This window comes from Pempheris klunzingeri, chromosome 3, assembly GCF_042242105.1.
Source record: "Pempheris klunzingeri isolate RE-2024b chromosome 3, fPemKlu1.hap1, whole genome shotgun sequence".
NCBI lineage: Eukaryota > Metazoa > Chordata > Actinopteri > Acropomatiformes > Pempheridae > Pempheris > Pempheris klunzingeri.
Window position 1 is genome coordinate 24,653,078 of NC_092014.1, and position 51,851 is coordinate 24,704,928.

A 51,851-nucleotide genomic window follows, 5' to 3' on the forward strand; every position below is an offset into this window, starting at 1 on the left:
TCTTTTGTATGGTGTACCAGTACAGTACACACCAATGCATATATGTAGATACTGGAAAACAAGATGTGAGGTTATGGAATAAGGGGATAACAATTCAGAAACTTACAGAGAACTTATACTGTAGTTACTACTGGGTACCTATTCTACTATTAAAGGGTATGTTTGACCTAATGAGCAATAATCTTGGCATTTGGGATGGATTTAGGGAGAATATGCCCTCTAGTTATTCGTCTAAAGGGTGCCTCTTCTATTACTAATACAGTGTAAAGTATGACCATAAATCTGAGCAAAAGTTTCAGGGAAGTTTTTGTGCATGGTCGACTTTCATCTCAGGAAATGAATACACTGTTGCCCATAAAGTTGGAATAAGTGTTCACAGTTTCACTGTGATATGTTTGGAAGAGTTTGATCAATAAAGTTGAGAAGATATACACTTTATTTATCAAGAATAAATCACATTGTCACAATCATTTCATGAGAAGAGGTAAAAAACATTTTATTCCAACTTTATGGGCAACAGTGTATAACAATAGCAACATAAAACATAAGGTATGAATCACAGCACTTATAAATGGTTAATGTACTCTTCTGACAGCAAACAGTGCAGGTACTTAAGTTTGTTCTTGTATGTTTTAAGCCAGTTAAGTCAAAACAAACCATATTAATATCATTCTCTTCAGTTACACACAAGGTTATGTATGAGGTGATAGTTTTCCCCTTGTTACATTTAGTTACAGGGTGACAGAGTATGTATGCTGTAATCTAAAGCATGGGGATTTCTCCCCTCTGAGCCCAGGTCCCCAGATTGACAGGCAAAAGACCAACCACCATGCTATGCCACAAACTACATAATAAATAAACTATGGCAGACCATGTGCAACATGAGTTTCATGGTTCATCCTTGTTTCTGATTGGTGCAATTTCATATGTTACAATTGCTACTCGTTACAATTGGCCCCAGTCTTCCATAGTTTGCATGTTTGTTGGTAATAAAGTAATTCTGCAATAAAATCACATTAGTATTAATAAGTGATGTCGAAACCATAACTCCAGCTTCCCTAAAATGTCAAGATTTTTGCTCAGATTTATGGTTATAATGTACCCTGCATTAGTAATAGAATAGTTGCCGAGTAGTCAAATAACTACGGTGTAAATTCTCTCTAGGTTCGTACCAAACATCCAGATTATTGCTCTGTGGGTCATATAAATACCCTGTAACAACCCAGTAGTAATAAAAAATGATACAAATCCTGAATTGTTAACCCTTTATTCCTCCTTGTTCGTACCGTATTAGTACACCGTAACTGCAGAGTAATGCTGTACGTTGTAATGTACGACTGTAATCTAAAGCGTTACATGCATTTTCACATTTCATGGCCAGAAAAGTGAGTTGTTGTGGTTTCAATCCCTTTGTCTAATGGTGTATGTTTTCTCCGTCTCCGTTTCATTCGTTGAAGTGTCATATTTGAGCCATTATGCCGATGTTTAAGACTTACTGGTTTTATTTCTTTGTTTACAGTTATGTTGTTCATTGAAGTTTTGAATCATTTGGCTGAAGTGTTCCAATATTCTAATATCAAGGTCCTGATTCATAATAACCAATTTGAAAACAGATGCTTCTCAGTTTGTGACATGTTAGGTAGCACAGTGGATACGTCATAGATACAAATAGATATACAAATCTAGTCTGAACACCAGGTGATGAAAAGTGATTCATCACCTCAAAGACTACTGGTCCAGTGATTGATCAGTTCAGGTCAGAGGATATGAGTGCTGCGGGGCTTGATGAATCAGTGAGAGACTGTAAAAAAACAAAACAGAAAAAGAACATCAACATGCACGTCATCATCCACATTTTGGACAACTTTACTCTTCTTCCTATATCAGAAAGATGCATTCAGGTGCGCTGAAAAATTACATGCGACTGCAATGTCTGCTCATAGTGAAGTATTGTGTTCAGTCTTGAGATGTATCCCATTGGAAGAGGTGGTCTCTAAACTTGCACACAGCTCCAGTGGATGACTGATTTGTATTATTAGTTGGTTTGGAAAGAACCTGTATTTATTGATCTCCTGAGACTCTTGAGGGTACACTGCTGTCAATTAAATGGAACCAATAGAACTGTCATGGTTATGTGTGTTTTGTGTTGCAGTGCTGGAGTGTGGCAGGGGCGGAGCCGACCACCACAGAGGCAGCAGGACACACCTGACAGTAATCAGCCCATTAGGACTCCCCTTTTTAAGCTGGCCTCACTCTCACTCCTTGTCGAACTGTTTTCCCACATGATCCCAGAGAGTGTTACCGATCGGTCTCCAGCTTCCTGCCACACTGCCTCAGAGAGTAACTTTTCCCCTTGTGGTGATTTTGGGTTTTTTGGATTGCCTTTGTTCCATGTTTTTCCCCTTGTGGTGATTTTTGGTTTTTTGCTTTGTTTACTATTAATAAACTCTCCTTGAAATTCTACATTTGGGTCCATGCCTGCCTCGTGTCCCGCAACAAGAACACTATTACCATATTCTTATTTTATTTGTGTGTGTGTGTGTGTGTGTGTGTGTGTGTGTGTGTGTGTGTGTGTGTGTGTGTGTGTGTGTGTGTGTGTGTGTGTGTGTGTGTTTTGTTTTTGTTTTATAAAGTTCCAGGAAACATATTTAACCAGGCACTGCACATCTGGTGAAGCAAAAATTAGATTCCTCCTGTATGAATGAAGTGTGAATGGGTGAATGAGGACGTCATGTAAAAGCGCTTTGAGTAGTTGAAATAACTTGAAAGGTGCTATACAAATACAGCCCATTTACCATTTACCATACAAGGGTTTGTGTCTTTTCTGTTATAGCCTTTCCAAAAGAGCAAAAGTGCAAGCAATGGATTGAACAGTGTGTTTGCCTGCTCTAATGTTAAGCTTGGTGCAAAGCTGAGGGTGGCCTGAAAGATAAAAAGGCAAACTAAAGGTTTTAGTGTTTGACAGTAAGGAGGGAGCAGAAACCACTGACTAAATCCACGGAACCACTGCTCAGTACACACTGGAGCTCTGGATGTAGACAACCCTGCAAATCCGGCCAGAAGGCCAGCGGACACAAGTTTTTGTACTTGGATCATCACACATGTATGCAGCTATCAAGATCATATTTGAGAACCTTTTGCAGGTTTCTCATATTAAAACCAGTCAGCAGGAGACTGACCATAGAGAAGGATGTTTTGCTTTCTCGAACAGAGTTCATTTCAGCTCAGTAGGAAAAGGAAGTGATCCAACTGCCTACTAAAACAATGAGCACATTGTTGAGTTTGAAGATACTGAGGCGAGTCCCAACAGAGAAGCTGGTCAGTGACCACTCTTTTACAAGACTTTTATTGTGACTGCTCTGACTCACAACAGACTTTGCAAAGCTTGAGATGCTCAACACTCCTTTTTTGGACATTTTGTTCAAGTTATTTATGGGAAATGAGGTGGTATCTTGTCTTGAGAATTTGGTATCTTGTCTTCAAAATCTTTATATATAACTTATATACTATAAGTGTGTTAGTGGCTAAACCAAATGTCATATGGATGTTTTATTTCTAGTCTACAGCTGTGGTGAGATACTGAGGAGATTCAGGGATTTTAGATATTGGCTTTCTCTTCTAAACTTCTAAACTAAGGTTTTAACTAAATGGGTCTTCAAATGCCGACGCAGTAAGTCAGAATGAAAGCCATTAAAGACACTTTGACAGTGCTAAAGAAGAAATAAACATAGCAGGCCACTACTTTATTTGGTTAATCTTTATCATCCCATGTATGGACGCAGCCGGATTATTCATGTTGATTAGGTAGGTGCATTCATCTTTTCACATTACCCAGGTATAGTCCTCATGGTTTAGTTAACAGTAAATTCCTGAGGAGGAAGAGTCCAGATCACCGTGGTGATGACTGCAACTCACACACTTCACTTTAGTTGAGCCACATGTCTTCAAGCCATGTTGTGCCGTCAGCTAGAAGTTCGAAGAAGTCAAAGTGCACTAAAACTAAAACGGTGTCAGCTAGTTTTTCCTTCAACGGCATAGCAACTGCCACAAGACAGTGACATAAATCCTTTGGCATGTTTCATGCATGAATAGAGCCTTGTCAAACCGTTATTTGCTGAAAGCCAGATATTAGTGTGCTACAGTTCCGTAAGCATGTTCATAATGTAGTCTGGCACTCTGGTGGGACTACAGACATTCTTTCAGGTGGGTCAGAAGCTCTTTAAGGCAGCCTGAACCACGTTTGATTGCAGGGTTCAGATATCCTTCTCACCTCAGCGGGAGTATTAGCCATGGCACGCTATGCGGAAATATGAGTAAAAACAACATGTGGACCAAGTGAATAGAGCAAGAAGCCTCCACCAAACTGAAAAGGGGACCGCACTGATTAAATACAGTAATAAAAGTCAATAATGTCAACACTCAAGTCTTTGCTCATGAAGAGAAGGTGTTCGAATCTTACGGCATAGTGTCCGAAGCTGCGTCTCTGTCTGAAGAGGAGGAAGCACAGGATGGCAGAGATGGCTGTCTGGGCCAGAGTGAAGAGAAGGAGGGATGACTTCAGTCCTCTGCTCAGCCTCTGTTGGAAAAGACACACAGCAGCACTAGTGAATTTGTCTGATCCCCAGTTACATGTAAGCGTCACAGAAGAAGTTCAGTGAAGTTCATTGATTTAAATGTATAGATAAAGCTGTGTTGGCGTGACTTCACACAATCAGACCATCCTGCAGAGGCAACTGACATCCTGCAACTGACATCAAGACCAGACCTGGGACAGTACTTAAAGTAAAAAAAGAAAAGAAAAAACATTGTTCTCATACATGCATACATAAAGGAACTGTTTTTGTTCTAGGCTCTAGAGACTTTCCTTTCCGTTTTGGATGTATGATGAAATGAATGGACTAAAGTAGAGTGTTAAACTTCCAGTAAGTTGCATGCATTTACTTTGTAGTCAGGAGTCTTTCTTTCTTTTTTAGTATTTCTTCCAGGGCAATGAGCCTCTTTCAAATACACGCTTGACTCCATGATGTGCTGACAGTCTTACCTGCCTGTCACGGTTGCTGACAGGGTTTGCATTAGCTGTCCTTTACTTGGTGTAATAGTAAATACATTTTGTCGCCTCACTATACTGGACTATGTAAAATAGGCATGAAAAATGATTACATTAGACCTAATAAATGAAAAATAACAATAAGAATTTCTGGTACCAAATCACACCATGAATTTTTCTATGCAGTTTCTCACAGTTTTGGTGTCTCAATGTGATATTTTGGATGGATTTTTGACAATCAACTCTTAAGCGGTCAAATGGGGTTCAATTTTGCACCAATTATGCGCGTCAGTCTTTAGGTTCTCACTTTTCAGATGATGTATGCCACCACAGGTTTGTCAAAATATCAGCGGCGAGGATGCGTGACTGCTCACAGTTTACAGGCTCTGTGAGGTTTTGGAGCCACAGAAATTAGCAAACTGTTGAGCGCTAAATATTAACTCCAGAATGATTTCCTGCAGAAAACACATGACTGCTTCTGTGCATTACTGCTGGTTGGAGTCATTTTTAGCTTACTTTATAATCACGTCCACTAATTGTCTGAGTCACTGTGTAGATCCAATGGAAGAGCATGGAGAGCTTTAAAATACTTAAATATTTGAAAAAGCAAAAGTGTTTTGCTATATACTTGTACTGTACTGAACACTGTATGTCATAAACCTATTAACACTTGAGGACTATGTAAAGTTAAGTAGTTATTTGTGTAGTTTAAACATAGCAGAGGCCAAATATTACAAATGTGGAATCATTTCGGTTGTTGTATTTTGAAATAAAAATGGATACAGTGACTGATACGGGCCACAAGGTGGCAGTAATGTTTCAACTAGAGTTTAGTGTCGAGGAGAAGTGTTGTGAAATCCTGGATTTCCTGCTAGTGCATGAGAGACGTAAATGATATGATGCCATGTCATGCAATGATACTCAGTTTGAAAAGTGAAAACAACCTCAAAATGAAGCTGTCACCACCAATATTTTCATAGTTTTTCTATGTTGTTGCTTGAAAGCATGGTAATACCAACCGTGGCGTAGTATTTCTCGCTACAGTTGTCATGCAGCGTCTTGACACAGGGCAACTCAGGATTCTTGTCGATGTCCACAGAGTAGATGATCACAGCCACCACTGACAGCACAGTGGAGACCACGGTCACTATCAAACACACCTGCAGCTGAAAAACAGAGACCAGGACATTTTTAAACATTAGAGGGGGCAGAAGAAGTAACTGGGCTTGTATGTGGATGTGTTGAACAGTTGCAGGGAGTTGTTCAGTGACTAAAAAAGAGGTTCTTTCTCTCGCACTGTGTGATGGCTGCTGCTTCGTGCTTACTGTAGCCAGCTACGATGGGACAATACATTAGTAGTACATGCAGCTGATTCAAATATGTTCAGTTTTTCTTTTGTGTAACAAATTAAAGCCATTTGATTTTCACCCTGAAGGTCACTTAAATGTATCCAGATCCCCATCACATATCCAGGAATAGTGCAGAGACTAATGAGCTTGTGACAAAGGTAGTCTGTATACAACCGTGCATGGACACACCCCATTTAGCTGCATGTATGTGTGTGTGTGTGTGTGTGTGTGTGTGTGTGTGTGTGTGTATGTGTGTGTGTTGTATATATTCTCACAATCTTCATGGTGCATTGTTTGTCCAAGAAGATAGCGACCACTCCTGCTGTGATGAACTGGGAGGACAAATACACCAACACACACACACACACACACACACACACACAGAAAACAGGAAGACAGTCAGCAAAGAGGAACTCTACACCACATCACAATATTAAGATCTCTGTTCAGCTTACCTCACGTTAAATTTTTTTTTTTCTTTCACGAGCACACACGATATCAGTGAATCAAAATGAAAAGAGGTGTAAAAGCACAATAAGACTCTCTCTCACTGTCAGTCCGCTCCACCAGGGAACTCCCAGGCTGACCACCTCAGTGACCTCAGTGAAGTGCAGAGGAATGGAGTAGGACATAACCATCAGGCCCAGCATCACCTGACTCACCTGGCACACACACACACACACACACACACAAAATCCATTACCAGTAACCAACATTGTGACAAGAAGTAAACAACAACACTTTGCTATTTTAGGTGTATTGTTTCACTTTAGCTAATCTAGCAGCTCCCCCTGCTTCCAGTTTCTGGTACAAAAATAGATCCACGTGCCACTTTTCCTTATATATGAGCAAATCTTGCTCTTTTTAACAAACTAACCTTACCCAAGGCATCCACTCATCATCTCTACAGCTCTGTGGCGTTCCTGTGGTAGTTTCACTACACTCAGAGAGAGAGAGAGAGAGAGAGAGACAGCGTTGCAGACTCACCCCCAGACATTTGGGCTCTCCTCTCTGGATGGCGGCACGCAGAGCCTGCTGTCTGTCGGTCAGCTTCACAATGTTGATATCCTCCAGCACCTGCACCGTCAGATCCCTGGAGACTTCCACCGCCATCACCTGCGCAGGACAGCAGAGCTCACTTTTCCAAACTGCAAGATCGTCTTTTAGACCAGTTCACACGAAAACCAACACAGCTGTGGAGATCTGGGTGAGCTGCAGACCTGTCCCACGTCACACACTCGTCACAGCAGGTAAAATGCAGGCGTAACAACACAAATCACGTCTCTGTTCGTTCGAAATGTCCCAGTAAGCCATTAAATACAATGCCAGACACCATACTATAATACCAGAGCCATAGAACTGACTGACCTACATCCAGTGCTTAATAATGGTATTAGTCACACTTGTGTTGTTCATGAAATCGTGTATGCCGAGATTTTTAATGCCTCAATAACAAATCACTCAAGAAATAACACGAGATACAATACCCATTATTAAGTGTATCGCCTTTATAGGGACACATGTACCACGTCATAATTAAATGAAAAGCGTATGTTCAAAGGGACGTGAAGTTTCCAGTGAAGAAGAGTGTGTTCAGTGTTGTCCAGCAGAGGACAGTATAACACTGTGCTTAGTTTGCAGCAGAGGGAGTGTTTTTGTGTTTGTTTGTTTTGTCCTCAGTGAAATGGCATTGTTCATGGAAAAATGAAAAACTATCAGTCCAACCACAGCCTGTGGGTGGAGCCATGGGGTTTAAACTATAAAAATCAACATTATTTACATGACATTATTGAAACAATATTATAGTAACACTTGGTAAAATATGATAAAATGCTCACACAGTATTGACACATACCATAATGACCAGCTGTTTACAATATATGGAGGCAGTGAGTAAGACTTCGTTAACACTAGTATACAAATATATAAGTATACAAATGTTTTGTTCGTGTGTTTCTTTGCTTGTTTTGAAGAATCTCACACATAAAGGCATGGGAATAAAAAAAAAATAAAAATGAAGGATGATTTCTTTAAGATTCTCATCAAATATCTGAACAACATTAAGCTACCAAAAACTGAAACACTGTCACGTAAACTCATCTTACATTTAATCATAGTCTTTGAGAATCAGAATTCTTCATGTCATCGCCCATTTAAACCATGCATACTAATCTAATCATTGTGCAAATCATATTCTGTCTTTTAGAAATCTACGGGGTTGTTTTTTTTTCCATCTTTGCGGGCAACCATTTGTTTCCATTCATTTGTGTACATTGTTGTCTTGAAGTGTTTGGGCAGATGACAAACATTAAGGCAGGCTTCATGTTGTAATGTGAGGAATGACACCATTAAGGCAAGCAACTTCCATCAGTCTGTTAATTGTCACCGTGAGTGGAAAACCAGTGGCTGCCTTGTACACTGTAAATAGTTTGCATTTCAAACTAGCCAATAACATGATTTACAATAAAATGCTAAAACACCTCAGTATGGTCCTTAAAGACTATGAGCTGGAAACTTCTGACAGCTTGTTGACAGTGTCAGTTGTGGACTGCATGATGCATGGTGCATTGCTATTTTTCCAATGTTCAATCCAATGAGAGTAATTGCACATTACACATTGCTGCAGATGTGCAACATATCCCAGTTTTACTCGAAATCCAATGTTGGCAGTGGTGTGATCCAGTGACACAGCACGTTACTGCGGCAGTTGTTTCAAATAGGGACAGAAACCAGAGTTTCTCTGGGATGGATCCCACACTACACCCTGTCCACCCTGGCCTGAGCCCTTTTTCAGCACTGTCAATGTTGCTGTCATCGTGCAGGGATGTGATGGTGAGCACGGCGGACAGTCTAGAGCTCCCTTTACGTTGACGCGCACGATACGCGCAATAAAGCGTATTGCGTAATCAGCGTACTCATTTGTCTTATGTTGTTAGAAAAAAAACAAAAAACCCCACCTTCGTGTGCCTTTATTCTGTTGTAGTCTATTAAGAGATCCTCTCTGTAAATGTATTCTAGCCTACAGACTAAACAGACTGTAGGCACAGTCCTCACACCAAAGGCCTCTTACTTTGGAGGTACCAAGACTCACAGGCTGTTGTCTGTCTGTTAGAAAGCACAAAACGGCTCATTCCTACCTTTTTCTCTCGAGACAAGGTAATAAATGCTCCTTCAAGTCCGGGCTGCTTTCGACCACTCCTGATTTTTAATGCGCCTGCCTGACTTCTCTTTAGCAGGAGGAGATGTGTTTATTAGAGCGCGATAGAAAGAGGGAGAGAGAGAGAGAGAGACAGAGAGAGAGAGAGATCCAGTAAAGCTCCTCCTTCCCTTCCTTGTCTAGTTTCTTGCATTCCCAGAAGTCATTTTGTTGGATTTTTCACCGTTATAAGTTCATCTGAAAGACAATTAGGCAACACTGTTTCCTCGGTGTGACATCCAAACCCTGCTGGTATCATCCAGGGTCATCTGAGGCATCTCTGCTCCGGCAAACACCTTTCAGTCCATGTAAGTAACGTGCTGCTTCGTTTGACACTGTTTGGATTATTTCAATGCTAGAAAGCTGACCAGAAGACAATAAGTGGTTCCGTGGAGTCCATAAGTGGGTTAGTGTCACGTTTTCTATTGTTTTTTTTTTGTGTGGTACATCTGAGCTGAACACTGGCTATGAAGTTAAAGAGGAAGCTTCCATCTTCAAATCATCATGTTTACATCATCACCAGAGGAGAAGATTATATGGTGTCACAAATGGCCACATCAGCCTGAATATGTGGTGTCTCTGTGGTCAGTGACAGTCAGAAAAAAGCAAAAGTGATGCAGGTTGGATGGGCCCACGTGAGCCCTGTACCCCTAATGCAGCTCTCTCTACTACCTAAGGTGTTACAGTATACCATCATCTGTACCAGCATGCACCTTGCCTGTACCCATATGCACTAGAGACCTACAGTATACGCTGCAATATGCACTCTCGTCTGTTAGCTGTCTATCATGCTTCATAAGCTCAACGTCTATAAATGAATGCACTCTGTGTCAGTGTGCGCTCTGTCTGTATCAGCACACATCCTGTCTATAGCTGTCTGCGCCCTTTCTTTTTCCTTATGCTCTCGCCAATCCTGCTGCTTTGTGACACAAAAAGGTTTTTCCTTGTGTTCCCCTTCTTGCCTTGTATGGACACACTCACTTAAGAAGATAAACATGTTGCTGGTCATGTGTGTGAAGGACGGGGAGATCCACTTGTAAATCCCAAGTAAATTGCCATTTATTTTGCCCGCAGTAATAACTGTGTGGTTACGTGAAGTTACATCAAGTGAACCAGTGAACGGGCAAATATGTACATGAAGAAAGATAAGCGACTTTGTTTCTACAGTGGTAGTAGACAAAATTCCGCCCACTTGTAAGCTGATTTCATCATCTACTTGGCCCCCATCCACACACCCCCGGTCTCCACTCTTTTCTTTCTTTCTTTCTCTCCCTGCCCTCCTCTTACCACATCTGCTTCTCATCCTGCAGCATTCCTGTCTTTCCTAAGAGGATTCTGACATGTGGTTTTGATGAACTAACATGCTAACACACACTCTCTCTCTTCCTTTTTTTTCTCTCTTTCACTACCTCATTTTGTTCTCTATTTCTCAACTCTTTCCACACACTTGCACAAATACAGCACACATGCCACCCAGTTATACTGGTTTCCCACTGTCCTTTGCCCTCCGCAGAGTGCCTCATGATCATGTGGTCTGTCTCTGTTGTTCTTTGGGTCTATTAACGTCTTTTCTCTTCTCGTACAGTCTGCCTCTCTTTTTCTCTGACCATGGTATGCAGTTCAAGTCTTCCTTCCCTAGAAAAGATTGATCCCTAGTAACTAGTTTTGATGAACCTTTTCATTTTATCAATCCCACGTGTTGTAATGTCGGGAAAATCAGAGGGAACACATACACTACCGTTCAAAAGTTTGGGGTCACTTAGAAATTTCCTTATTTTTGAGAGAAAAGCACTGTTTTTTCAATGAAGATAACATTAAACTAATCAGAAATACACTCTATACATTGTTAATGTGGCAAATGACTATTCTAGCTGCAAATGTCTGGTTTTTAATGCAATATCTACATAGGTGTATAGAGGCCCATTTCCAGCAACCATCACTCCAGTGCTCTAATGGTACATTGTGTTTGCTAATTGCGTTAGAAGGCTAAAGGATGATTAGAAAACCCTTGTGCAATTATGTTAGCACACCTGAAAACAGTTTGGCTGGTTAGAGAAGCTATAAAACTGACCTTCCTTTGAGCTAGTTGAGTATCTGGAGCATCACATTTGTGGGTTCGATTAAACTCTCAAAATGGCCATTATACAACAGGACAATGACCCAAAGCACACCTCCAAATTATGCAAGAACTATTTAGGGAAGAAGCAGGCAGCTGGTATTCTATCTGTAATGGAGTGGCCAGCGCAGTCCCCAGATCTCAACCCCATTGAGCTGTTGTGGGAGCAGCTTGACCGTATGGTACGCAAGAAGTGCCCATCAAGCCAATCCAACTTGTGGGAGGGGCTTCTGGAAGCGTGGGGTGAAATTTCTCCAGATTACCTCAACAAATTAACAGCTAGAATGCCAAAGGTCTGCAATGCTGTAATTGCTGCAAATGGAGCATTCTTTGACGAAAGCAAAGTTTGGAGAAAATTATTATTTCAAATAATAATCATTATTTCTAACCTAGTCAATGTCTTGACTATATTTTCTATTATAAATAAAAATATATGAAAAGTATGACTTTTCATGGAAAACACAAAATTGTTTGGGTGACCCCAAACTTTTGAACGGTAGTATATGTATAGGGAACTGTGTACTGTTTTAAAGCCTTGTGCAAGCAACTGTACTGTTTACAGAAGAATATCTATAGAGACACAACACAGGATCCATCATACATCATCCATACTGCTGGGCAGCAGCAGCAACTATTCTATGTCATGACATTCCACAATCTCCTCCTATTAAAACGCTATAAATATTTGATGTTGCAAGAGCTTGGGAAGTATAAGACCAATAAGCACCGTAAATACTTTTGAAGTAGCTGTTTATGTTTTAAAATGCGACTACCAGCAAGTACGTAGCTGTATTTTATTGGTTTCTTGTTTGTGCAATAGTTTGTGCAAAGCACCTCAGATCAGTTCTCCTGTTTTATCTGACTTCAGTGTCTTTTCTGCGGTAGGATGTCCTCTCAGGAGGTGGAGCCAGCAGTTGGACCCAGGTTACAACGCCTCACCACCTGGTTTGACCCTGAAAGTGCTGCGGTAAGATCAGGACACTGAGAGGAGTCAACTTTTATTTGAAGTCTACCTCCCCATAAATGATTATTCAGTGGAGCGTAATTCAAAATCTCTGTGTCTTTGTAGGTGGTGACCATCCTGTTTGGGCTGTTCCAGATACTGCTGTCAGTCCCCCTTGCTTACGCTGACCAAGCTCTGCCAAAAATCTTCATATTGCCACTTGTCATAGGAATTTTAGTATGTACCTCTTACTCTTATCTTCTTTTTATTCTTAGTCTGACTATTATATAGTATATATAGTTCCATCAGTTTCAACTGTAATCTTCTAAAGAAATGTATAAATCTGATGAAGTGATCAGCAAAATTTTAAAAAGGCACTCTGCTAAGAGTTTTTGGTGAAATGGAGGGAAAAGGGTCAAATATATGGCAGCACTTTATCACTCAATCCTCAAACAGAACTGAGTGTACTGAATCATCGGGGTCACTGACCCAATCAAAGACTGTTTGCTTTAGAGCTCCCCTTACTGGCAAGCAACCGTGTTGGGTAAGTTACTTTCAAAATGTAATAAATTACTTTTTACTAGTTCAGAATCAGAATCAGAATTCTTTTATTGTCATTGTGCAAGAAGCACAACGAAATTGAAATGAGAAGCTCTCATGGACAGTGCAAACAACGGAAAGTGCAAAATACAGAATAGTGCAAAAGAAGGACAGAATAGTTACCGTCAATTGAGAGTAATAAGTTATTTTACAATATTACTATTGGCAACATGTAATGGCAACATACTTGGCCAAATAATTCACCATCCCCAGGAAGCTTATGAACTCTGTCACATCGTAGGGCAGGGTCACTTTGTCTGGGTCAGGCCTGATGCCTGTCTCATTGATGATGTGACCAAGGAAGTGGACCTGTTTCTGTTTGAACTTACATGTAAATATGTAAAAGTACCCTCCCCTCTTCTGCTTGGCACCAGTTGTGGATTTCCATCGTTTTTTCATTTACCAGAGTATCATCCATGCTGACCTCTGTATCCTTAAGTCCTGTCAAGGTTTCTGTCATTTTCCTCTGGAAAAATTTTGAAGTGCTTGATATCCCAAATGGAAGATGGCCAAAGGCATACCTCCCAAAGGGGGTGATAAAAGCAGTGAGTCTCCTGTTAAGCTCATGCAGGGGTGGTCTGGTAGAACCCACTTGCTGCATCCAGTGATGTAAACACCTTTGACCCGGCTAGTTGGCAGAACCTACTTTTCCTTTTTCACTACTTGGTTCAGTTTATGGTTAGACTAACAGTCCAGTCTTCTGGACTAATCTCCTGCTCATTCCCAATATCCCTTTTTGTGACATTTATCGCTCGTACTTCTCCATGTAGGGCGTTTTTTTCTCGTCATAGTGCTGGGGTTTACCACATCTCCCACATTCCTCCATTTTGTTGGCTTTTGGTGGTCATGTCATCAAAGAATATTAACGTTAGCTAGCTGGAGTTCTGGCTTTGTTATCTCCTCAGTTACCGCTAGAAGAGCTCTTTGTCCTGATTTCCCACCACAAGGTGGTGATATTCTGCACACGTCATACTGCATTAGATATGTGCACGGCATGTCAAGGTAAAAAAGTGGCAGGACTTTACATTACAGATGGTGAGGCTCGTTACGAGCACCGTGGCACCAGGGTCTGGTCTTTTCAGAGTCTGGCTGTTTGGGAATGCAGCCCAAAGCAGGTGTTAAACTCCAGACAGGCTACATTGAACGTGTAACGTATGAAGATTATTCACAGAACGTCTGCTGTAACACTACTACGCTTCCTGGCTATACCAGGCGTGAGAGCAGTGGTGCATATGCGCCACAGAGATCTGCTCTACAAATAGAAAAAAAGGACAGTTTACCATTTATATTTTTTTTACACAAGGTGTGCATAGACTTTTAGAGGTTTAACTAAGCTGCTATTATACAGGAATGGATTTAACGACTTAATTGAGCTTATTGGCTGTTTGTTTGAGCGTTTATTTCCTGTCATCTGTGTGCTGTGATAACAGCTGACAAGAGAGCGTGGAATAGCCGACTGAATGACAGGGAAACGGTAAAGGTTTCCCAAAAACACAATGTTTTCTCTAACGATCCGCATACTGAATGAAGCCAAACCATTGGCTAAATACACACAAGGCATGAGGCCAATAGTCAACAAGTAGTATAAGTATAAATAAGTAGTAGTATATTAATATTACTTTACTTTACTGCTTGAACTAATATATTACTTTAATACGTTACTTTTGTAACTCATCACCCCAACAACATTCAACTGTCAGCTCAGCTCCTTATATGTAAAGTGTTAACTACTGGCAACAAACAGCTAATTGAAATACAGCAGCGAGATCTGAAAATGTGCATAACAGTGGCACTATTGTAACGTGAAAAGCAATTGTCTGCCAGCTTGTGTGATAAATACTACCCCCAATAATCCTGCTGACATGACAGGATTTATGAGGAAACGGTCAAGACGTAGACGTAGATTGATTTTACCAGGAATATGAAACAGCTGCACAGATTGCACAGCAAGCACAAAAGAATAACGGATAAAGTACCAGAGTATGTGTCCAAAATTAGACTGCGGATGCCACACACATGCCTGCCGTTGTGTAATGGTTAGAGGGATTCTAAAGAGGTTGAGTGAAATAATTATTAACCTTAAGTCCTACTACTGTACTAAATAAAGCAGTTCAACCAGCACCAGACTGACCTTACTAGGAGAGAATGATGGATTTATGCCAAGGATGATCTTAACCAAGTTCGTTTTAGTTGCCTAAACCTAACCAAATCTTTACCAAGGTGGCGTTTGAACTGCTTAGCTTTAAGGATACATTCACAGTTTTTTAAAATCAGTCTCGTCAGCATTCACATTGAAAGGCCTTTTGGCCTCTCTTTTAAGAAGAGATCGTGTTGCAGTCTGTATGAACAGGACGGCAGATTAAAGCCGCCAATAACATTTCCGATGTACATATGGACACATACTGTATTACAGTATGCTGCTTTTTGAAGAAGAGAGTCACTGACTACCGATCTTGAACTTGATAAAATTATTTGAATCTAAAAATGTGATTCACAATGTTCATCTCTGCCTTAAAGCAGAAAATCCAAATCCATTCATGCATGGAAATTATATTTTAGTATCAACTAGATGAAGTTATATAATGTAAACAAAGAACTTATGATGAAATACAAAGTTCAATACTGTGTGTGTGTGTGTGTGTGTGTGTGTGTGTTTTGCAGATCGTGGCAGGAGGATCATTCACCATGGCCAATGAGAGGAACCCCAACAGACTCCTGGTAGGTTCATGTGATAAGCTCATGGGAGATTTTGATCTAACCAGCATCTAAAACATCCTAGAAAACACAGATGATGCAAAAAGAGAAAACAATTAGTCTGTAAACTTCTTTGGGCAACGCGTTACTGTAAATATATATATTTTTAATGATAAAACCTGTAAACTCAAGTGTAATATTGTACAACTGAAGAATACAAACTCATACAATATTACAACCATTTCATAAGATAATATTCATAGTCAGTTTTAGCCTTTTCAGAATCATTGTAATATGACTTTACTGTAATGATAAAAAAAAGAATAATATGAATAATAATGTACTTTGTATTATATAAAACATTTACAGTAAAATCACAAAAGCTCTTCCTGAATTTACAACGATATAATCAGTGTACTGGGTGTTTCAAAGTGCTCAGTGATGGATCTTGACTGCCCCCCCCCCCCACAGCTTCGAGGTTGTGCATGCAGTAATGTGGTTGGCCTGCTGGGGGCAATACTGGCCTTCTGCCTCTACTGCTACAGACTCAGCACTGTACACAACGAAGGCGTGTGTGTGCACGAGTTTCATGGCTCCTACAGACCTTTTGTGTGTCCTGGGAAAGTCCTGGTGGTCAGTATGTTGCTTTAATCCAACTGTTCTTAAATAACAAAGTGAAAGTAAAATGAAAAAAACACATAATAAGATTTAGAGATAAGCTGAATGGTGGAGTTTATGCAGGATGGAGAGACGGATGAGATGTAATAACGGTAATAACGATAAGGTGAGACAAATGCTACTGTAGAAGGTTGCGGCCTCGCCCTCGATTCCTGACATACAAGATAAGGAAAGTCCTGTCCTGAGCTTGTCTCATTAGAGCATTCAGCATAGATGGTGTAGATTATTGTTGTTACTTCTGTGCAGATGAGTGTATGATGTGTTTTCTTGTCTCCTGCAGGCCTATTGTTGGAGTGTGACACTGCTGCTGCTGCTCTACGACACTGGAGCGGTGGTTCTGCACAGCCTCCTGTCTGTCTCCGCCCTCAAAGCACTCAAAACAGACTAACACACACCACAGACAGAGAGAGAGAGGAAACACACATGCATATATGTGGCTAAACTACTCCCTATGAGCAGTAGAATCATTTCCTAACGTATTTTTTAAAGTCTTGATCCTGTAGCTTTTTTGTGGATTTGGTGAAATTGTGAGTTTTCAAATAAATAAAAAAAAGTCCCTACATCATAGTGTATATAATACACATAACTGAATAGTCAATAAATATGTGATGAAATCAGATATATATTTTAAGAAATAAACCCACCAACAATCAAACTAACTTTGAAAAAAATGGATAAAGGAAATACAGCCTATCCTGGTTGCCTGGTTAGTTGCCATAAGTGACAGAATGCATGAAAATAATGTTATTTTTGTATCATCACTAATATTAGAGCGTGGCTGCTACCATTATCAGCTTATTGCAGACAACTGTATATGTGTAATACATACATATTTTGCACACGTCAATCAGTCAATCAGTGTCTCACACAAAGAAATGAAAATAAGAAATATATAAGAGATCGTTATTTAGGTAGTCTTTCTATGATATATGGTAATGTCCAAAATATCACTGTTGCCCCATATAACTTATTTTGATTTTATCTAATATCAATCACAGGCAAGCAAATAACTTTGTGTTACGTTAAAATGGTAAATGGACTGTACTTGAATAGATAGTTGTTTTGATACATTCACATTCACTCATTGGCGCACCACTCATACATTGATTGGAGGCTGCCTATCTGCCATTAGGAGGCAACTACTAATTCTCACACACCCCAAGTTCACTGTCTTGCCTAAGGACACCTCAACATCTGGACTGGAGGAGCAAGCAATCTTCTGAATGATGGACGATCCTCTCTACCTCTGAGCCGCAGCAGACACGGTGATGTGCTGTTTACACCTTTGAACCCAGATCGTCATCCAAATTATTTCAGCAGAAGAAATGGATTTTGATGAAAGAAAAAACAAAACCAGAAATATATTTGGCCTGTACTAATCTATACTTGCATGTAAAACATGTCTGTAAAAGTGTTAAACATTTTCAGGTGGGGAAATATAGACATGGGAGAAAATAACAAAAGTGCATCATTGTAAATATTCAAACAACTGTGCATATTGATATAACCATCGCAGTTACTTGATCTTTTGATCTACCTGAGCCTTTTATTCACAGTCACTACTGGTTACCCCCATGGCGCATACTGTGCACACAACATATACATATTTTTGTGTTTTTAAGTGTGATGTTTTATGTGTATTATTTTATAACAAATCAAAAACCATAAATGAAATAAATACGGTCGAGTGCACTTACATGGGCATCTGTTTTACTCATGTCAATTTAGCAACTCGCTGTGTTACGTGTTCACGGCCAACCAAAGAGCAGCTTGTCCTGCATCAGCTGTTCAGATGAATGGCTTGGCAACTGTCTAAGACACCAAATGCATTGATGTAGTGATCACTTAAGCTTAACATTGTTTTCATTGAACTATAGTGATTTCTTGGTGTCTTTACAGTCAAACGAGTGCCAAAATGAAGACACTGTCCACAGGTGTGTCATTGATGAGCTCTGCTTTGAATCAGACACTGATGCTGTGTGCCAAACAGTCCAGCAGTGCTTTTACAGCTGTATGTTCCAACATGGGCACCCATACAGGATGCTCAGAACAAAGACACAGCACACTAGTCTCTCAGTATCACATCAGGAAACCACAGCCTCTCAGTGGCAACAGGAATAATGTACGCTAGCATTTTATCTTTACGGTATCTTAATCAGAACGGTACTTGCCAAAAACTCTACAAGTGTAGTTTTAATCAATCCAGCCTCCCATGGACAATCTAAACTAATAGATGAACCAATTCCCAGTCTATTGTTTTTCTATGTAAGCTTACTCCTCACATCCTTTAATTTCTACAGCTGTGACTGGGTGTTCTTGTGATTCAGCAAAGCAGAGGCGTGCAGCTCCTCCAGCAGCAGATGAGGACAGATTTCTCTGTTTCTCTGCAGAAGTGCTGGGGACGCGCTGTGACAGGCAGCGGTAGATGGAACATAGCCGTCACATAGGGGTTCCCCTTATATCAGCTGAGCACAGGACCGCACCATTATCCCGCGATGTGGGGGACACAGCAGCGATAAGGAGCTCAGCTGAAATAATTACACCCGAGTATGTCGGCAAATACTGAATATTCCACACGTTTGTAGCCATTAGTCAGGAGACCGTCGCAGTTGAAAGTATCGTCTTAGACCGTTTTTAGTTTCGTGCGAGCACCTCCACCCCCGCAAACCGTGGGACGTGGATGGTTCCTAAAATGGCGGTCGTTTCTGTCAGAGAGGAGTGAAACTTTAAGCGAAAATTGAGTCAATTTGAAACATATTTAGTCGACCGTGGCTGTCTGTTCATGCTAATAAGTATTGCCGGAACACAGAGGCGTTTGGCATCGCTCGTCAGGTCCGAGCGGAGTCATTCGGTGCTCCGTTTTTGATCGCCAAGTCGCTGGGCTTCCCTCGAAGTTGATGGTGGCTAAGTGCCTGACATTGCGATCATACCGACTGTTGTTGTCATCTGATTGTTTAACGCGGAACCTTCAGGTGCGATTGGACGTCGTAGCTAGCGAGTAGCCACCTAGCTTGACGGCAAAAGTGCGTCGAAAACCAATCGGTTGCTTTCCGTTGCGCTGAATTCCGTCAGGGCAGGTCGGAGATCCTGAGGACGTGTCACGTCACCTGCCAGTTGAAATAAATAGACCGGTGTTGGATGTCACCACCAGTCAGTGTCAGCCTGAATTTGGTTTGCTAGCATCGTGTAAGTACCAGTTCGTTTTCACCGGGTTTCTTGCTTCACTGTCACGTATGTCCGCCTGTGCAGCTTGTTTTGTTTTGTGGCCTACTGTCACTCACCCCGACATGGTACTATATTATGACTTTAACGTGCTAGCTAGCTGTTAGCCAGCTGTGAACATAATATTACACTCTGCTTGTATTGATAATTAAATGCCCACATTTGCCATATTCCACTGAAATAGTGGCTGTTTTATTAAGAGAGTGGCTGCGGGTGACATGGTTTGTTTTGTTGTCATTTGTTAGCAATGTCTTGACAAGTCAGTTACTTGGTGATCCACCAAAGGTTAGTAACGTCATAATAGAGAAACCAGGCCTCTGACTGTCCACTTTCTCTTCCCAAACATTGTTTTAAACTGTTATTTCCTGGTTTCCTCTGTGGCGGACAGCCATCCTGGCAAATCACATGGAGAAGCTCCAAGACCTGAGCCAATCAGAGCTACAGGAGCTCCTGGACAACCCGGAGAGGGTGGAGTCTATGGCTCTGGAGTCTGACGAGGTAAAACATTTTTGCATAACTTTCCATTTAGCTCTCTGAAAGGCACCATTTTCTGGCTTCCGGACGGGCTGAGCTCTCAGATAAAAGGGTTTAATGAAAAGTTAGGGATTTGATATAGAAGCCCATGAAAGTAGAATGAGTAGGATTGTCAAATAAAAACACCATTCCATGCTGATTCATACTGAAATAATCCCTCTCAATCAACACTTATGACCCATTAGAAATGTGTGTTGGTGTCTGTATCTATAGAGATGCTGCATTGTGCTTGTATGTTGCTGTGTATGGGACATTTTTGGTGCATAGCCCCCTAGCAAATAAAATAAAATACAAAAGTGATGGACAGTGCAGTGGAAAAACATTTGTCTAGTAAAGCCAAATGCTAAAAGGACAAAGCTTAATCCAAAATTTAAGTCAATCTGGGTTTGGCCTTTCACTCACCGGCATGCACCCAAACCTTAGCCATGGTCAAATGTTGTGTTCACAAAACCACTACCTTCCTAGTCGTTCTGCTTCCAAATCTTGCACATTGCTTGCTTGGTGGAGCCTTTTACTGTAGGTCAAACCAAATGACACAAAACCACCCAAACTGAATGGACAGTCTGGGTGAGGGGAAGTGAGTAAAGAATGCTTTCCTTCTTCACGGACACCTGACGAAATGTTGGTGGTCAACTGTGCAAAGCCCTTAATGAAGTCGGTAGTTCTCATCAATTTGAATTTGAAAGTGTGAAGCCCTTCCTCCTCGCATTCTTTCCCATAACTCTGCTCAAAATGACAAAGGCATCTCATGCTGCTCTCTGAAGTCTTTCAGGTTTAGTGGGCTCTTTCAATTTACTACTGGTAAAAGTACTTATGTTACATTATGAGACACACACAAGCATCCCAGTGTCCATCCATATAGCTGCACTGTTGACTGTGCAGAGGCTGAAGCAGTCTGTGTCCAGCTAAACGTAGGCTACAGTCATTGCCTGTGATTTAGGTGGATATGTATTTTTTTTTTTTTTTTGCTTAATCGAGAGGTCAGCTGACTTGTATTTCACTTTTATTCGATTTGAAGAAGGTGCTGCGCATCACGGAGCAGACAAAATTTGCATGCAAGGAAGTGACTGAACAAGCGCCAGCTGTAAACCGAACACAAGAGGGTGTTTGGACAAACATTAACTAAAAAGTTACTGATCTCTCACAGATGACAACTTGGTTCAGTGCTGTTTCTATCTACTGAAGTGCTGTAATTCCATTATAACCTAACACTAACCCTAACACTGCATTTAGTTTTGTGAGTAACTTTTTCTAGCAGTTTGGGAAACAACAAGACTTTTCTTGGTCTTTGGAAGCAGCAGGGTTTAATAACTTATGCTGTGAATTTAGTGTCTGACTGACAACTCGCACTGCACTCACCATCACTTTTCCGCCACTTGCTATGCTAAGTAAATGCCCTTTGAGGAATGAGGACTGGGAGGATTTTAGCAGCAGCACTCCTAATTCTGCAGCAGTGCTGCTGATTGAACAGAAGCACTACAAGAAAAAAAGTATCAGTCGTTGGAACTGGATCAGAAGTAGACATAGCATTCATAGTCCAAACTTGCATAATCTCTGACTTCCAAGACAACCACACCACAAATCAGTGAGAAGGTCCGCAATGAAAGGCAGCCAATGCAACTAACGTTTGTTTTTTTTAATAATCAATTGATATATTATCAAAAGAGTCGTTGATTCATTTCCATCTGAAGTGAATCAGGACTAAGCCCAGGGGAAATGTTTTGAAAGCTATGAAGCTGATGTACAGTCTGTCCAATGTCCAATAAAAGGGAAATCATATATATCGGATCAGCAGGTGACCAGACAGGTCGGTTTGGGGAATAAATGCAGATAAATATCACAGGTGTGCTATGGAGCCTTCCAGCAACAGCAACAAATCCATTAGGATCCAGAAGTGTTTCAGAGGCTGCACATCATATTGACAATATGATGCGTCAGCTGTGCATCAGACTAGTAGAGTCTGAACCACACATGTGAGGTAGGCTATATCAGTGAAGAAGGCTATATCTGTTTTCAAATGCTTAATGTGGGCTAGTAGGCTTGTTTTTAATAGGATGTTTTAGTCCTTTTGCAGTCTAATCAGTTAAGTTAGTAGACAGCCTACTTTTGCTTGAGGGGATTTACTTAAGTAGCCCAACTAAATGTTGTTAGGGAGACACAACATTGTATCTATGACGTGCATTAATAAGTGGATTCACAAACATAAAAAGAAAATATATGAATGAAAGTTTCAGTATACCACATGCTAAGCTAAGTGTAAATATGAAAGCATTATCATTTGATATCATTTGAAATTTGTTGATAGTAGCAGTATAATACGAAATTTGGTCCCAGTATATAAAAAGATACTTTTTGTCAAAGCTATTTTTAAACTATTTTAAATCTCTTTTTCCAGCATATATTTCTTTAAAACCCTAATTTTTTCAGGTGAACAAAAGACGCTAAAGAAAGTGTTCAAGAACAAAAAAGAAAAATCAAATTTAAATCAGGAACTGTCTTAGCAGATGTCAGCTTTCAGCTCTTACAGATTGTGATAACTGGTGATACTGACATATTTGAGTATTGAGGTTTGGGGTTTGTTTGGCCCTACATCCCAGAGAATGAGATTTGCACTGTAAAAAAAAAAAAAGAAAAGAAAAAGTTCCTCCATATTTAGTGGCATCCACAAATTTCCTTTTGATGTCTCTCTCTCTCTTTCCCCTCCAGATCCAGAACATCCAGCTGGAGAGGGAGATGGCACTGGCGTCAAATCGCAGCCTGGCTGAGCAAAACTTAGACATGAAGCCTCGTCTGGAGTCACAGAAGGAGGTCCTGGTGGAGAGATATTCCCAGCTAGAGGCCGTCAGAGAAACCTACAGGCAACATAGCTCCTTAAGAGGTAGGAGAGCTATAGAGGGAGAGCAGGAGGGTCGCTGTAACTAACCTGACAGCCAATTTTAACTGCTTTCATAATAGAATAAATCTGCTATTTAAGTCCCACACGTGTCAAATCAACCAAGGAAATTCAGGGGAGAACTAGTTCTTTTTTGCTTTATTACACGCTGACTGGCTGTGTGGTTAGGTATAATGCGATGTGAGCTGAGACGTGATGCGTCAATATTTTTTAGTCAAGTAATAGAGGAGAAGATGTCTGGGAATGTAAAATGAAGGAATAGATAACCTGAAAAATGAAGTCGTCATTAGTAGTGGACTGAGGTGGTTGGGTGAGGTCAGGTCAACTGTGGGCACAGTGATGTCACAGCACGCTGCCCACAATCTACTATGTCACCGCAGCAAAGTCAGACAGAGCAGGAGAGCATAAACAAGACCTTCAACTGCTGTTTGTGTACTTCTGTGTCCAACATTTAGAGGAATATATTTTTCTCTCCTCCTGGAGTCAGGTGTGACCTCTGGAAAGCTAAGTATTTGCTTTTATTCCAACCTAAATTGGGGAGGGAGGTGTTTTTATAACTGAATGGGAATGGCATGGTGTGGGCGTAGACTATTTCAGCTCTTTGTGCACTTCTCTGTCTCCAGACACACTCATTCACCATCATAACAATGTCACTGCACACAGCTGTCTTTGAGCGAGCCGCCCGAACGAACAGAACCGGTTTCTCCTGTGCTCTGCTTGGGTGTATTTTTATCTCTCGCTGTGTCTCTGTGTGTCTCCTACTGTATGCTCTTACCATGTGCGTTTCCTTCCTCAGATGGGATGGTGGGTCAGGTGTCTCCAGAGGCGTTGTTCTCCAGACTACAGACAGAGGGCGGCAAAACTGAGTCAGAGTCAGAGGTCAGAATTCAACATCAGACAAAGATACACACACTCGCACAATGTAGAATGTATTCTTAAAGGTTGTTTGCATTTGACCTAAAGGTGCTGAAATAATTTTGCTGTGGTTACAACTGTATAAATAAAAAGAGGCTCATTGGGTGTGAGCGCTGCTTCGTATAAGCATTATCTACAGTATATTTCCAGTGCACTGACGGCGGCACTAAAGGACCAATTAGAACCACAAATGAGTCGGGGCCTTCTGGACAGGAAGGATTGATTTAATGCTGGAAGTAGAAGTTGCTCAACAAAGCAGCGAGTTTGAATATTTAGCCCATTTACAACCATTAAAATGGACACTTTTGTTTGTATTATGATATTAAATACAATCACAGGTTCACATTCAGTAGTGCTTCAGCTTTCCATAACCTGAATACCAACGAAGCATATTTGTGTTTCTACCATTTAGTGACCGTCTTGCTGACACGTAGGTGATTGCAGGTGTCTCACAGATGTTTATATGGTAGCGTTTCATGTGGACTTTGTCCTTTATACCAAGACTCTCCTGTCAACCACTGACTACCTTAACACCGCTTTGCTGCCGAAGCTCAATGCCGCCTGCAACCAAGACGCCAAATATCACCATATATTAGCTATTTAACTAGCATCAGCTAGCAGCAGGCCGGTGACAACGGTACCGTGTGTGTGTGTGTGTGTGTGTGTGTGTGTGTGTGTGTGCGTGTGTGCGTGTGTGCGTGTGTGCGTGTGTGCGTGCGTGCGTGCGTGCGTGCGTGCGTGCGTGCGTGCGTGCGTGCGTGCGTGCGTGCGTGCGTGCGTGCGTGCGACAAATGACAAGAGAACGCGCTAGACTCTCTCTGCATGGTTTATGTTTATTACATGACTGTTTTGGCACAAGCATTTGTCCACCTGTGTGGTGGATAACCTGAGGGTTGTTTGCCAAACAGAAAATGAACTTGCATTTGGTGCTTGGTGGGTGTTAATTTTGGAGCCTGATCTCTAAATCCCTGAACCCTGATCTCTGTCTATAAAACTCTACCTGACTAAAAGCTCTTTGTAATGCAGTGATTTGATATGGTCCACAATTGTTGCCTTGTGTAAATGATTTTGCAAGGAAGGGGATGTTCTCCTCTTCAGTTATAATCTGAAGGGTCGTTGATGACCATCTTAAAATGTGTAACGCTTTGCATATTCACTTGTATGGTTTATAACTTCTTTTAGCTCAGGAGCCTAGTTTTGAGTTTGAAATTTTTTATGGCTCCAGATATTTAAACTGAAGTCTTTCCCTCGCTATTGAATTCTTTTTAAATCAAAGACAGGAATTTTAATATCTTAATCAACATCAAAATATACTTTTAAACACAGAACACTCAGAACAAAAAACCAGTAGCACCATCCCGACTGTGCTGCTTAAGTATCCTACATTATATGTCGACGCTGATGCCGTGTTGAACGTCACTCAGACATAAAATATAATCCAAGTTCAGTTTGAGAAACAGATTTCAGTTTAAAGGCTCATCAGATGCTAGAACACTGCACAACAGTTTATATTAGTCACAGACAGGATTTTACTTTGAAAACTTATGAAGGCAGCAACTATTTTATCTTTTGTCATGGTGATTGTGAACTAAAGCGTCTGCCCTTCAGGTGATCTTTAAAGTTTGATGTAGCGTTGATCCGTTTATGGCTGTTAAAAAGGCAAAAGCAGCACAAGAGGAGATGGTCTGTCTGTCCCAGAGAGATGTTATAATCGTTGGGTCACTGAATAGTAATAAGTCAAATAGGTAATGTGACTGTCATGTTATTTGACTGGTACCTGGCAGTAGTTTGATTGGGGACATTTAGATGAAGCCAGGTCTCTGTAAAGATTTGGGCACAAACGGTCTCTGATTTGTTGGTTGTTTCGGCAGCCCCGAGTCCCATTTCATCCACTCGACCTTCCCACAAACGTATTAGCAAGGCGCAACCGTAGGAACAAGGTGGGTTAGCTTAACTCTTATGCCGGCTCTCTCTTCTCTCCATGAATGTATAAAGAGAACTGGATGCAGCCCTGTTCATTCCCGTGAATGTTAGTCAGACTTGGGCATTGTTGGGCCCATAGAGCGTGCACACTGGTGTCTCGGGCCTAACTTTCGGTCAGCCCTTTGTTAACCTGAATGGGAATAAAATGACTTAATCGCGTGGCTCCTATAGACTTTCCAAATGTATAGAATGGATCAAACTCTAATGGAGAAATGAGTCAGTGAGGTTGTGATGGTCAAAAAAATTGCTGACATGCAGGCGTCTCCTTCACAATGTTAGTCTATGGAAAAAAATCTTTTTGGGCCCAATGGCATCACGTGACGATTGTTGTAATTGCACAGTTTGGCCACTATGTGAAAATTGGCCATAAAACCTGGTGCACTTCCTGAGGGAATGCTTGATTCAAACATTTAATTCTATTTTACCTAATGCATGATTCAGCAATAAAGGTGAAAAAAAAGTTGACCCAGATGTCCACGACGATGGCGATTTGTGGAGCATTGACACTACAGCGAGCAAAAATTAGTGTATTAGAGAATCAGTAATCAATCTGAGGACTTTGTGGTTGGAGGGATGTCTAGAGAAGGAGTTTGGTACTTGCAGTAGTATGTGTTGCCCAGGAGTAAGCAATCACGGTCACTGGTTGTGTGTCTCTGTCTGCAGGCTCTAGCAGATGAGTTTCTGGAGGGCTCCCTGCCATTGGACTCTTTCCTTGACCGCTTCCTCTCCTTGCGCTCCCTCGCTCACAAAAGACGGGTGCGGATAGAGAAACTCCAGGAAATTCTACGACAGAGGTGCGAGGGCAATCCTACCGCCATGACATCATCAACAGGCATCAGTCAGGACCCCGCCAACACGCCCTCACCATGGAATCAACAGACAACAACAGCAACGACAACAAATCAGCAGCAGCCGACCTCCAAACCTCAGTCCAGCTACCAAAACGCCTCGCAGCCGGCCTCCTCTTCTGCAGGGGGCTCCTCTGGCCTCCCCTACAGCCCGTACCCCGTGTCCCCCCCCAACCCTGCCCCTGTGGCAGCAGCAAGCTCTGGCCCTGCCAACCCCCCGTCACAGTTCCCTCCTTACCCAAGTTCCGGATCACCTTTCACTCCAGCAGGGAGCTACTCCGGCCCAAGGCCTGCTTTCGGGCCTCCGGCGTCACCCGCCTGCCCTTACCCAACCCAGCCCTCTTTCCCTGCCCCACACCCAGGCTCAGCGTTCGGCCAATACACCCCCATCCACCCCCACAGCAGCCCTGCCCCCTACCCAGCCTCCTATAGCTACGGTGGCTACAGCTACCCAGCCGGGCCAACCTATCCCAATTCTCAGTCGCCAACAGGGAAGCCGATCTACAGACCAGGATATGGAGTTCCACAGCCGTACTCCTGAAGGCACTACTGCTCCTCTGTCGGAATTCTCCTTTCCTTCTTTGCTGTCTCACCCTTTTCTTCTCCATCCCTTTCAGAACTCCTGTCTTCTTGCCCTAGTTCCCCCTCCTCCCCTTGTCTTTTTACCTTTTCTACCCTTCCTCCTCCTTTCTCCCATACTCCCAGATTCAAGAGGTCTCTTGCTTTACTTATCTTTGTTGCACTATTTCTCTCTTTCTCTAAATATCAGTCTGTTGATCTCTCTGTCTCTCTCTCTCTCTCTCCTTTACCCTTCCTCTTTCACCCTACAGCCCACCAACTTCCCCACACTAGTCTCAGGTTGTTGTGTTAAAAGTGTTATAACACTTGTATCTGGCCCTTCATATACTCATTGTCCTCCCTCTTTCCATCAGTCCCTCCCTCCTCCACTTCCATCTTAAGTGTGTGTGTGTGTGTGTGTGTGTGTGTGTGTGTGTGTGTGTGTGTGTGTGTGTGTCTGTATGTTGCTATTTGGCAATCAGAAAGTTCTTAAACACATTGCACACAAGTACACTGCCCCTTATTACAAATACATGAAAAAAAAAAAAAAAAGCTGTGTTCGTAACACTACGTCAGTGTCCAGTTGCTGTCTGACCAGATTCTGTCTGATTCACCTTGTTATTCATGAGCACAGTCTGCATTGATAGGAGAACCCCTAGTGGAAGGTTTATGTCCTGGCCTGGTTTCATTAACTAACTAATAATTAAAGTGGATCCGCAACCATATTCTCACCTCTAGCCGCCTGGTCTATCAGCTCTTCTTCCAGACAGGGGAGGCAGGTGAATTTCATTATGCACAATCACCTGTGGACAGAAGACCCACCAGTCACTCCAGCAACCACTCACCCTTGTGACAGTGACAGTGCTTTGCATTTTCCTTTGATTTAACATTAATGCTGAAAGAGGAAGTAAGCCACAGCTGTGTTTCCACTCCAAAGCCCCTGCTTCTTTTCTGTTTTTCCCTTTACTGGTTTACTTCGCCTCGTATTTTGTTCTCAGGACAGTTCACCATTTCATTCAGTAGCAGTAGGTACTGAAGCTGGAAAAAAAAAAAAAAGCACTCCAAGCAAGCTCTTTGGCTTCTCTCCGAGGTCTTCAGCTTGTTTCTAGTTTTGTGCAATAGAGGTAGCGAACATGTTAACGGCTTCCCTGACTGTCTCTCAGTAAGCCCCACATCAGCCTGGTGCCCAGACTATAGAGGCTCCGAGCAAGAACATGACTTGAGAGCTACCAAGCAGCCCCAGCAACAGCAACTCCCCTAAATATCATTGAACAGTTGCCTATTTACGCATCCAGCAGACACAGCAGAGTCCAATATTCACTCTTTTAGCTGCATCTCCACCACTGTCGATACAGCTTGTCCTTTAGGGTCGCGGGGGAGTTGGAGCCAATCCCAACTGACATTGGGCGAGAGGCGGGGTGCACCCTGGACTGGTCATCAACCACTCACGCTCACCTTCTCACCTATGGGCAATTTAGAGACACCAGTTAACCTAACGTGCATGTCTTTGGAGCTGGAGTACCCATCTGTCTCTTTAGCTGCTACAGAGACCGCTGTGTTCACCATCTAGTCTCTAACTGTGTCTGTTTGCTGCTGAGCAGGCAGTGTTCAGTGGGTTTATTAGAGTTTGGTTGGAAAACCCACGAGATGAGCTTAAAGGGGGCTTTTAAAAGACTCCGGCGCTGAAGGAAACTGCAAAGCTTGGTAGTCCTCTGTTTGTCACTGCAGCTTAAGTGTAATGTTATCTTTAACATTACACATAGTCATCTGATCCACTGATATTAAAAGAAGTTATTAGTGCAGTTCTTTGAAGTGGATGGGTACTTAACAAACCTTTCCTTCCTGTGTATAGCAAATTGAAATTTTAATGCCTTCCTCAAGGTGTGACTCAATTCTTTGTCCATTTTCAGTTGTTAGCAGCCTTTGTTAGCACATCTTACATTTGTAGTCTCATGTACGTATCTTATTCCACAGAAACGTCTAGAAAGACAAAGCACGACCAGTTGTTTGCTCCAACGTAAGAGGGTGATGTAGATGGCCCACCCGTCCCAACAAATGTAACACTAACTCACACCAACACATCAGGACTGTTTCTCAGAGTCTTAAATCTCTTGTCACTTTTCAAATGCTTGGGTTGCCAGATTGTTTGGGAGCTTAAGGAGACTGATCATTTCCAGCAAATGCATAGAGCCAGGCAGGTTCGCTGCAAATCCCCTCTAATCAATGACGGTGTTTCATGCCCAGAGCAAGTGAAAAAAATAAAAAGTCTTAGCGGGTTAGATGTGTTAGCAATGAAATATAGATTGTTTGATGGAGATGTAGGGTGACACTGTAGCTACACCCTGACGTGAGACGAAGAGTCTCTGTCGTTTACAGACCAGTTTTCAACGCAGAATCAAACATGGTTCCACTTCTTTGTTCCCACTTTGTCTGTATCCTCCTCTGTCCTCACCTCCTCTCCATCACTCTCCTCCTCCTCCTCCTCCTGCTCCTCCTTTCTACATCTGCTCGTTGAACATGAACTGATGCTTGACAATGATTACCAGAAGAAAATAGTTTTATTTCTACAAGTTCACTCTATCAGCGAGGATTTATGTGGTCTGTGTAGTGGAACGCAGTGAAAGTATAAAGGCTGGCGATCAGGTGTGCCAACTGAATCGATTTAACTAATGTCACAGAAATTGGAATGTAGGTAACGAAGGATCGGTTATGGATCGCTTAGAAGTAGGAACCACTTCTCTAAATTTATATTACACTTTGAAATAACCACCAATCTAGAATATCACGTGAAATTGTTACCTTGAAATATCATCAAACTGCTCATGTTTTGTATTTTACATCTCCTCTCAGCTACTTCACAACACTTTGGTAGTATTATCACAAGTAAAAAGAAGCTAAACAGCTCAAAAACGACATCGGTGAAGTAGGAGGATTGGAGGGAATCAAGGGATGCTGTAAAAATGTCAGAAAGTTTGTCTTTAAATTGAAGTGCCAACATTGTCTCATACATATGTTGTAAATTCAACATATAACTGTTTGAAAACATCATGATATTCTTTTCTTCAGTGAGCTCAGCGGCATCTTGAAGTGATTCAACTGAATCTAAATTAGCCTCTAAAATACTGTACTGCTGTTAGCCCCCCCCCCAAACAAAAGGGAATCATTAAAGTGAGCTCAAATTAAGCTACGAGATCATAACTGAATCTGACATCAATTTACAGTCTGAAAAGTGTAAATGCGGCTACATTAAGAGGGTTAGTGGCGCTGTGATTGACTGGATGTAACTACGGAGCAGCAATACACAGGTTTTTATCAGCTCTTCATTATTACACCGCGACTCTGCATGTCACAAACTGACCAGAGAATCCAAAAACGAGAACTTACTTCTTTTTGTAAGTCAGGAGGTGCTTCTTTCTGCTGGTTTCTTTAATAGAGCCATACGAGTTCATTGTCACTGATGTGCATCACGGGTCAGCAGCCAATCGGTGATCTCCCGACAACCTCCAGTGGCCTCCTCAGGCTGACCGGACGTCAAAGCTGATTTCAACACCAATAACTCAGAACTTAGTCATCACCCAAAATCCCTGAAATGCTAACAACTGATGTTTTGGCGTGTCTGCTTTTGTTTTCTGAATGGATTATAAAGCTTAGCCGCCACGTTCAGTTATTATATCTGGTGGAAATGATGGGCAATGTGAGCAAGACAAGTTGGTGTTTTTGAATTCATAAAGTTCAGCCACACTTTGGCCTCACAACATTTTCTTCATATTCAGAGCTAAATGCTGAATTTAACAGCAGCTACAGCTGTGTAATGCTCGGACAGCAAATCTTCCAAATCCAAATATCACTTTCATACACACTTATTGTTCAAAAGAGTCTGGGTGCTACTGTGACATCTTTATCATGGACAAAGCTCATCCAACCATGAGACCAACAAAGTTATCTGAAGGCAACACAGGCACTAAGTTTCTAGTAGTGGTCGCTCTGAACACTACAAAGTTCTTTTCTTTGTACAGCAGAAATTTTAAAATGCATCATATCTTTGACACCATACTTTTTTTTTTCCCCAGAAGAGTCTTTAGATGTCATATGACTGCAACAGCAAATGTAAATTGAATTGGATTATGGTTCATTTGAATTATGTGTTGGATCATCCTTCTGTTAGATAGATCAGCAAAGTCTCGTGGATCGCTGACTTACCGACTGGCTGCAATGAGAGAAACCATCCAGATGCCCTCAGTCACAGGCCTGGACTGCTTTAACATAGGTGTCGTAGCATAAAGGCTGTAGTACAGTCTGGGGGAAAATGGATCAAATCAAGAAAAAGCTCTGAAAAGAAGAACTGTTGCCTGAGAATGATGGCAGACGACTAGGATCACAGCAGTTATTTTGGATATAAGTCAGGGACACCACCTTCAAATAAGGCACCCTTTACGAAGCATCATAAGCTGTAACTGAAGGCTTTATTAATTGTTAACAAATGATGTACTAATCTAGTCTAATTCTAAGTCGAATATAAGAACAACTTGTTGGGTTGCCAGCTTGTAACAACTCTCCAGATTGGGTTCCAGCAGCTTTTCATAAATCCGTCATTCCTGATTTAGTCTGAGAGAGACTGACACTGATGTCAGCCATCAGAGTCACTTGGAGAAATGTGTGTGTGTTTCAGAGTTGGTAGAAGTCATCCAGTTCAGAATGAGTCATAAATATGGTGTATTGCATCTTATTTGTGAAATATTATTTCAAATCTCAGGTCAGACATGCTGTCCGTATCCCGTCGACTCTTTTAGTGACACAGCTCACGTGTCCGGAAGCTACATTACAGTTCCATAAATATATAATAATAATTTATCTGTACATAAGAAGTAGTTTGAATGGCAGACCTGTTTCTAATTTAGTGAAAACCTGATTTTACTACTAAGCTTCTGAACAGCAGGACGCCCGTCCTCCTCTGATCCACTGTTCCTGTGCCATTTGTTACAATTCACAAAGCCTTTTGGAAGGGGTGCCTTACTGCCACCAGTACACGACAGGCATGGTGTCTATGAGCAGGTCAGACAGACTGTATCATGCATGTGATGGTGCATGCTCCACCTGAAGGCGTTGCTGCTGCCACAGAGCTCACAGAGCAGGTGTGTGTGCGTGCCTGTGTGTGTGTGTGTGTGTGTGTGTGTGTGTGTGTGTGTGTGTGTGTGTGTGTGTGTGAGAGAGACAACAAGGTGACTCAATTAAAGATAAAAATACTGAAAAAAAAATTTGAGCATGACAAGATTTTCATAACTTTAAGACATGAATGATTCTAGTGGGTCTGTACTGAGGACTACAACAGTAATCATAGTATTACAGTGTTTTAGAGGAAGCACAAGGGAGATGTTCTAATATAGTCTAGCATTAATATTATCCAGAGGGAAAGAGCATTCATATGGTTTATCTGTTCTCCTGAATTGTATGAATTATATGATGATGATGACGATGATGATGATGATGATGATGATGATGATGATGATGATGATGATGACGGCAACGGCTGTGGATTGTTAAAGAGCCTTTTTTTTGTTTTCTTTCTCTTTTTTTGGAGTTGTGAATAATTAAACAGAAGTTGATCTAAAATCCAAACTTTCTGAGTCTTCACTTCTAAATATTGAAGAGCTGTTTGTTTAGTAGCTTGAGGAACGAAACACTTTGCATTCCAGAGATGTTGCTGGAGCAGGTTCGCTCAGTGAGCGCAAACAGGGCCTGTGCTTATCAATAACTTTTTTTATTAATACGAGTGCAGTGCCGGTCTGCAGCATATACCCACTCTGTTGCTTGGCCCCAAGGAAACTGAAAGAGTCATTATATCATCAGACTTTTGCCCCAATTCAACACTACGGGACACTAAAACCCAACATGTCTACATGGTATGAGCTTTGATGAAGAAATGCCTCAACCAAATAAAAAAAAACACTTAAGAAAACGTGCACATTCATTTATCTGCTGGTGGTTTCCGTGGAAACTAAAAAAGGAAAAGTCATTGCATCACTGTGTAGCACAAGAGCATACATTGGTGCCCCAAGTGCCACAAGTCTGACTCGGCATAAGCCCTGTCAAGTATGCCTATAATCATGTTTGGGTATTATTTGGAGACCAACGGCAGATATATCACTGTTCTATTCTCTGTAACGTGTTCTTTTATTTGGTTAATGCATCTCTTCATCAAAGATCACACCACATAGATACTTTGGGTTTTAGCGTCTCTGCCCCTTAAACTTCAGTAGAATTGTCACCAAAGTCTGGCACCAAGTAGAACGTTGGTATAACGATGTCCTTTTTAGTGTCCTTGCTTTGCCCTCAGAAGTGCTTCTTGCAGCATTTTGGAGAACTGCTGACCTGATCAACTTCACACCCGACCTGCCAAGCGTGAAGTCGGCCTGATGAGCACTTCTCAGGACAATCGAAAGGGCCGACAAAAGGACAGCGATGCTTTGTTAACCGTGAGCTCCAGTTCAAGTACGACAACACTCACACCCATCTACACTACACCCACTGTGACTCCTTTCTGGTAAACGATTAAAGATGGAGCGATGTGAGTCAGTCATTTTAAGTTAACTTTTAAGTACGTCTACATTAGGACACGAAGGCTACACACACACTTTCTGATACTTTATGTAGCAGAGTCGATGTTTGAGCGTCCATTGGCTCACAGCTATAGAGATCTGCATCACCACTTGAACATGCAAATGAGGATCAGTCAGGACAACAGATGAATCATTCTGCTGCCTCAGGCTGAAAATTACTGGAAACTCAGAGACTGATTCTCCAAGCTGAACTGTGAGTGAAACCAACATGACCTCTCTCGGGTCATGTTGGTGTAGAACAGATATTAACTGTCAAAGTTATTTATGGGCAGCACGGTGGTGCGGTGGTGATCGGCGCTGTTGCCTCACAGCAAGAAGGTTCCAGGCCCAATCCGCTGGCTGGCAGGTTTGAGCCTCGAACCTTTCTGTGTGAAGTTTATGTGTTCTCTCCGGGCTTTCTCCATCAGTCCAAAGACATGCAGGTTAGGTTAACTGGTGACTCAGCGTTGCCCGTAGGTGTGAGTGGTTGTCTGCCGCGACCCTTAACCCTAGAACACTAACGTCGGGTGATTTTTCACCCACGCGATTGTGGTCACGTGATTTTCATTGTGATTCATTGTGTGTCTTTTTTTTTTTTTTTTTGAGGGATTTTTCGTTAACGAGTCCCTAATTTTTCACTCATTTTAGAGCTTTTTATAGGGGTCTCCCCATGATACCTTTTTTTCCGTTTTATGAGACGTTAGATAGGGGAAAGTAATACTTCAATTTGCCATGTATTATTGTACTTTAATATACTTTGATGAGAAGTATGTTTTTATCGGGTAAAATATACCCGACGTTAGTGATGGTGTTACTAACTGTTAGGTTAGTGTTCTAGGGTTAAGGACAATCGCTATAGACAATGGATGGATGGTCAGAATCCAACACCAAGAGCTGCAGTGTCTAACCTGAAGACTCGTCATATTTCAGGACGCTGATGTTTTGTCCTCTGTCCTTTCTCTAGAAATATGAGAGTATAAATTTCCGGGTTTCTAAAGCCCCTGAATTTCCAGAAAAAGGGTTAATAAATCATGTGTTTGATTCTTTCATTACACAACCAGCTTAAACTATTGTCTCTTGTCTATTTCCAGTGTTCTGTATGTAAATCCATTCAGCTTCATCCTTAGTTATATCTGGTTACAAATACAGGTATAGATTTGATTAGAAATAAAGCCAATGGGGCGACCAGCAGTAACGTACCCAGTTTGAGTCCATCCGAGGACCTGTGTTGTATCTCTCTCTCTCTCTCCCTCATTTCCTGTCATCTCTGATACTGACATTCAAATAACCCCCCAAATCCTAAAGAGATAGAGTCCCGAGAGAATTTAAGGCTGATGCACCGAAATGATTTTGATCTTAGTGAATGTCAGATTCAGAAGTGGCAAACCTGTGCAATGAAGCAACTGTCTGTGATTCACCTTGTTGAAGGGTCACTGCAATAATATAGATAATATGATAATATATAATAATATATATATCAACTTATTATCTGACCTCCCTCCAGCCACACTGATAGTTCTGGTCTATTTGCTGAGGTTTTCAGTGGAACTATTTTTTTCATAGGAATAGTCTATTTAGAAATGTTGACAGCGAGGTCTGTGGATAAACCATGTTGAGTACCAATGTTTCTGTACCTGCATGGGGAGCTGAGAGAACAAGCAGACCCTAGGGCAGCATGATTCTTTGCACGAGTGCGCAACAACTCAGCGTGCACCGTCCTCCCCGTCGCATTTTCTGTCCTCGCCCTGAAGCCGCTGGTGAAAGCTCAGCACACCACAGCCAACCGCCGGCCCTCCTCTACTGTTCTTGTCCCCTTTAGCTTCCACTGGCAGGATGTGGTTTCTGCACACTTTAAAATCATTTAATCAGGAAGTCCAAGTCAAATTCACAACCATTCAACACGCTAGAGTTGAGATGATGTGTCCTTTTTTCAATCTGTAGCTGTAAAACAGTCTTTGTTGACCTGTGGATGTCTGCTGAGTTTTGTTTTTCATAATTTCATTGTTTGGGTCCTTTCCTTTTTGTGGATAAAGGCATGAATTAAATGTTCCCTGTTAAAAGTAGTTTTCAGACATTTCATAATCGTTCACAGTTCAACTATTTTACCGCTGAAGCTAATAATTATTTTCATTGGTAACTAATGTGCAGTATTTTCTTTATTCATCAATTTATTTGGTCAGAAATAGTTTTAAAAAAAAAATAACATCACAATTTCTTCCACTCCCACAAAGGTAATGTCTTCAAATGGAGTCCAAAGGCCAAGCATCATAATTCATGATTCATTTTCTAACTGATTAATCTCCTAATCGTTTAAGCTCTAAACATATTATTATTATTATTGATGTTATTTTTGTTACCATATTAGCACTTTTAAAGCAGTAAGATCAAAGTGCTACATGTAAAATTCAACAGCAATGACTAAAACAAAAACAGCAACATTTACAGAATAAAATTACAAAATGAAAAAGCTGCAATTGGGCTAAAACTGTAAAATAAGAAGACTTCCACAAACGCAACACTGATGTGTACGGAGCTTTTCAGAGACGGTTCCATCAGACCCAGTGTTAAATACAAGACTACATACTGGAATTAGAGTCACCTCTAGAACATTTCAATGTAAAGGGTCTAGAGCAGTGACTCCCTTACATGTTGTACTTCCCTTTAAGTGAAATGTTCATCGCAGGAGTCATGCGTCAGTCTGAGCTGTGAACAGTTCAATCAAAGAATCAAAGAATTTTTTTTCACGCCCCCACCTTTTTTTTGTAGAATGATTTTATTTTTTATTGCGACTACTTTGCTTCATGTCACTTTTTGAGAAGAGCCTCTTTTTTTAGGTAATGTGTGTTTTCACGTGAGGTCATCTCGGCTTGGGGATGTTGTGGTGTGAGAGACACAGTCATAAATGATCAACAGAACATTTGTCAGTCAGCATTTGAGTCTTGTGTACATAAATATATATATATATAAGCAGTTTGACATTAAATCTTCATTTCAGATGGTAACAAAGTCATGTCAATTCAAATAATGTGACTCCTGAGAAGAGAGGGCGAGCTGTGTGATGAGTGGCAGTGCAGAGAGGAGGAGGTGAAAGTCTACGGGGCTTTTATCATCTCTACGGCTCCGTAACCGAGCGGCGGAGGATGAGTCAAAATGAGAACGATGGAGGTGATGTGAAGGAGCGGAGTGCTGACTTGAGTCAGGAGGAGAAAAATATTTCATACGTAGCAGAAGCAGGACGTGATGAACAGAGATCATTCACTCTTCCCACATAAACACGGTTCTACACACGGAGTAGTACGCTTTGGAAACTTGTCAGGCACGAAGCATTGCATCATGGTACGTTAGCATCAGTTTACATCGTTTGAAATCTACACTGCAGAGCTTTTCACTCTGATCACATCTGAGTGCACTCAAATGAATTAAGTGAGCACTAAAGGACACAGCAGCAGTTTCTGAATGTTCAGATGTTCATGCCATCAAAATCTACTAGATGTGGTAAAATTCATTAGTTGACTAGTTTTGGAGCTGATTATTGATGACTGATGTTTGGTTTATTAACTACAGCATGTCAGAGAAAGCCAAGCAGTCGTAGTTCCAGTGGTCTACAGGCCTCCCCGTGGTCTCTCCTCTCTCCAGTGCGTAGTTTTGCTTACAGAAAGTGGATGTAGAGCTTCTAATTCTCAGATTTCAGCTTTGTTTTTCAAGCACACCAGTAGCGTGGAGACCACTACTCTACGCTACTAACATATTCACCTGCATATTACATAAGGTCAGATTCTTCAGCTTTTCCAGCTTTGTCAGGTGGCGTGTGGTGTTTTACTCTTTAAAAAAAGTATTGTAATTGATATATTCCTAATTCATGAGATAAAATTGGATGAATTCATTAATCACATGACTATGTAATACATTCATTGAGGTTTTGTTTATGTGGAACATAAGTAGTTTCGAATAATATAACAACAACAATGTGTTATATCAAACATGGAAATATTATATTTATAATATATGATAAGGTCACAAATTTAAAGTCAATAAAAACCAAAGCAATACAATTCCTGAAAACATTTTTTTCAAGTGTGACACAATTTCAGACTAGATTAATTCCATGAAGCTTCCACAGTAAATGTTCAACCCCCCGAAATAAATTAATACAATAAAACACTACCTTTGGTACCACGTGTGTGAGGTAAGCTTTTCACGAGTATTTCCATCTGAAACATGTTATGTCTCGTGTTCGAAGATTTCTCTCAGTGTGAATTTCTGATTCATATGAAGAAGGAGCTGGAAGGTCATTCAAATCGCTCTATTCCATGCTGCCTGACAGCAGTGCAAGGTGGATGTTTTCAGATCCTTTCCTACAGTAGAAGTATTAATACCCTGTTTTATACAGTCCATGCTGTAATAATACAAGTAAAAGCATTGAAGCGTTGTAAGTATGTAAACATAATCACAGAAATATAGATAAAGTGTTAAAAGTACAGAAAAGCGTCCCCTGTAGCAGTTATACGATTATATGTTCTATTATTATTATTGATTATTGGCATTGATTATTGACAAACATATGATTATTATGACTCGTGCATTAGTGTAAAAGCTGGCTGTTACTGTTGGAGTTTGTTGAGGTACAGCTTTTTTTTAACTTAACTGCAGTTAATGGTTACTTTCATCAAGGATTAGGCTGCTGATTATTTTTTCTACTAATAGATTCATTGTTTGGTTTGTGAAAATTCTGAAAAAAAAACGGGGGAAATGCCGTCATAATTATCCAGAGCCAAAAGCGTTGCCTTCACAATGCTTGTTTTGTCCAATTAACAGTCCAAACCGTAAGATTATAAAAAGACACTGAAAAGTATTAAAATCATTCAAAGAGCAAACATTTGAGAGGCTGAAATCAGGAAACGTTAATACATAAAAAATGACAATGACTGACAAAATAGTATTATACACACTATTACATGTATACAATACTACATATGAAATTGTTTATATACATATATATATATATATATATATATATATATATATATGCTGTTTATACTGAGTATTGTAATGTTTTCCTCATTTTAGACGCATTATTCTGCCAGACTCTGTTGAACCTTAAAGTCAGACTGCAAATTCTGATGAGAAATAACACAGTTGAAAAGTTGGATTCATAAGCTGTGATGTTAGCTAATGCTAAAACTTTACATAGACACTGCTGCATAACTGAGTCCAGTTGTCCTTCTCTACATTTGAACATTTACATTGTTCCTTTATCCTGAGGGTTACATGGACTCACTTTAAATTTACCTAAAACCTAAAAACCGAACCACTGAAATGGCGTTTGGTTCATTTTATAGCATTACATTGCTTATTTGAAATGCATTTGGGACCTCATTAAATGATCTTTTGAAACCCAGTTTATAAGATTTAAACACCAACCATGACCATATAATTCACTTTAATTTGTTTTGTTTTTTTTATCAAAATCAAAAATCCAAAATGATTCCTACTGCAAAAAGCAGTCAGGTGGCACTTCTTCATTTGAAACATTGCCTTAACTACTTAAAACGTTAACTATCGTAGTAAGTGAGCAACATTTATTTGATAAGGATTTTGATATTGTCTGATCTGCATTTACAGCACTACTTTAGTACAGTAGCACACAGCTTTGAGTTCTTCATGCATGTAGCTTTCCATCCCTCTGCCTTCCCTGTCATTCATGTACTTGTGTACTCTGTCACTTAGCAGACGCTTGTGACTCACAAACATGCAGAAAAAAGTGAATTTGGTCTAGAGACACAAAACTCTTCCCTTCACCTCTTCCTCCTACCTCTTCCTCCTTCCTCCCTTCTTATCATCATTTCTTATTTTCCCCTCCCCTCTCTGCCGCTCTTCACCCAGCTCGCTTTGAAGGGAGGAAATCTGCACTTTTGCACAAGCAGCAGCGGCAACAGCAGGATGAAGTGATTCACGGTTTGGAGAGAGAGAGAGAGAGAGATAGAGAGAGAGAGAATTTTTACACCTCTGCACTGTTTCCTTTCTCATCATTTTTTCTGTTGTTGGCGTCTATCTCACTTGTGTCATCTGCTCTCCTTCTGTCTCTCTCTGTCTGACTGTCTTCTTCTTCTTCTTCCACTTGTTGTTCATTGCTACTGTGATGGATCTCAGGACCGTTGTGACCCTCTCAGCTCTTTTATTCATGACTGCTGGTAAGTGCACATTATTTCTGAGGAGAAGCGGCGGTCATATAAACTTGCTTGGCATGATGTTAGCCCACTGAGATACTGGGACATGAAAAATGATTACCATGAAAGTGACTGCCACAAAAACAAAGCTTGCAGACAATACCAATAAGTAAGCAAAATGTAAAATATATATAGGATACATCCAATACACAGCAAATGAGACACATATGAGGTGTCTGGCTGCCAGCTTATTCCTAATGAATAGCCAGTTGTGGGTGTCTACACTAGCTTGAGGTCTGCTAACTGGAACTCTCTTTCATGTTGATTATGAAGTAAAATGTTTTCCCAATTTTCTCATACACTTATAGTGTATGAGAAGTGTCCTGTTTGGTTGTAAAATCACCTGAAGAGTCGGGCTACATGTAAATATTATTACGGGTTTCATCCCACCCTGCTAAATTCTTGAAAATAGTAGATTTAGAAACAATTCAGGGAGGTAAAGTCAGCTGATCACCGTTTAAACTGCTTACAATGATTTATAAATTACTGTGGCATATCTGATTATAAGTCACGCTGGAAAATATCTGGTTGTTTTTGCTTTAAATGCTAGCGTACACTGGTTGATGCTAATAACGGTAGCATAGCATCCTCCAGTGCTTGATGATTTCAAACGACATCATGCACTTTTCATGTTGTCACAACCTCCGGTCTCTTTGGTGTTGAATTTACTTTCACCTCAGTCAGTCAGAGGTTCAATCTGCAGCTTAACCGTGTTCACCTTTCTACCAAAGCCAGAGATCCTCACAGCACACATTTGGGCCTGTCAAACGACAGGGGAGAGCGATGACGATAATCGTGGCTGCGTTTCATTTAGGCGTTCTTGTACCAGTGCCATAGATTTGTGTATGGCGGCTCACTCATATGACTAAGTAGGCAAAACACAAGCGATGAGTTACTAATTTGTGTGCAAGCACAAAAAAATCAAAAAATCAAATCAAATAAAAAATCTGCATGCAATCATGCATGTACTTTCATTCTTTCTAATCAGCAGAAGAATAACGCCTGGTCAGACACATGCTCAGACCATCATTAGCTTTATGTGGAAAACTGCAGGTCCCTCATTCAATTCAATGAGATCACCTAGTTGGCATGGCGGGGGTCACGATGCAGAAGCTCCAGCAAAAAAAAAAAGAAATGCAATTCTGTCCATCAACGCAATTGACGGTTTACTTTTTCTGCAACACAATACTAAGTCATCCCACAAGGCACTGCATCTAATACGATCCAGCTGAATAACTTGAGCAACATTAACACAGTAACTCCATGCTGGGAGGATGAAACAGCTGTCACCGTGAAAACTTTTCACAGATTGATTGATTGATTGATTGATTGAGATGTAAAATCCTGTCCACAGCATTAGGAACTTCTGTGCAGTGTTTGGGATTCTTTAAACTCACGGTTCAGCTAGAGTACTCAAACTGTCCTTCCTGGACTGCATGTCATGGTCTCAGCGTTACCTAAAACACACACGACTGTTTTCTGTCTGAATACCCACTGAGGACCCTTGGTAGTTGTGATGGCATCATGATTGTTAATTAAATCAAAAAACTAAGATCGGTCAATATTGAACAGAATCATTAATGATATTGTAATGATTAATGATACTGTCTGTCAGCTGAGTGCGAACTCAACTGACAAAGTGAGGATACAGCGAGTCAACACAACACATTGTAAAAGACTTCCTACAAAATATTGAGTCTTGATTTTTCTCCGTAAATTACACGAAGCATTGCAATAAGAGATATCCAGATTACTGTGTGACATTTCGAAACAGTTTTAACTTTGTTACAGTGGTGTTTGTTGGAACACACGTCTGATGCTGCCGATAGCTAACTCCAGATCACAGGACAGGCCTCTACACAGTAAACCCAAAGAGTCAAGAATCAAACATCACACACATATGGGACATGCCAGCAAGACACAAATGCGATTGGAGAAAAATGTCTGACATAGACTTAAGCTCATTGTTTTGGGAGAAGTGATGAAAAAGTATTATAACCACTTAGGTCCTGCAATATACGTATAAGGATTCCACTCTGCAAATACTATATAACAAAGGAAAGAAGATGACTTTATATGTGGTGATTCAATATCTAGTTGGACGTGCTTTTAGAATAAAGCCACTTGCTTCCAGAGCAGGTCTTTCTCACTCCAGACATGTTGACGTGTGACAGTGGGAAAATCACAGGTGTAAATAATAGATAGATAGATATAGATAGAAATACTTTATTGATCCCCGAGGGGAAATTCTGGTGCTACAGCAGCAAAAGAGCAAAAGCGAGTAAAAGTGACCACCTCAATGAATACAACAATAAATAAGCAGATAAATTGATAAAAAAGATTAAAACCAAAGTGCGAGTTAAATAAAATAAAATTAAATAAAAACTATAGTGCACGTTAAAGAACAGAAATACATATTTGTTAAATAGCAGAGGGTGCTGAGAGCTCTCTGCCAGCCAGAGTAGACTTGTTAAAAAGTGTTATGGCAGTTGGCAGAAAAGATTTTCTGTATCTGTCCTTTGTGACAGCGGAACTGAACCAGCCTGTTTTAGAAGCTGCTCCGCTGTCTATCCAGTAGTGGGTGAAGTGGGTGGTCAGGATTGCTGAATTCAGTTTCAGGGTCACGGTACACTGTGACACTGTCATGACTTACTGGGACACCTGAATAGAACAGTGCCATGCACATTTTATTTTTGTGTAATTCACAATTACATGTAGGGACTTTGTCTCCGTTAAAATCCACCTCAGGAATGTCGCAAATCACACATTATGTCTGCTAAAATCATTGAGGTAAATTACCACATTAAAAGCCTTGACAACAAGGTGATGTGTGTCTCATTATGGAGCTATAGCTATAATATTTTTTTAATAAATGGGAAGCTGGTGTGGGATCATGTCTTTAAAAAAAAGAAAAAAGCATACATGCGTGTGTGTGTGTGTGCGCGCATGTGTGTGTGTGTGTCTATGTGTATAAATATATATGAGTACTGTCACACACATATACATACAGTATGTACATAAGGTACAGTATGGACATCTATGGGCCAACTCCAAACTGAAAATTGACCGAATAAATGTGAAATATCCCACTAAAAAAATTAAATAAAGTTAATGTTGAAAAGCAAACCTTAGATATTTGATCCTGTGGCCACATTTACTCAAGTACAGTGCTTAAGTACAATTTTCAGGTAATATATATATATATATATATATATATATATATATATATATATATATATATATCACAAAATTTATTGTTACAGTTACTTTGCAGATTCAGATTTTACATATAAAACATGTAAAGAGTCAATGAAATATAATGCATAAAATAATTATAATAAGTACAAAGATACTTTGAGAGCTGACACATCATACTAGCGTACAAATCTAAAATTCCAAGTGGAGATTTTGAATGCGGGATATTTACTATAATGGAAGATTTTTATTGCTGCAATATTGATGCAATACTTTCACTGAAGTAAAGTATCACCGTACTTCTACCAGCACTGGTTACACTCTTCTAGTTATGTAAAGATTTTAGATTACACTTTTTTGTCCAATTGTGTTGTAAGGTATTAACTCGACACTGAACTGCACTGAAAACAGAGAAGCGTCTTCAACTTGAAATTCTGAAGTTTAATTTCTTATATCAGGCTAATCAGGTTTCACTTGAGTAAACAGCAGTTAATATTTTATTAAATAAAAGGTCTTTGTGCTCTCTTATACCAGTAAATCTCACTAGATTACAGAACACATTTCTGAGTAGTATTGCTGAATTGTATTTATTTACATATTCTATGTTCTCAGAACGTATTTTTTTTAATTTATTACACACAAAAAACTGAAACTGAACTTTGTGCTGGAATGAAATCAATTAGAACTTTAATGTTGGCATACCCGCCCCCCCCCAAAAAAAAACCTATTTTCACATTTCCCCATAGTATCCAGCCATGTAGACAGTTTCACTTCTGTTTGCAGAGGCTTTGAAATTTCATGCCGCTGAAACTTGTGTCACCACCCCAAACGGCGGAGCTGAATCAAAACACGTTTGTGGTGTTAGGAGCATCAAAAAGTGACATTTTAAAACTGAGTCGTGTCGCGTTTCATTTGTGATGCTGAAAAATGATCATGAAATGTTTTAGCTGATGGGATCAGCAAGGCATTTTACAGCTGAATCATTATTACGTATTTAAAACTGATCAACAATGTATGGATCTTATCTTGATTTGATTCAATACGAGTACACTGAATGTGTTTTCTTCTTTTGTTCTTCTCATCCTGATTCTTAATTAGCTGCAGTAGAAAAATTAGTATTAATTATGTTGTCTCTGTCCTATTGTCATGATATTCTAAGCAGTAGATCAAACTGTGGGTAATTGTGGAATGTTTGTGTGCGGTTCCTATCTGTTAATCCTATAGTCTTGTTTTCCAGTGACTCCTTCAGTTCCTTCAGTACAGAGACAACAAGCATGTCCTTTCACCGTAGACAACAGTTATAGCTGAACGTACTGCGGAGCTGAACTCTTGTAATGCCTTATTAATCTGTTAACACACGAGCCGTGGCTCAGCTTCAAAATCTCATTGCTTTGATAGCAGACTGTACATGGCTCACTGTGCCTCTTATGTCTGCTAGTATTATGGGTCTTGTAGCTATTCCCAAGTTCTGGTACCAAACCGAGGGGATGATTTGGCTGTACTGGCACCTTGGCTTTGGAAAAGTGTTATTGTTCATTTTGAGAGTCAGCTTATCATCCAATTATCGGCTGTTTTGTTGTTTACACAATTCGGCTCTCTGTGGCATCACTTAGTACATGCACACACACACACACACACACACACACACACACACGCACACATTATTACAGACATTTCACTGGCAAGGAGCACGCCACAACATAATCTCATTTGAATTTAATGATGTTCTGAATATTCAAAATATTGTACGTTTAAGACAGATGAATGGATAACGAAGAAAGGGACGAATGTGGAAGGGAGACGGTGGCCCGGGATGTACTGGAGACCAGGCAGAGGGAGACTCGGCTCGGGGCTTCCGTCTTGCGTCGGCGTGTACTAAGCCGAAGTTTGTTGTTTGTTTTAAAGATGGCATGCAAAGCTGTGTGAGACGCTACAGGACTACATATATATATATATGTATATAATATAACTGTGATCGACTAGACTATCACAGGGTTTGAAGTAGAACTCTGTTGCCAGCTCCAAGCCAAAAGGTTCCTACTCAAGATGTAAATCTTTAAAAACATCTCACTCATGGAGAAATATATAGTTCATTGTAATTACTCAAACAGGAGGAAAGAGTGCATTTGTTGGGAATTATTTCCAGTGGCGGATTAATCAACATTTGGTGCTCTAGTTAGTATTTGGGGCAGCAGGACAGTGGGACTGAGTGTGCTTGGTGTGTGACTGTGTGTGTGAATGATTAACACCCACTACTGAGTAGTATGAATGTGAATGTGGTGTAAAGCGCTTTGTGCAGTCAATCCATTTACTATTTACTTTTAGACTCTATTCTTTTTTATGCCTTTGTGTTTGAATTAATATTAAAAGTACTCATATTGTGGGGCGCCCAGGTAGCTCAGCTGGTAGAGTGCACTCAGGCTGAGTCCTTACAGCAGAGCTATGATATGTGATATGATAGTGTTTTCTGACAAGACGTCCAAAAAGGATTTTGATAAGCTGACGTTTTTAGAGCAGAAAACCAGTGGCGCGAACTTCAGGAATTAAAATCACACGACTTACAGTTCCTCTCGGATGGCCCCGGCCACCTGAGGATTTGATCCTTCATATGTGCAGAAAACATTGCATATGCGGAAACTGGAGAATCTTTACAACAATGATTTGAAAAAAAATCACACATCATTCTGCTGGTTTTGGATCTATTGTCAAGTGGATGAAATGTGTTTAAAAATGAGATGAAGCAGACTCACTGTTTGACCCAACTGAACACCATTTTAACCCTTATGGTATGGTGTTCGGGTTTGTGGACCCGATTTCATCCGTTTTCATGTTCTTTATCAAAAGAAAAATTGTACGATTAATAATTTTTTCAAACTCAGACTCATCAATATGAGCCAAACATTTGAAAAAATAATTAATCATATCATTTTGCTTTTGATAAAAAAATGAAAACTGGTCCCACAGACCTGAACACCATACAAGGGTTAATCATTTCATATCTAGTATCCAAAGATAGAGATCAAGCTCTTAAAAATGTATCTGTGATTTATTTTGATTTTGTAATGTGACAGTTTGCAATGTGAATTGGCTCCAGATTAAGATTTGTCGTAATGAGTCCACTTTAATCAATTATTACCAAATGGTATGCATCTACTGAATCATGAGGCTAGATCGAATTTTTGTAAAATAAACTTTTTGCATTTGTGGCGCCCACTCAAAATATCTCAAGACTGGACGTAGCATTTAAACACTTGCAGCAAGTTTGGTTACAATCACTTTGGCCAGTTTTATGAGCAAGTGCTCTTTTACAGTTGAACTTGAAAGACAAATTTAAAAATGTACAATTTCAAAATGGATTGATGTATGGAAAAATGACCATGATCGCTTTAGATCAAAGTCCGTAGAGGATCCAGTTTCAGGATGATCACTTTAACAGTTTCTAGCGATCTCTCAAAAGTATGATTTTGAGAAAATTAAGAAAAAGTTGCCAAATTTCTTTTTTTGGAGGAGAAGACCAGTGGAGCAAGGATGCAGGTGACTTGAGCTATTAAAGCTGGTGCAAGAATTTTGGCTCTAAGTCAGGTAATTTTCAAGAAATTGCAAAAACATCAAAACTTCATTGTTACAAAAGTAAAAAGACAAAAAAAAAAAAATATGAAGGAAGCATAATGTACAAAAACAACAGGTCTACAGCTGCTTGGACCTCTAATTATTTTTTCCTGGAAATTCAGAGGAGGTGGGGGACTTTTTTCAGCAGGTCTCCTTTCAGGCTGCACACACCCCCAGCATCCTACACCACGTCACTAGCTAGTCTTGCTTGTATGTTGCCTGCAATGTGAAACACAGGGCAAAAATATCCCTGCACATGACTCATGTGTTATTTTTTGTAAAGCATAATTACTGTGAGCACAGTGTCAAACTGAAGGCTGTGTGACAAGATCAAACTCAAACCTGCTCCTGAATATCAGCAGCTTCACTCGCAATATTTCATTTGTGCTGGTGTCTAGAGAAGAACCCAGCAGGTTTGTGCAACCAGTAGATGTTTTACATGAATGTGGACAACAAAAGAGGGATCCCCCTCTTAGAGTTGTTGGATCTTTTGAGTTCTTTTGAGTGTTTTGAGTTCTTTGTTCTCCACTAACTGATGTCTGTCTCCCAGAATCACAGCGTTCAACACCTGAGCCAGTCGACATAGAGACTACCTTCCCCTCTAAGACCAACATCACAAGCGGAGACTGCGTCTGCTCTAGTGCTGCTCCGGCAACCACTGTCACCTCCACCAGCAGCTCTGCAGTTGTCCTGGGTCTCCTCACAATCAGATGGAAAACCAAATGTGAAGGAAACGTTAACCTGACCCTCTATGATCCCTCCGGTTCCTCCTTCCCTGTCTGTCACGACAGTAAGGCAACCGTCCAGAGTCTTTTGAGAAACGTGTGTGAGAACCAGAAAGGCTGTAAAGACACACCACGCTGGAGCAAAGGCACAGGCCGACGGGACGGTTACTCCATCACAGAGAGTAGACCAAAAAACGACTGTGAGACACTGACGGTCCGATGCACAGGTTGGTCGACTGTCTGTGTGCTGCTGTTTGACTGTGGGTGTACGTGTAAGAGACACAATTTCATGCCCTCTTGTGGTTTCACATTTTATAGTCAGCAGCCTAAAAGAGGCTAACATGATGCAGTGTATAACAACAGGAGATATATAATCTGAACACACAGGCCCTGATTTTATTAATTTTATAGTTGCAACACTACTGTTAATCTGCCTTCAAACTATCGATCTCTAACAGTGGTCTATTGTTGGGACATTTTAGTGTGTTGCCAGTTTGAGTTTTAGAACCAATACCAAAACAATCTTTTTTTGTCACTGTCTGAACATGAGGTAAATACAAGTTTTTATATATAATGTCTTTATCTGTAGACCAAAGTTTTCAAGTGAATTGTGATGAATATTGGAAAATGTGGCTCTTGTAGGAGAAGCAATGAAGGCGATTCAGTCTCTAATAGTTCCAACTGTTGGAACAGTACTCTACTTTTGGATTGGCACAGAGAAGATTCCCCACACAACAAGAAACTTTCATCACGTCTTGATGAAGTCGTGGCCTTTCTGCTCTCAGAACAGACTTTAACAGCTAAAACCAGGCAGTGTGGACAGAAAACAAAGAATGCTTCTCTTTTGTATAGGCGAAATTCAGTGTTACCAGAACAACATCCATATACAAGTGTGTGTGTGTGTGTGTGTGTGTGTGTGTGTGTGTGTGTGTGTGTGTGTGTGTGTGTGTGTTTAGTTGAGGTCCTCCCAGATCTACAAGGTCAGCTGCAGGCCTACAAAGTTGTGACAGCTTTGCTCTGCTGTGTGCTTCTGGTCCTGTTACTGATCCGCTTCACCAGACCCACCGTCAGTGCCCTGCAGAAGAGACGTGAGTACACACACACACACACGCACACACTTATAAATCTCTACATATCCATACACAGTCTGCTTGCACTGACTCACGAAAACACACACTCGTGCATTTTAAGATGCTCACACATCTGCCTCCAAACACACACACGCACACAACAGACACGTTGCACACAAGCTTTATGCAGTCAGTACTTACTGACCTGAAAACTCCGATATTTTCAGATTAAGACATCAGATTAAAGATTATGTCCAAGAACTGTTGTATTTTACAAAGATTTGAACTCTTACTATAAATCTTCATCAGGACTGTGTGGGTGTGGTATGATCAGATTTGATCTGATCAAGGGACTTTCTGATCATGTCCCCTGTTTCTTGACTGTTTGATCATTAGAAAGATAAATATAAAAAAAAGAGACAAATGACCTTTTAAACCAATGAGTTTATTAACAAAAGTAGAAAATACTTAAGGTCTCACAATGTCTCGCAAAAACAGAGCCCCCTGGAGTTCAGTGCTAATGACTACAAATCAGGCTGGCTATCAAGTTCTATATTATTATTATCTTATTATATCTTACAGTGTTTACATACATGTTCAGTGTTTTAGTTGGTATGTTTTTGGCTTTCAGTATCAGACAGACGGCAGAATCGCTGGATCGGACCGACACAGAGTCACAGCGGTGAGTAACACACACACACACACTGGTTAAGTTGAACTATTATCAACATTTTTTATTTATTTATTTATTAATTCATTCATTCATTCATTCATTAATTCATTTATATAATAAGAACAATATAGAATATTTAATGCTCGACTCTCATGTGTGTATGTCTCTATCTTAGTATCTTACCATCGAGGGAAAAGTGCAGTTAAAAGCAATGATGGCGAGAAGAGGCTGTCCTACCCTGGTAACACACACACACACACACACACAGAAAGTCATATTGTTAGCTTACTGCTCCTCCAGCAGTCTTCCCTTTGGTTTAAATCTGGCTGCTCTTTCTGTGTGTTGTCAAATCAGCTCTGGAGCGACTAGCAGTCAGTGACAGCAGAGAGCCTTCATCCAACAGGAACAGTGGCTTCAACTTCTGATATGCCTCTTCTTCTTCTTCCTCCTCCATCATCATCATCTTCATCTTCATCATCATCATCATCATCGTCTTTATGTTGGTTGAATATATACATAGTTGAATACATGTGACTTTTTCTGTATTGAATCTTTGTGCAGGACTATTGCCCTGGTTTATCAAGATGTAAAAGAGATAATTCATCTTTTGATTTACCATTGTATACTGAAAATTCTGCAATAACCAGCACTCAGTATTTATAACCATCGATGTATAGATTCATATCTAAACTCAATTTAGCTGCTGAAACTGGAAAATTACACTGGAATAAGTTATATCAACCTGACTGAAGCGACACTGAGATGTTAAAATATTTCAAGAATAACCTTATAATACTCTTTTGTACATTGTGCTCATACATCCTGGTTTTACTTCCAGTGACAGCTGCTGGGTACAGTTACTGAACCCAGCATCTCAAAAAGTCCTGAGTAGCGTTGCCAGATTTGAGCTCTGTCCAGTGGAGTCTCGGATATATTGGCTGGTTTGTTTGCTAACCAGCTGTATCATGTAAATCAGCTCTAGCTAGCTTTTAGCTAACAACTAGCAAGGCTAAATACATTTAGGACCAACAGTACCTCTGTACTGGACAAACAGTGACAAACTGAGAAACTCACAATATGATCCCCTAACATCAAGACTAAATCCCAATGGTTTGGAATGCTCCTTTAAAATAAAAAAAAATATTGATAAAATTCTTTCTGAGAATAATGATTCAAAAAGACCTCATTCATTGACATTGTAAAATTTTGAGCTTTGTTTCCCTTGTTGGTCGTTGGAAGTTTTTATATTTGGTAAAAATGATCTGAGTTGCGTTTGACCTCATTTGTTGCCTTTGAATTAGGTGAATGGAAAATGTTGTAGAGTTTGGAGAAGACAGAAAGACAGAGAGGAAGAGGAGGAGGAGGGAGTGAGAGACGAAGGTGGTTACTAAGTGCAGAGATGTGGTTTCCTCTGCCGTTGACACCAAGTTCCTGTTTGTGTTATTTCTGTTGTAAGCTGTATATCTTCCCCCTCTCCTCCAATCTCCCTCTCTCTTTCTGTTCCTTGTTGTCTTCTCTTTTGTCTGGTTCTTTTCTTTTCTTCCTCCCATTTTCTCTTTTTGTCTCCTGCGTGGTGAAGTTAGGGTTGAGGTTGACTGCTCATTCATTTGTTCGTCATCCCAGGACATTAGTAATAACTGAAAGGATTTTAACAAAACTTTAGGGAAAGCTGCATCTGAGCAGCTGATTTGGTTACACCGGTGGAAAATCCTTTAATGGCAGTGTAGAAAAATGATACTCACATCATTCTGATGACACTGTGAGCACATTCTGGCTTGTTTGGCTGCACTGTGTTCACTGTGTCTGCACATCAGCCGTCTGTCAGTGCTGGTGGTCACTGCCTACATGTATTCTCTAGGGATGAATTCAAACTAAATTTCAGATTTACTAGTTGTTGTGTCTTTGTTAGCTCAAATTAAATGAGGATTGTTTTGAATTTGTAATTTATGGCATCAACATCAGCTGGTATAACACTAACTTTATACCACTGTAGGTGCAATGAAGGTTCTTTGGGCTGTCTAAGATAATGCAGTATTCAATCAGGACACCAGCTGTGAAGGGGGCCTTTTGGACTTGGTGGGTTCAGCGGTTGCCTGAAGCAGCAGGCAGGTACTGGGAGACCAAAAGTGCTGCCACTTTGGTGGTCACCAAAGAAAAAATCTGGGTGTTGGGGGGGTTCA

General features: G+C 40.6%; 4 protein-coding genes across 4 annotated transcripts; 3 read left to right on the forward strand and 1 right to left on the reverse strand.

Annotated features, from left to right (window-relative positions):
- Positions 1-561: 561 nt before the first annotated feature.
- On the reverse strand, positions 562-9,639 carry tmem176 (transmembrane protein 176). The gene is made up of 7 exons (XM_070828303.1): positions 9,534-9,639; positions 7,384-7,512; positions 6,948-7,058; positions 6,672-6,728; positions 6,067-6,213; positions 4,460-4,576; positions 562-1,801 (listed from the first exon to the last, which is right to left on the reverse strand). The coding sequence occupies exons 2-7, from the start codon at positions 7,507-7,509 to the stop codon at positions 1,748-1,750; spliced, it is 612 nt and encodes a 203-aa protein (XP_070684404.1). The 5' UTR covers positions 7,510-7,512; positions 9,534-9,639; the 3' UTR covers positions 562-1,747.
- A 118-nt stretch (positions 9,640-9,757) lies between these two features.
- Positions 9,758-18,319, forward strand: LOC139199258 (uncharacterized). The gene is made up of 6 exons (XM_070828304.1): positions 9,758-9,900; positions 12,594-12,675; positions 12,778-12,888; positions 15,913-15,969; positions 16,417-16,578; positions 16,904-18,319. Coding segments are annotated over exons 1-6 (522 nt in total). The 5' UTR covers positions 9,758-9,898; the 3' UTR covers positions 17,012-18,319.
- A 1,011-nt stretch (positions 18,320-19,330) lies between these two features.
- vps37c (VPS37C subunit of ESCRT-I) lies at positions 19,331-28,002 on the forward strand. The gene is made up of 5 exons (XM_070828299.1): positions 19,331-19,809; positions 20,234-20,343; positions 23,086-23,257; positions 24,069-24,151; positions 26,834-28,002. The coding sequence occupies exons 2-5, from the start codon at positions 20,251-20,253 to the stop codon at positions 27,557-27,559; spliced, it is 1,074 nt and encodes a 357-aa protein (XP_070684400.1). The 5' UTR covers positions 19,331-19,809; positions 20,234-20,250; the 3' UTR covers positions 27,560-28,002.
- A 17,356-nt stretch (positions 28,003-45,358) lies between these two features.
- LOC139222638 (uncharacterized) lies at positions 45,359-50,816 on the forward strand. The gene is made up of 6 exons (XM_070854471.1): positions 45,359-45,479; positions 47,754-48,155; positions 48,885-49,016; positions 49,630-49,680; positions 49,847-49,912; positions 50,026-50,816. Exons 1-6 carry the CDS (start codon positions 45,359-45,361, stop codon positions 50,094-50,096), a joined length of 843 nt encoding a protein of 280 aa, XP_070710572.1. The 3' UTR covers positions 50,097-50,816.
- The last annotated feature ends 1,035 nt before the right edge of the window (positions 50,817-51,851 follow it).

Coding starts and splice junctions, on each gene's coding strand:
- vps37c (XM_070828299.1), top strand. CDS start 20,251: ATGGAGAAGCTCCAAGACCTGAGCCAATCAGAGCTACAGGAGCTCCTG. Junction 20,344..23,085: donor TGGCTCTGGAGTCTGACGAG/GTAAAACATTTT, acceptor TTTCCCCTCCAG/ATCCAGAACATCCAGCTGGA. Junction 23,258..24,068: donor GCAACATAGCTCCTTAAGAG/GTAGGAGAGCTA, acceptor TTCCTTCCTCAG/ATGGGATGGTGGGTCAGGTG.
- LOC139222638 (XM_070854471.1), top strand. CDS start 45,359: ATGGATAACGAAGAAAGGGACGAATGTGGAAGGGAGACGGTGGCCCGG. Junction 48,156..48,884: donor ACTGACGGTCCGATGCACAG/GTTGGTCGACTG, acceptor GTGTGTGTTTAG/TTGAGGTCCTCCCAGATCTA. Junction 49,017..49,629: donor CAGTGCCCTGCAGAAGAGAC/GTGAGTACACAC, acceptor TTTGGCTTTCAG/TATCAGACAGACGGCAGAAT.
- LOC139199258 (XM_070828304.1), top strand. Junction 15,970..16,416: donor GGAACCCCAACAGACTCCTG/GTAGGTTCATGT, acceptor CCCCCCCCACAG/CTTCGAGGTTGTGCATGCAG. Junction 16,579..16,903: donor GTCCTGGGAAAGTCCTGGTG/GTCAGTATGTTG, acceptor TGTCTCCTGCAG/GCCTATTGTTGGAGTGTGAC.
- tmem176 (XM_070828303.1), bottom strand. CDS start 7,509: ATGGCGGTGGAAGTCTCCAGGGATCTGACGGTGCAGGTGCTGGAGGAT. Junction 4,577..6,066: donor GCGAGAAATACTACGCCACG/GTTGGTATTACC, acceptor CTTTTCCAACAG/AGGCTGAGCAGAGGACTGAA. Junction 1,802..4,459: donor GCAGCTTCGGACACTATGCC/GTAAGATTCGAA, acceptor GTTTTTTTACAG/TCTCTCACTGATTCATCAAG.